The sequence below is a fragment of the Ruditapes philippinarum genome, unplaced genomic scaffold, assembly GCF_026571515.1.
Source record: "Ruditapes philippinarum isolate M1 unplaced genomic scaffold, ASM2657151v2 ctg3581_1_1_1_1, whole genome shotgun sequence".
Taxonomy (NCBI): Eukaryota; Metazoa; Mollusca; class Bivalvia; order Venerida; family Veneridae; genus Ruditapes; species Ruditapes philippinarum.
In genome coordinates this window covers 158,507-230,595 of record NW_026851515.1, presented here as the reverse complement: position 1 = coordinate 230,595, position 72,089 = coordinate 158,507, and the positions used below count along the sequence as shown (strand labels likewise).

Here is a 72,089-nt window from a genome sequence, read left to right as displayed (position 1 = left end):
CCTGTCAATCCTCTACAAATAATTAATCGATGTAATACAGTAACTATGCATTTCTTTTAGCCTGCACTTCAATAGATATGGAATAAGTACTTACATGGAGATAAAATGGATACTCGTCTGTCACGCATTAGTTTTAATTAAGAAAAATGCGTTTGATTCGTACCAATCACGCTAGGAACACGCGCTATTTAGCGAAATGACAAAGGCAAATGTAAAACATGTTGCATTTGCTATCCATTGAAAATCTTTTTTACGATCTTAAAAAAAGAGGCACTTCCTAAAGTTATGTTAAAACTGTCTTTTCGAAACCTTAAAAACCCTTGTGCTATCCATAAAAATCTTTGTTATGATTTTTAAAAAGAATCATTGCCTAAACTTATACTGTCTTTTCGAAATCATAAAAGACGTGAAACAAAACCTTTTGATTGTTCTAAAGTGCCATTCTTTTCAGGGGTAAAATTGAAGCGCATGTCTAATAGAAAGCTTCCGTTCGATTAGTTTGAAAACACAATTGTATTATAGCATGATATTATATTAAATGAAATTATAATAACATGGCTTTTGCTATGATGCTCTTCGGTTATAAAAATATTTGGAACAGAAACTGTATAATGTAATGTTTTACACATCACCGTCAAAAGAAATTTCATATGGCTGTTGACACACAAAAAAATAATCATTATGGTATATTAGTGAAAGGTGCATGTATCCATCTTCTTTATATTCATACACTGGACGTTTGTTTTTTGTTGTTGTTTTTTTCTTTAGAAACCGCCCTGACCTATTTCCGTCAATGTTGTGTTTGCTAAAACCATACTACGAAACAGTTTAGGAAATATCGGCGAGTTTTATAAATGATGACACACAGAGATTTTTATCTTTTTTGTTAAAGACCACATTGTCAAAATGAAATTGTATTTTGACAGAGTAAATTTTTATCTGTCAACATACTTAATTAAGAATGTACTTAATATGACCAGCAGGTACTGTTCAGTATACTATAACTAAACAATAGACAGCTACTTATCACTATTTATGTACAAAAATGTGTTTTTGTTTTTTTCTAAGCATTTTATCCAAATACACGATTATCGATATTGGTAAATTAAAGAGTTGTCGTCATGCAAGGGAATGTCAGTTTACAACAGTAAGGTAAAATGTTCAAGTTTATTTCGATTTCGATGGAAAGTGATGTTACAAAACACAGTACAAAAAATATATTTCAGATTATGCTGTTTTAGTTTTTTAAATTGTACTGCTGTAATTAGTTATTAGTTTATATCATTGTAAAGCGCCTTTGAACATGTATATGAAAAGGGCGCTATATAAGTTTGGTAAATAATAATAATAATAATAATTTAATTGCAGTGTATAAAATTATGTAACAAAATAAACACATTTCATTTTTATGAACACTAGTAAACTCATTATAACAATGAGGAAGTGTGGGAATCTGCTCCTAGACTACTAAAATAACCCTGTAGACGCTATTGCATGTAATATAAAATCTGACAGGTCCTTTACAAATTCACCCAAACAAAATGAATAATTTACTCTTGGTAAAAAAGGAGTCCGTGGAAAATGTAATCATTACCATTGTGGTGAGTTATATTACACCGTTCTGTCTGACTCTCTCTAGTATTAAGAGATGATTGATATGCCTATGCGCCAGATTACATGGAAATGAATTATTCCACAGACGGATTGACGCCGTTCTTTTGTGAATTAATCTGAATTCCCATTTGCACTAAGTGTTGTCAACATTATCCTTACTCTTGTATTGCCCTTTAATACATAATCAGAGAAAAAATAAATCATGTGTATGAGATGTTGCATTCTGTCAAGTTTGTTTCGTTTACGAAATTTAAAATACAGAAGCTATGAAATTTTATTTTATCTGTTATGCGCCTTTGTAGTTTTGAAACTATTTTCATGCCTATTACATAACGTATAATAGTTGTAAACGCAATACATGATGTGTAACTATTACACGGTTTTGTAGTACTTTAGCAATATGTGAAAGAAAATGATAAAAAAATTAAAAATTTGCACTCTAAAAATGAATGTTATTTTTGTTTTATTCAAATTGTTTATTTTGCAATTTTTTATGTGTGGTCTTACGTAGTTTATCACATCCGATAAAAAATATTGTAAGTTTGTGTTATTAACAATTAACAATTATTGTGTTAGGATTAAGCTTGTTTGTTTTTTGTTTGATTGGGTTTTATGTCACATCCGCACAGTATAGGTCATATGACGCCGTTGTAGCTTTACTGGTGGAGACTTCTTTGCATGCACTTTAAATCGGCACCTGTGTAAACCACCGACGTTCCGTAAGATAGCTTGAAAGCTTCCTCACACGAAAGAAACCAAAGTCCCTATCGGAATTCGAACCCATAGCGATGAAGGGGTTAAGTGGTTTGATGTCAACACCCTGAACCACTCGGCCACGGACGACCCCATATGATTATGTAGTCTTGGGTTCAATCAACTATACGTATATGCTATTGGGCTTATATTGTTATAATTGTATAAAGTCTTCTAAAATATAGACTTTCCACTTTGTAACGTTAAGCGATACTGATAACAATAATTTATTAAAACATGAACCATACTTAACTGTTTTTTTTTAAGAAAACTAAATGTAACTGTATGTGTATGAACAGTCCTTTAAATTGATTATTTTCATATCTGCGCAATTATTATATTATTCCATTGTCTTCTCTCTGTGTAGTTCTTTAATTATTCTTGTCTCGCCTCATGTAAAGCTTTGCCAGCAATGTCTCATCAGAAAATATACTAACTGGCGTTTGACAAATGACGCATTGTGACTAGCAATAGATAACATCTGTAATAAAACTATCAATTATCCGCTAGACTACCTGATTAGTTGTTATCACTGATATTCAAGAGAGTTTACTCTGGCCTCACCCTAAAGATAAACCCAAAAGCGTGCAACATAATAACTATTTCGTCAATCTTTAAATGAAAATAAGACCCTTTAATTTAAAAGTAAAGATTTAACAAATCTGCTTGTCTTGAAGTGCCATGCTTATTAAACGTATTGTTTTGTATAATCGATATTAAATCTAATGTACTATACAGAAATTGTACATTCTTTTCAATTCAATTAGGATGTTCTGGTGTAAAATTAAGAAAAACAAATTTAATTCAAAACAAAAATATTCTATGATCACCATTAAGCAAACACGCTTTCATTTGCTTTATAAAACAGAAGATTCCACGATAACAATTTATCAGAGAATCTATCAGTCAGTGTTTGTGATAACTTCTTATAATAATGTAGATGAGTATATGAATTTTAAATAAACAGTGTTATGAAGATGGGATTTATTTTGGTTCAGATATAAACAAGAGTGAAATAAATTGATATATTTATTTGCGAGAGGTCATTTTAATGATTCAGAACCAACATTTACAAAAGCCGGAGCAACGAATTTAACATGTACGTGTAGTCAAACTTGTATATAATAATTGTGCTAAAAATTGCTACAATGTAAACTATATATAGTTGGTGAAGAAAAACATGCGCACCTTTGATTTAAATACTCCTACTATTCAGTTGTTGTATTTGATTTCTTGCAGGTGTCTTTTATAGAGCAAAATTGTTTTCCAACTTGACGAGCGAAAGTTTTTGATGACAGCAAATAAATACAAATTTTAATTGCGCTATTTAGAACAACAAAGTAATGAAACAATATCATTAGGAACATAGATGTCATTGTCGGAACAAAATCGTCGGAAATTGCCAAGATTCTCATGACACTATTAGGTACGCTAAGAATAAGTGTAACTGTTGCTAATGTAATCAGTAACGGTGTTGTCTTAAACTCTTTTACTTCCGGTGCTGCGGCTCTCCTTTGTCTCAGATACCATTCTCGAGACCGCTTGCGGAAATCCCAACTACCAAACGCAATCATCCATGTACAATTGAATATTGTTAAATACGGAATAACAAAATTTATTATTGCATCCACTTTTGAAAGAACTTTCCATGATTCAAACACTTGTTTGTTACTATAAATCAGTCTACACATAGGTGGGTCACCGTATACTCCAATGAACCAAGTTGTATATAAGTAGCACACTATTCCCATAACGGCTAGGCAAATGATGACACATTTCGCACGGAAAACCGTGCACATTTTAGTTTTCTTACGTGGCCACATAACTCCTATAAATTTCTCAACAATAACAGCCGTAAGGTACCACCTTGACAGGAAGGAGAATGCATGATCACCAAATGTGATCAACTGACACGGTCCTATCACTGTGTGTACACGAATTCTGTAAGACTCTTCTAAATTTACGCACATTACAACGAGTAAGAAGCCGGAATCGGCCACAGCGACCGCAGCTAAGTATCTGGCTGTCGACGGCGCTTTCAACTTTGTCCTTGTATACATGAGGAAAATAATGATATTTCCCAAGATTCCGACAATACATGTAATAAGGTATGCATATTTCTTGAAATATCTTAAAATGTCGCTGTGCATAGTTGGTGGTGGCGGCGGCGGTGGGAAAAGAAACCATGTATGATTGAGGTCACCATAAAATGTTAAGTTAAAAATGCTTTCATTAAATCCGCTGAAATATTCCATACTTGCACGTATATGTATTTTATATACACACCGACAGCTTATCCTCCTCATTCAGATCTTTTTTGTATATTTTGTACATATGTTTTATATGATAAAATATGCACCAACTGATCATTGATGTCAGTTATATTACAATCAGTTAGAGAATACAAAGACGTTTGCATACGTTACATCGTTTAGTAAAAGTGTCGATTTATGAACTAAGATGTCCTTGGTCCAGTTACATTCGTAAACATGTCTTACATTGCGAACATTTTCATCAGATTACCATACGTAATTATGAAATGAAATTGACATTCTCCATAGTTTCTCTCTGACAAAACATATGTGAAACCTTCCTGTCCAAATATGTCAAACCGCAGTAATCCCCGACATATGCAGCCTGAAAGTATAGATAAAAACATCGATGAATAGAGCTAAACTGCCTGCGTTACATAGAAAAATAATGGAACTTACCTTAAATTTGAAGCTTCGTCTCTCTATAAAGCTCTTACTTTTAAATATTCCATATATTTTACTCTTTATCTCAGTAATTTCATTTAGTTTAAACTATTTAGTTTAATGTAATACAGAAACAACACATATACCGTTTAACGGTTTATAGTTGTGTTAAACTAAATGTTTACTTGAATTGTACGGCAACACGTTTTGGAATATAAAACAAATCACTTTGTATTTAAAAAGGAACTGCTAAATACCGTCACCTTAGTGCAGTAACGGATCAACTTGTATTAACATATTTAAGGAGTAAACCCATTACTGCACTAAAATTACGATATTCGTTTCTTTCAAGCGCTTTTCTTTAGTGTTTGAAATTAGTTTTGAACAATATAATTGAAGTGTTTTAAATGAATCAAAATTTACTATCATGATCTTAAATTCAATTATTTAGTCAGTTTTATTATCATAATGTTAAGCTAAGTTATCTAGTCAGTTTTGTTATCATCATGTTAAGTTAAATTATTTTGTCAGTTTTAGACGACTGTTAATACATGTAATACATGTACAAGTATTGTTTGTAAACACTGATAAAGTTTACTTATTTTTCCATAATGCCATGTGTTTCGTGGAACTAAATTGAACATAAAATGTATTGTCGTAAAACATACTTTTTTCCTTCTATAGAATGAATAATTGGCTGTTCAATTATTAGTAAATAGTGAACTCTAAATATTTCCGTTTTCTACTTGCAGTTTAGATTTTTGGTTGCATAAAGCAATAGTCACACGTTGTATGCATTTCTACTCTTTTTTTTCTATGATGAGTTTAGAATCTGATAAATATGTCGGTCGTTTTCATCAAACAACAAGAGACAATGTTAATTGAATATACTGCTTGGAAAATTCGTACGAATAAACTATCCGAGTAGCTTACAGACGGTCCCTAACTTTTAATCTGAAAGGCGTCTTAGAACGAACATGATCTTCCAACACACTAGAAGAGAAATTGCCATAGCAATTTTACAGTTTCAGTTGTCTTTAATTTCAAACTAGACAATTTACCTGTAACTAATATTTTAACACAGGGAACATTATGAGAAAAGCTAATCTATATACAAATAGTATCTATTCTCTAAGTAACACCCTGTGTTCTTAGTTAGTGTTAAACAGACAGATATAAATTAAGACCTGCATTTCTCTTGATCATTACGTTCAAATGGCAAACGGAATGCACGAAATCTTTGTCTTCACTTTAACACTTTTGTAATGCAGTTCTTTATCACCTCGTAGACAGAAGACATCTATATTGCTTGGCGTCCGCTGTTTGATACATTGATTCGTTTCCTAGTGAAAGATAAATGCCAGACACAACCACGCATCATCATTTGTTTAATAAACAAATTATTGTGAAAGAAATATCTCTTATTTATTTATTTATTTATATCTCTTATTAAACGGAAGGAGTCTCAAGTGGCGTGGTTATAGTCGAGACTTTATTTTCCGAAAACGGAAGGAAATTGAAAATAGACGTTTCCATATAATTTTGATCTGCATTATTTGTTTTATAAGAAAACGAAATAAAGGGATGTATGTTTGGATGAAACAAACAAGTGAGTGCATGGCGTAGTTTATATACTTTAAAATCAAACAACTAGGGCCATGTTATTTCGAATATATTTTTTCTTGACATGATTAGAGTCAATCCTGTCCTAAATACTGCACCAATGTTCTTTGGCTATAATTTGTCAAACAAGAATAGATTTGTCAGTGTATTTCAAGTTGTACGAAAAATAATTCCAACTTCGAGAGTTTTTTTCTTTTGTTATAAGTCAAAAACTCAATGTCGTGTTAAAAATATTGACAACATTTCGTTGAATAAAAAACAACATTTTGGGAGGGTTTTCACTCAAAATTCATATATAAACAAATGATTTTTGTGAAAGAAATGCAATGTTTAATATAAAATCATTTGATATTTCTCTCATGTATAACTTTTATGGACACACCTATGTTACATATATAAAATTGATATACGCGAAACGTCTGGAGCGGAAGTAGTTGAAAATATGGAGCATGATATGAGATGATTTATGAAAAACATAATTGATATTGTTAGATAGAAGACAGTCTTTATGTAAAATAACTTGTATATGCATAAAATATATTTTTAGAACTGGCATAAAAAGTTCCCATGAAATCATTTTGCAAATGAACGGTATTTTTCTTCAAAATATTTAATGTTTTCTTCACAGACCAACAGTATGTTCCATTCTGATAAATACCTAAATGTTACAACACTTCTGTGTGCCATTGATAGTTTCCCCAAAAAGCATATTGAACTTAATAAACTAGTAATCATAAACCGAAAAAAGTTTTATCAATGCTTTTTTGTATTTCATTTATATAAAAAAATCCCAACAACAATTTACTGATATTTCTGTAATATATTTCTGTAATATATAAATAAGAAAATAATATTTTGACTTCAGACACAAATGTTTCAAAACTTTCGTGGAATACATGTCTCATTTCAGCCCATGTTTATTTCAAAACTCATTGAATGTTCAAACCTCAGAAACTGAACTCATATTTCGTGACATGTTTCTTCATAAACATATACAAATAAAATTTTATCAAACTTTTAAAAATATTTTTTAGATCAACTTATTACCAAAATTTCAGAAAGAGAATATGTTTTGTGCATATACTTTAAAGAATACTAGCAGTGTTTTTTTTTCTGAAAATCACTTGTTAATTTTCGTAATATTAATTCCTTCTTTATATTCGTTTCTGAATGGAAAAAACAATTATACTCACCTAAATTTCCGAACTACACTTCATATATCGCTCTGAATATTTTTTTTCCAATTCACATTACATAAGAGGCAAAGAAAATATGAAGAAACGAAAAACAATATTAAAAGTCTACCATATAAATATACATCCGTACAATAGTAACTTTCCCTAAGAAATAAAACAATAGCCTGTACTGTCATCGCTTCAATACTACATTATATGTTAATTATCGGACTACAGGATGCTATCTGTCACACGGAAACCCGTTAACAGCATTATTCCATACGTTGTTCTGTAATTCCTAATTAAATAGCAAGCAAATTCGATGAGAATGTTGCAAATGCTACGAAAAGCTCAAGGAAAACTGTTAAGTCAATGACGTTGTAATGTAATTGAAAAATCGCCCGGTTTAAAGCACTTTCATAATTAAATATATGATCGTCTATAAATTCCGTTTCATTTCTAAAGTCACACAAATGCAAATAATTATGTTTTAATTAAATTCTGCTTGTCATAATAGAGTTCACTTGTTGAACAATGACACAAAGCGATTTCAAACTTGGATACATCAATAAATGATATTCGATGGCTAAGCTGAAACACTACGACCGTAGTTCCAAGTGTTAAAATCAGTTTATACATGAACAATTCAAGTCAATAAATGTCGGAAGTTTAGGCAAATGCATTGATATTGATTTACACGTTTACATTTGTTGTGTTGTGTTTTTTAAACCGTAAATCAACAAGTTTTCAATGGTGTTTTGCAGCCTTAAATGTTTTAACGGCATGTCCATTTCACATGTTATTATTATCATTCTTCGGATTATAAGCAGATATTCAATTTTTATTGTCTCTCACAATCAAATTTATATTAAACCAGTCTGCATGTTTCACCTATTCAAATTTGTATTGCCATTGCGAGAGTTCTACAATCTTCTTATATTTCTTACGATATACTTATAAAACGATATAAGTAAGGATAGATATCACTTTAATACATAAATGTAATATGATCGTGTACAACTATTGCCATGTTGATGAGCTGGTCTGATCTAAAAAGACGCTATTTCCCTTTGCATATTTTTTTTTTAAAATCTAATTAGTATAAAGTGCAATATTTTGCCTTTCATTCATTTGAGGTAAATATGGTTTGTTTAACAACGTATAGCAGTAATTTATGTAAATACGACATTAACGGAATACAAGCTTAAAGTTTTCATATTGCATAATTATGTAGTAGTAGTTTCTAAATGCCAAACAACATTTTGTAAAGTTATTGCATTTGTGATAATCATTTTAGATAATGACATAATTTATTCATGAAATATGTTCTTTTTGATATTTAACATCAATACTTATTAATATTTCTATAATTACATTCCCTTCCTGGCTATTTAGAAAACATGAGTACATTCCATTTCTGGGTATTTAGAGAACATGACTATAGTAAAACAAGTGGTCCGTATTATTTTAAGTTTTATGTAAACTGACATTAGCTTTTGATGTGGTTTTAAGTTTGTAGATTTCATTTAAAGTTTAAGCTTTAAAATTTAAAACGACCATATACAATTAACAACCTTTTATATAATGCCGTCGGCATTTAGAATTCGTATTGAATTCAATAACTCTTTGCTATTGAAAGAAAGCTAAATCTCGAAAGAAATCAAGTATTCTTCAATCATTTAAGTTATCTCTAATATATGTAAAGGAAAGAGCATCGACACACGAGGCTATCTGATTTGTTCAAGTGGCGTCGCCCCCGGGTATAAATGTGATTGCCGCGTGGTTTGATGTTCCTTCTCTTTTGTATCATACTCAAACATTAAAACACGTTCCCTGTTGTCACAATAGGAAACCAAAGAAAAAAGTAACCAATGAACGAGCATGAAATTTGTATCGCTTTCTCTGCCGCCAAAATAAGCAAACCCAATGAACAATGGGCATACTCTGGAGTGCGGGTAATAAAAATACCTGCACTCCAGTTAACGCACTGTGCATGTATATGTATACGATTTAACCCTGACAAATTTTTAAACAGAAAGGTCCCCAAACTATGATACAAATTATGCATTCAAATTTAAAGTTTCCTATTTCACTTTTCATCTAATTTGGAATGATAAGCAATGATAATGTTCAAATTTGTTTGGTTTTAAAATCTACGCAAAATATAGTGGCCAGCAACTGTATCGTTTAAGCAATATTTAAGCTTAGTTTTAAAACAGCCATTTAAAGTGTATAAAGCTATTATACCTGCTTTCTATAATAGTTTTAACAAGTGAGAATACTTTTAAGGTATCGATATGTCTTGAAAGAAAATGGTTTGTATGTTGCCGTCATAGCGTTTGCATATGCACATGACTATTACTACATTGTTAAAGTCGTACATAAAGTAGCATCAAATGTTTGGTTCTGGAAATGTGATTTCCGAATTAGTTTAAACAGAGAATGTCTCTGTGATTCAAAACACATATTTTGAATATTGTATGGAAATGGGATAAAATTTGCAGATAATCTAATGAAAACAGTCTGATTTTTACTGTTTTCTAAATTTTGTAAAAGTATTGCATTAGATGTAGTTATACACAAATTATCATAGAATACCTTTCCTAGAAATAATCTGTAATTGTGTCATAGGAAGATGCATGGTGGGGCTTTAACCAAGGATCGCCGTGCTACATCTTGACTATTAGGAATCATCTCTAAACATATGTTGGTACAATAGCTCATTACATTTGTTTTATATAACAAAATGGAAAATGCAATACATTTAGCTTGAGGAACTTCTACCTTCGAAATTATTGACACGGAAAATCACCCTGGTAAATAGTAACTTTTCATTTCCATAAACCTGTTCGCAAAAATGATCTTATCAAGGAATATTGGATATTTGAATAATGATGTTTGCTAGCAATAAGTCATTTAGGAACATTTTGACACATTTTTTTTTTGTCTTTTTCTTTCTTTTCGTTTACCAAACTTTTTTTACAAACATCATGAAACAAACCTTATGAGGTCGTTATATTTATACCAAAAGAAATACGAATTTACGAGGCTGTTGTTTACGACACAAATAAAAAAACACAATAACACAAACTGAAATCAGGAATTTGTTTATTTTACAATCTAAAAATTCGTTTTCTGACAAATGTTAGTAAACAAATGTAGTTTATTGAAAAATTTGATACGGTAATTTTTTAAAATTCATAAAATCATTCAATAATACAAAAATAAATAAAGACATAATAATATCAACATATTCACTACAAATTAACTGTTGTTTTTTGTATTCTTATTAACAGAAACGTTACAATTTTATTTGTAAAAAGAACAAACGAATTTCTCGGCTTATAACGTGTGTTCTTGTCAGTTATTGTACGGACAACTCATCGTCATATTTTCAAACATTGATTAAGCACCACTTTGATGACAAAAAAATTCTATATAATCACGGGTTACAAAAAGTATTGAACATTTTTCTGATAAATGTATTCATCCTATAATTCTATAATATTGATATTTTCAGTAAATACACCTGTGTATATAGTCAAAATACTATGTTTTTGTTTCCAAAATATATACACAACGCAAAATAAAAGAGAAAGTTGGTTTATCTGGCATAATTTCTTCTACACCTTTCCCTCAATTGCAACACCTTCCATTTTCTCAGTGATATGGCGTGTCTGAAGCTCAGAATCGTCTGACTTTTTCCAAACATGTTTTAACAAACAAAATGTTTTACCAATTTGACGTGCAAAAGCATTGGAAGCTATGAGATAAATAACAATTTTAATCGCACTGTTTAAAACTACAAAATAATGAAACAATGTCATCATTAGCATCATGGACTGTGTAGGTTGAAAATTGTCAGTAATAGTAAGAATTCTGATGGCGCTATTTGGTATACTTAGAATAAGCGTGCTCGTAGCAAGCAATATAAGTAATGGTGTAGTTTTAAATTCTTTATCTTCTGGTGTTGTTACCCTTCTCCTGCGCAGAAATCTCTCACCAGCCGTTAACGACCTCCTGTGGAATTCCCAGCTCCTATATGAAATAAGGCACGTCAAGACAAAAAGTATCAAATAAGGAATAACAAAGTTTACAACCGCGTCTAATTTAGTGAGTATTTTCCAGGAATCTAGCACCCGTCTATCGTCATAGAATAAATGACAAAATGGAGGTTTGCCGTGTACTCCTACAAACCATGTCGTATATAAGTAACAAACTATTCCAATAATCGCTAAGCAAATAATAACACATTTTGCGCGAAAAACCGTGCACATCTTAGTCTTTTTACGTGGCCACATGACACCTATGTACTTCTCAATAACAACAGCCGTTAAATACCATCTTGAAAGGAAAGAAAACGCATGGTCCCCAAACGTTATTAATTGACATGGTCCTATCACCGAGTGCACTCTGACATGATACGATTCCTCTAGAATAACAAACATTACTACTAGTAAGAACCCAGAATCTGCAATTGCCGCTGCTGCTAAATATCTTGCAGTAGATGGTTTCTTCAGTTTGGTCCTCGTGAAGATAAAGAATATGATTATATTCCCTAAAATTCCAACAACACAAGTTATGAGGTACGCATACTTCTTGAAAGTTACCAATGCTTCACTCGGCCGAGGAGGAGGAGGAGGAGGGACACGTTGTGTTGTTTGTGGTAATGTTTGAATATTGTCATTTACGCCTAAACTAACATTTATGCTTGCAAGAGTAGCATTTATTAAGTCATCCATTTTATTCTAATGGAATATACTTGCTACTTCATAAATTCAACAACACGTATCGAACAGTTTTGAAAATGTTAAACCAACATTTAATAAATATATATATTGAATTATATATTCCTTTGTTATTTAAGGGGTCTGAATTTTCAATGTTTTACATTTGACAGTATTTTTATCATAATGTTTTCAAAACAATAATTTTCTTTCAAATTGTTACCAATATTCGTCCTTCAAATGGTTACCAATATTTGTAATAAATGTTACGCGTATATATCCTTCGTATGCAAAATCCTTCTCAAAGTTGCTGCTGTTATGTTCTAATCTTGTCCGTTCAACAACATGGATTCTTTTTCATATCTTCATTATTTAAACAAAATCTAGAGGATTGATTATATTCCAATCCTGATATGTTTTCCTGCACTGTTGCATAACATGCTCCCTTTTCTAATGAAAATTTGTGTTCGTATATCCGTCAATCAAAATAAAGCACAATAAAAGCAATGCGTTGTCCGTATGTTTTTGTTCTCTGACTAAATTATTATTCTTGAAAATATTTTAGCAAATACTCTATGGATCTAAAACTACCTCACATGATATGTTTATCTTAAGTTCATCAATCTTTAACTGATATGAGTTCAGCTTCCATACATATTTCAAGTCTTTGCCAAAATGAATTGATATTCGGAATTATTGGCAAACACTTATCGCTATCTCTTTTGACTAAATTCTGATGGATTTTGTTTATTGTACCAATGCAACGATTCGTCTGGCAAACGAAAACCGTTTATTTTTTAGCCATACGGGAGTCATCTTATTGAGTTATTATTTCAAGCAGATTTATAGCGCGTGTTTAGGCTAATTGTTAATGGATGTCATGGAATTATCGCAAAAAGTTGATAAATGGGTTTTCGTGCCGATTTTCATCTATTTCGTCCATTAATTAAGCCGCTTGATCCGAATTACCTTTCTGAAAAGAACGATAAACAATAGTTAGATATCTAAGCTTTGGTGAGCGATGATGATTTCATAAGATATGAATAATAACTCTCAAGTTGGATATTCAATACAGTAGTAGGTCTAGCACAATCTAACGAAATAAAATCTTACCAAGACGAACTCAATGCATTTGATGTAATAAAAGCAACAAAGTTGAAGGTAATTAGTACTACGTACTTTTTGTCAGAATATACATTACCTATCATGACATTTCATAAAATTCGTATTTATTTCATTTCATTTTTGTAGTCAAACATTTAAGATTATCTTTCAAAACATATTTACATGTATTTACAAAAATATATTTTTGTCATTGTCGTGTTATCTGATGATATTAATATAGAAGATAAATCTGCAGATATATTTGTTGTGTAAAATATAGTTATCACATAGTAAGATATTTGATAAATTATATCATATATATACGAAAAGGATACAAATGGAAACTTCAAAGAACGCCATGCACATTTGAATTTAAAGAAAATCCCATGCTCCTATTTTTTGTTAATTTAATTGTTTTATAGTCAAAAGTACTAAAGTAAATAATGAAACAAACTTAATTGATCACTGGCAATTTCAATCCCTGTATCAAACAATGTCGCTTTGAAATATTCCATTTAGTAATTGAATATCTTAGTACTGATATGCCGCAAGTTTGCAAAATATATTTAAGTCCGTCTGTGGCTGTGTACTTTATCTAAATGATTAAAGAGCTTCGCTGCCTATCTTTATGAAAAGAATAATCCTCGCCAACCTTTTAATATTACATGGTAATAAATCAATTACCCGCGCGATCCACACTTTAACCCTAATAAAGCCTATTGGATCTCCATTAAAATGGTCTTTGTCTCAGCGGGGAACCACTATTGAGACGATTCCAGTCGCTATATGATCCTTGATTGAAGCTGTTGACGGCTAAGGGTTGTTCATGTTATCTGCCAATATCAAAGCACTGTCTGAACCAATTATCGTAACCGTGCCAATAGAGAAATCTAAAGTCTAAAGGGCTTATCATACTGTATAATATATAATAATATGAAATATCTCTGGCACTTGTCAAATTAAAATTTGGTTAAACAGAAAATTGTTTCAGTCTAAGGAAATTAATCATATGAATTTGTCTGTCTATTGTGACGCATACTTCACTAAATGCTAAACTTAATTGAAACAGACGTGTATTTGAATCTGTCGTATTTTTCATTCAATTGAGCCAAACACCTTTAATTTATTTATGAAGTATAGTAACAAATACATTTTTTAAAAGATTTTTTACATCATTATTAACATTTAATTTGCTAAGAGCGCTGAATACTTGTGACCGATTAAAATCTAATATATTTCCCTCATTGTTTTTTACTTCTTTTTGCTTGCATCATTCTAGCATCATTGTTGTTGTATTTATTTTATTTCCTTTTTACTATTATCTTTTATACAAAAAGACAATTATGATATAAAACACCTAATTAAAAATGTGTTAGATAATTAGCAGTGAAGAAGACCATGATTTTATAAAGCACAAACATATTATTAAAAGCAATTAAAATAAATAACAAAAGAGCCTGTAAGAAATTTAACAAACATGAAAAGTGCATATGTAACACAACTGAAATTGTTTTTTTGGAATGGTTCTATTATCAATAATTTGTAAAGTGTTTTTCCAAGAGAACGTTAATATAGCTATCCTGTAAGAAATGATTTAAAACATAAAAAGACAAGAAAATGAAAGAAAGAAAACAGCAAAAGATACCATTTTTAGTTTACAAGTACAAACAAATATATCCATATCATTCAGTGTGTTGTAGCATAACCTAAATCATTGAGTTATTACCGTGGGAGATCTGCAAATGTCGGCAAGATAAGAACCTCAACTAGACATAACAAGTTCGTTTTAACGGCAAACTTATTGGCGACATAATGTTATTAACTGAGTAAACCTAATTTGGTAGCTATTTAAAAGACAACATTTAAAATAGGTCATTCGCTGTTGTCTGCTTAGGGAAATAAAATGGGGTTTAAATTCTTTCGATTTCCAAGTATTATAGATACATACAAAATATAGCCAGCATGCAATCTTTTACAAAAAGTATATAAAACGGAACCATTACCTAATTGCTGGAACTGTATCTTGTTAAACCAGCATTCAATGACCATTTCACTCAGGAAATAAAGGCGGGAACTAGAGGCAAAATATTTATGAAAGGAATAACAGAAGTTTTATGCCCGACATTTAAACTTTAGCTTTCAAAATTAAAAATTATTTAATACAGCGGAGTAAACATTGTTTATCGTGTTTAACATTTTTATATAGCATTTTTCCGAAAATAAATATGTAATCGTTACCCATGTTAATTATGAATTTGAATATATATACATGTATTTACGCAGACAGAAAATACTATAAAGTTTGAACTTCGCACAGGACTCTAATATGTATCGGGAAAGGAGGTAACTCTACCAATATCACTTTGTATAAGAACAGTGGTCAGCACATCAACAAGCAAACTTTGTTTAACCTTGATATCTGCTTCAACGTAAAAAAAGAAGCTTATATATGTTCTGTTTATTTACAAAACTAAAAGAGTTTTTATTTTTTTATTTTTAGCATACTACTACGCTTCAGTTGCAAGATAAAACAAATGTTATAAGTAAGTGTAAGCTATACGGGTGAAGAAAACTACTACGCAACAGTCTGATAACGCATATTATCTGAGATCTAAAACCCATTCGTCATCATGACAGAACTATATCGCTAACTTTGTTATCGCCTATCGCGAGATTACTTTCATACATTAAGCTAGGTATAAAGTTATGTCAGGACCTGATACTGAATGCAACGGATTTAATTGTAGCCTAAATCAAATGTTTCTGTCTCGGCAATTCTGTATATTGCGCATTGTTCAGTAGATGTATCAGCTTAATGCAGTAGCAGTTATTTGTTTTGAAGCGTTCTCAGATGCCATTAACGATTGTGCAGATGAAATTGCATACGTGCTCTTTAGAAGCAGAAAGTGTCGCATTTCGAATGCGGTTTTTATAACATTTAAATAGAAGGATGGCTAGTTTTGTTAAAAGAGAAACGTTGCGGTAAACTAGAATAATGTAACGACTTTCTTTATGTTGATGTTGAAATTGTCGAACAAGTAAAAATTATAGCGTTATTCTAAGGCAACATCGGGAGGAATTTCAAATTAAATTTTCTTTTAAATAATGCCACACACATTTTTTTTTTAAAAAAAAGAGCAGAGAAAATGAGACTAAATATACTTGTATATTGTATTCCTTAGCAGTTTAGACGGAATTATGGTGAACTTAGGTGTTTTTTTATGTAAAAGTCATAAAGAAAAAAGTAAACACCAAAAAAACATACAATATTTTGAATAAGATAGGAAAACTTTTTTGAAAAATATGTCAACAGAATGTTTTAATTGTTTAATGCTTTGCATACTGGGCTTTAATTTTTTCAAAAGCTCTATAAATATCTTTCTGTTGATATATATGGGAGAACGAAAGATAGTTTTACAGGTTATTTTTTTTTTTATTTTTGGTCCTAAAGAAAAAAGTTGCAAAGAAAACAAACAATGTTCTGAATAAGGTAGGAAAACTATTTTGATAAATATGTGAAAAGAATGTAAGTGTTTAATGCTTTGCTTACTACTTTCTAATTTAAAAAAGCTCTATAAATGTCTTTCTATTGATATATATGGGAGAACGAAAGATTTACAGGTTTTCTTTAAGTCCTACAGAAAATAAGTAGAAAAGAAAATCTTCAAGTTTCTGAATAAGTTAGGAAAAACTATTTTGAAAAATATGTCAAAAGAATGTTTTAATTGGTTAATGCTTTGCATTGATTCCTATGTTTTTATTTAAAAAAGTCTAAAAAATATCTTTCTATTGATATACATGTATATGGGGTAACGCTAGATAGTTCTTTTAAGTCACAAAGAAAAGCGTAAAAAATAGAAAACACATTATCTTCTGAAAAACTAATGCAAACTATTTCGAAAAAAAAATTCTAAAGAATGTTTTAATTGTTTTATGTTTTGCATACTACGTCATAATTTAAAAAAGAAAACACTATAAATATCTTTATGTTGAGATATATGGGAGAACGCAAGATAATTTTGTAAATATTTTAGTAGCAGTCTGATATACGGACGTCATTATGCAGTGAAAATTGTCTCATTATAATTCGCTGTTTACATAATTAGTTGCTTGTCTATATTCATTTACATATGTTACATATGTTAGAATGGAAGACGTGCAGGAATTGTTAACAACAAATAGATTAAGTCTTGTCACGCATTTACTGTTGTTAGAGATAATAGAAATTTACTGATTTCATATTACAAAATACTGAAACAAAGGGAATTTCCTTTACGCATGGTAAACATTGATTTGACATTTTTATCAAAATTATAAAAACAAACAGTATTTAACACTTAAAACATTTTTTAGAATTTTTCGCTCCGAGAAATGCAAATATGATATTAAATATCCAATGCTACATGTAATTGTTGCGGAACGTACAATTGTAATGTTTTCAGAACGCATCTTTGAATGACATAGACCTTTTTAAGTATACAATAGCATGTTTCAAATGTTTAAATATCTTATCGACACAATTGTTAAAATAATCTAGTCCTATGTACGAGGTGTTATGAACAACTATTATAAAAGAATATAACAAAACAAGAGTTTATAGTAGTTTTCGAAATATATAACAGATACCCACTAGTCAATATCAGAATAGTGATCAAGTAGTAAAAGTTCCATTAGATCTAAAAATTTCTATTGAAGAGATTCATCAAAAATATGAATGTCTCAGCAAGGCAATCTAGGTACACTGATTTGACAGGAAATTAATAACAACGTGTAATCAATAGTCATTTAACAACTCGACGTTGTCATTTATCTATTCGGGTAATAAATATATATTAATTCTTCAATCACAATAAGTATTGATGAAATAGTTCTTCAGGTCAATATCACCAGAAAAAAAAACTGTTGATGATGAATAATGGAACGAACACACTCAAGAGTTCTAATAAGATAGAAAGAAAAAGTTCAACAAGAATATTTTTAACAACTTCTCAACTTCATGCATTTTTTTTTAATTTTCGGCCTTTTTGTGAGATGATTGTTTTTATAAATATTCATTTATTACATAAACAATTTTATCAATACAAAAATGATCAAGGCATTAACATTTTAACAAGACTGCTGTCTTAAGTTAAGTGTAGTACGTGGTTGTCATTCCCTTATACAAACAACGAATTCAATAATTTCTACGTCAGGCAATTTAAATAATCACTGTTTTTCATGTTAAATTTGATTCACAACTCATTCTTCTATATATACTTTATTAATCAACGAATTTAATTCGTAAATAATTATCACTTTTTAAGTTTAGAAATATATGATAAGTTTGGTAATCGAATGTTTTAATAGCTATCTTTAAAATTGCACATTTATACTCAATGTTTAATTATGAACAGTAAACTTGCCTTTGGAAAGCGGATGCTAGCTAGTTGAACATTTTATTAGTAAAATAATGTTGAATTAAGCCGTTATGTTGATTACTGCTTGCAACAAATAGTTTAGGATAAAAATCAAGTAAAGTCCTGAAAGCAACTGTTCATTTCTAATTGATATTAGTTTTAAATTAGGATACAAGTGTCTGTGATATGTGTCCGTCTATTCAGACAGTGAGACAGTTGCCTGACGATTATTCCGTTATTTTTCTCCACCATTATCACCCAAATGAAAGCCTACGATGATTACTTTTCCTGATTTTTAATGTTATCGCTAATAGAAATCAGCCGAAAACCAAAGACTGAAGAAAAATTTCGGTTAAGAATATCTTAAAAGTTATTTCGCCGTTTCGGATTATTTTATCAAGACGTTCAGTAATTTTATGTTTTGAAACACGTGTTTTAGAATAATTTTATCATTTTTGTTAATGCTTGAATTAGAGATCATATCAAATATCATAAAGGTTATCTATCTTGAAGTTAAAGTTATCTCTGTTTACTAATTTTAATACTGTAACAGATACAATTTGTCTGGTATTTTAGCCGAGAAATTTAGGAAAGTTTGCACGAACGCAGGTAGAATGTTATATTTTCTTTTAAATATTAATGTAGATTTTGAATAATTTTACTTGCATGAATTAACTATAAGAATTAAATGAAAAAGAGAACAACGTTATTTTCTGAAATTATGTTTTCCTATTTGTTATTTTAACAAAAAATAAAAAGATCATATAAGTTGTTAATCATAACATTATTATTATTATAATAAATTACTCACCATAAAATTCAGGTTTAAAAGTTAGTAAAAATCCTTTCTAGAAATATACATCATTAATCAGAATTCAAGATTAATCTCCTACTTTACTCTTTATAATGAATGTCCCCTCTCTTAAGCCTTGTAAACAGAAATAAAAACAATAGTCCGATGCTTCTGTTTGAAACCTTTCAGATACTAAAGCCCTGTTATTGGAACATTAACATCAACGGGAAGCCGCTAGCAGAACTCTGTCTATCAGTTTTTTCTCTCTAGATCCTGTCTTCATTGTTTAAACAGAGTGTTATTTTACATAGTCTATCAACCGATTATATGTTCTTGTTTTATCTGCGCGCTGATCTATCTAGGTCCCGATTGTCAATACTCTTATCAGTTTATAGAAAATATTGATATTCAAGCTGATTTGACAGGCAATGGAAGCACTACCATAATAATCAAAGACAAACACTCGATGAAAATAAAAGAATATATTAACAAGAATATTATTTTATCTTGAGATTTTATTTTCTACAATTCAGATATTTACATCAGAATAAACTTAAACGTACCATTTATTTTTTAAGAACATAAAGAAAATGTCTTGAGTATGAAATAACATTAAATTTGTCATTTAATACGGTGTCCTCATCGTCCGTCGTATGTCGTGCGGGCGACATAATAAATGGCGTGATAAGGACACCGTAATTTAAAGAGTTTATAGAAATATTTAAAGATACAGCTTTATACACATTAAGGAATCAATTCAATACTTGATAGTACATCTGAGCGGTCCAACACACATTAAACATTGATGCTTTGAAATTGCCCGTTACTGAATAGAGTGACACAGAAAGTGTTATTCCCAAAATAATTTTTGGAGTAAACAAACCCCCTTTTTTCTATTTTAAATTAAGGGTTTTTGCAATGACCTGAATAATTTCATACTATAATAATTGAACTGTGTGTTTATTATGCGGAAACAATAGCAACGACCGCTATAATTTACTTTATGAACTATAATGCACTATATTTGCAAGCATGTGGACATTGATTCTTGGAACCTAAAATAAAATGCAAATAATTATGATAATATACAAATATTTATGATGCTTTGGTGTTGCAATATCATGAAAAAGAAGCTTAACAAATAACGCAAAAAAAGTATATATAAACTAACAAAATTATTAACATACATAATTTATTAGATGAAATTATACATTTCATGCAACATTTATTTCTTCCACGACTACAACACTTATAAAACATATATCAATATTTGATGCTTACTCGGTGAAATGAATTTCTATCTTTAAAAATTATTGTTAAAACATTAACTGTTCAATGTTTGCGTAGATCCATATGTCGTGCAGGCGGATAAATAATATGGAAACACATGCTTAATTGTTCAATAATGATACTTCATTTTATTATCGGATATCTTGTATTATTTGTTCAAATGTTGAATGCAAATAATACAAATTCTGAAACTGGTAAAATCTCACTATTCTTGTTTTATAATCCGTGTGAACAAACAAACAGAGTAAATATCCATCTTCAAATATCCCAGTATTTTCTTTTAAGTTACAGAGAATGTCATTGTAAAAGAAAGTAATAAGGTACATTTACTTAAACAATTTGGTAAATGTCATGTAGATATACATTTTTACGTAGACTGTCCAATGTTTCAACATCATTATTAGCAGTCATATCAATATGATGTTTTAAAACTACTAGTATCTATCTAAAGTATATGTCGCTGCATATTTTTAAAATTGATAAATAAAACAGTAGTTATATTCGCACAACGCCGGTCACAATGGTAATATGTCCAATCGCACATGGAGCATTTTGATTTCAGTACTATAACAACAGCTCCTCGAATGAAAAGCTGCTAAGAAATTGCAGTTTTATTGCAAACACTTTTTTCTTAACGTGGCACCATAGGACACCATTGCACGATATCTAGTAAAAATCATGACGTCATATGAGCGTTAGTAGTAAGACGCATAAAAGAGTCGTAACATTTGTGTTGTAAAAGTGACAATGTCAATATCAGGAAGGGAGTAACAGACCGTTTAGCAACGCTCACATGACAACAACTAAGACTTGAAAGTTTCGTTTCAAAGCTGACTTGATCAAAACCTGGTGGAAACATCACAGATTTAATGGAAATGCGACAGTGTATCGAATAAAAAACTCAGTGGACAATCTTAAGTAGCACAACCGAATAAGTAAGATCTCATTACAAATGTCTTTGAAGATAACGGGCATCGCACTTAAAGGGCTAAAAGAGACATTCCCTTTATTAAATACACCATGTTTCATGATATACATGCAATAATTTAATTACGAAGTAACATAACATGTATAACGTGTGCGTCATAGGTTTCATGGTTGTTGAAAATGGAAGACGTTGAATAGCGGATGAGAGATTTTACAAATACAAATATAAATGTATACGGCACACCTAGCGAATCGTTTCTATGCAACTAGAATTTAAACACCAACTTTCCCACACCGGTGGACTTTTTTTCCATGAAACATATTCATGTTCTTGAAATATTAATTGTATAGAAAAAAAACATGAATTCAGCCGAAATACCCATTGGTGCTCGATCCGCAATGTCTGGTTTCGCTCGGGATTGCTACAAAAACATATATCAGACTCGTATTTGTTTAGCTCTATATAACAATTGTTTTGAACATTTGCATTCTCCCTCCTCAATATTTTTTTATTTATTAATTAAATTAAATATATACAATCTGTGTCCCTATCGAATAATATGTTTTCCCTGTGTAGCTTTTCTACGTTATCACATTAATCTGCTTAAAAGAACGAGTTAAAAACTGACCATGTACCGTACAAATACATATTATATTGAATAAAAATCAATGAAAACTGTTATAACATTTCATTGAAATCATGACCGTAGAAATTATCCACATGTGCAATAGATTGCTATATGCATACTTTTAACATTGGTTTACAAGTGACGATATTGTAAGTGAATAAGGTATGGCAGACTCATTTCCAACACACCTGTTCTCATCACAAACTGAAGACGAGTTTACTGTAAATTGTTCAGTATTTGATTGATGGGAACTTCATGCCAGTAATCAAGACAGTTGAGAAAAGTGAAATAGACAGCAGATTGATATACGCTAGTAATTGTAATGCCGGCTTTAATTATAACATAATATTCGCATGTTGGTAGTGTTTTTATATGTTATCTAAATGAAGACAAATGCATGTAATCTTTACAACATTTGAATAATATTTGTTTAGTGCACAATTATTTATTGCATGAAATATTTTACAGCCCAGAGACATTATATTTTATTGATTAAAACACTGAATTACAATAAAGCAAGGCGAAATATACAAATGACAGTTCATGTTTGACAATATGTATTTTGATAAACCTTTATTGGACTCAATGAGAATTCATCTAATATATAGATTTAAATAACCATGAAATTTTATTATTAAAACATGCATCGTTTTTTTAAATGGTTATTATTTTTAAAAAATCATGTTCTATTTGGTAAAAAGCAAAATATAGCTAGGAAATTTCCTACATTTACTCTATATCAAGACAGTAATTTGTTTAATTGAATAATAGCAAACTGCAATTTTCCTTCAGTTTTCAATCAATTATATAAAAGTAAAACGTATGAAATACTCCACATGATTGCAATATTACAGACTGACGATATTATCTGTGAGCTATTTTGGTATATTTCGTGTGCGATAGCGGTTTGATTTATTAATCTATTATCTGATACTAACCTGTTTTTGTTTAACCTATTTTTAAATGTCGTAATTATTTACACCATACAGTCAGTAAAACACTATCAGAAGATCAATAAACAGTGATTAGACTCGAGCTATAAAAGTTATAAAAGTTTGATTTTTGTGCCAGTGATGGTAGCACGGTTTTGTTAGAGAAATATGCAAACTTGTTCTAATGATTTTCAGTTGCAAAAGTTTGGTTTTGCACACGAGGTGTAATTATAGCAAATTACTTTACTGAAACATATACAATAATCGGACTTCCGGTTATAAATTGAAATAAACCTTAGATAAGAACAGCGACAGACAAATATAGAAATAGATATAATTATTGCTTGACTTTAACAATTATTAAATAAACATAAATTGTTCATACGGCCAATTCACATTGAAATTTACACAGATGTGGAGACAAAGTACAAATCTGACTTCATAAACATGGCAAACTAAAATAAATGAAAATTGGATTCAAGCTTGTTATATTTTTGTATGAACCCACATCCGTTTCTAGATGCATCATATATCACATGTTACTAAATGTATGTGAATAGACACTTTTCGTTTACTCATGACATTTTATCTGTCTCGTTTATACGCTTAAAAGAGCGTTATGAAATGCGTACCTATTTTTCATATATTTCAGGAATATTTTTTTGCCATTTGTTTGAGTGTATAGCATATAGTACTATTATTCAATATTCAAATTTAAGATAATAAGATATTTAGACAGTAATTTATTTAGATGATACAAAGATCTCTATTAATGGTAAACATAGTAAGTATTACATAGATTATAATCTTCAATCTTGTTATTATAAATTACGTTTACTAAGAGTTTGTGGAGACATTTTCACTTTTTTTCTCAGCATTAAACAAATAATTCTAAACATTAACTTTTCAATATGAAGTTGATTCCGAACACAAATTAAAAATAAAAGATTATTTTTTAATGCTGCAGTTTGATAACAAATTTCATTATTTCTATTGAAACCTTTTAACAGACATGAAGTTATCTTAGTTATGTAAACCCTTATTATTCAAGTAGCAACAGGACTCCATAGGAACGACATGGAAAGATCAACACATTTGCTTCAAACGCTGTATTACATGTTATGCAAATCTTTAACGTAAAATAAATATATTGATGATATGTCAGTAATTAATTATGTCAGTAGTGCGTCAAATTACAATGCTTTATGCTATCTAACTCTTTGCTTATTTCCGCTTGGAAAATTATTTCCCGTCGGAAAAGTTCACTTCGGACAATTTCAAATTTTAAGAGCTTTGTACAAAAGAAATAAGGATAATACTAACCTTGAAGGAAAATAGACCTGTCATTTCAATTATTTTGAGTTACAAATAACTCATAAAAATTATGTGATTTTTAGGATTCTAAATCAGCCTAGCTTTATGACTAATATGTTCGTGATAATGCAGTGTTAATTATCCCAAAAATCCGAGCTTTAGCATATGAAATTGTAGCTTTCATTTATCATTTGAGAGTAATTGTTTTGTATAATGAAACATCCTGTAGAAAATAACATGGGATCATTAACAAACAGCAAGATGTATTTCCTAATGTGTTTTATGAAGTAGCAAATTCAATGTAATTTGCTTCAACAAGCAACCAATGGAGCGATCAAATATCACAATGCAAATTAAAAGTGAGTAGTTTATTTGTATTATTAAACTGTATCGACTGGAATGAACATGTCGAAAATTACAATGTCCCTGTATTGAAACAAATGTTTGTTTTCAATTAGTTAAATAGAAATACACACGAGCATTTATTCAAATTTACCATCTTTAGCATTCTTTCTGACTTAATAATAAATAATTGTTTATACCTAAACAAATGCGTGCTACGCAATGGACAAAGTACTTTGTAAACAAGGTTATTTTAACAGTGTGATTATAAGATGCTAATGTATAAGATACTAATTTAAACAAGAGGGCCATGATGGCCCTGAATCGCTCACCAGAAACAACTGTTTTTCAGTGATTATAGAAATATTTTTTTTTTAAAATAAACTTGTAGAAAAACAAGTCCAGGTCATCTTCAACTTGCCTCTCTAGTAATAAGGTTTCCCAAAACTGGTTGTTTTTTTTTTCTTTATAGTAAAAATGATAGGAACCAAGTTTGGTGATCATCCATCCATTAATTTGTGATAAAATTTGCCTATGACTTTTTCGAAATTGCGATCTTTCATTTTTTTTAATTATCTAAAAAAAATATAATTATATAATCTCAGTATTTAGATATACATGTATACTGTTTGTCAGGATGACACCACCGGTCAATATTTATTTAAGATAATATAGGTATACTAGTCAACTTGACCAGAGAGTTAACATTTCAGGTTAATTATCTTTCTCTTTAATAGAAATGGGAAAAATTGTATCTTTAACTACATAGAGGAAAAAGGCAAAATGTTGTTTTGATGAAATGTATTCAGTGAACATGAAAACAACTTTACACACATTGTATGAAACAGTGCAAAATTATTTTCAACAAGTGATAACCAAATTTGCAAAATGTGTAATTTAAACTGATAACTAAAATAGCACAAAGAATAAACAAGAGCCACCGCCAGGTGGGGGCAACGCTCGATTTTTAACCTTTTCTTAAAGCAAACAAAGAAATGTTTGAACAAATTAAAAAGGTTTCATTTTTATAAATTTAATCGGTCTGTCTTTACATTACTTTAGTCTATATAATTATTATCAATATCTAATATATATATACGCATTTATATATCTATATATAAATGCGTAGGGTGGTGGTGGTTCGCATGGTAGCGGTGGTGATCAGCATGGTGGTTGTGGTCCGCATCATGGTGCCGGTCCGCATGCTGGCGGTGGTCCTCATGGCAGTGGTGGTCCGCATGGTGGTGGCGGTCCGCATGGTGGTGGTGGTCAATATGGTGGTGGTGGTCCGCATGTTGGTGGCGGTCCGCATGTTGATGGTGGTATCCATGGTGGTGGTGGTCCGCATGGTGGTTGTCCGCATGGCAGTTGTGGTCCGCATGGTGGTGGTGGTCCGCATGTTGGTGGTGGTCCATATGGTCGTGGTGGTCCGCATGTTGGTGGCGGTCCGCATGTTGATGGTGGTATCCATGGTGGTGGTGGTCCGCATGGTGGTGGTCCGCATGTTGGTGGTGGTCCGCATGGTGGTGGTGGTCCGCATGGTGGTGATGGTCCGCATGTTGGTGGTCTGCATGTTGGTGGTGGTCCGCATATTGGCGGTGGTCCACATGTTAGTGGTGGACCGCATGTTGGTGGTGGTCCGCATGGTGGTGGTGGTCCGCATGGTGGTGGTGGTCCGCATGGTAGTGGTGGTCCGCATGGTGGTAGGTGTCCGCATGGTGGCGGTGGTCTGCATGTTAGTGGTTTTCCGCATGGTGGTCCGCATGTTAGTGATCTGCATTGTGGTACTGGTCCGCATGGTGGTGGTGGTACGCATGTTAGTGGTCTGCATGGTGGTAGTGGTCCGCTTGGTGGTGGTGGTCCGCATGTTAGTGGTCCGCATGGTGGTGGTCCACATGGTGGTGGTCTGCATGGTGGTAGTGGTCTGCATGTTGGTGGTGGTCTGCATGGTGGTGGTGGTCCGCATGGTGGTGGTGGTCCGCATGGTAGTAGGTGTCCGCATGGTAGCGGTGGTCTGCATGTTGGGTGTGATCCGCATGGTGGTCCGCATGTTAGTGATCTGCATTGTGGTACTGGTCCGCATGGTGGTGGTGGTACGCATGTTAGTGGTCCGCATGGTGGTAGTGGTCCGCTTGGTGGTGGTGGTCCGCATGTTAGTGGTCCGCATGGTGGTGGTGGTCCACATGGTGGTGGTCTGCATGTTGGTAGTGGTCTGCATGTTGGTGGTGGTCCGCATGGTGGTGGTGGTCCTCATGGTGGTGGTGGTCCGCATGATGGTAAGTGTCCGCATGGTGGCGGTGGTCAGCATGTTGGTGGTGATCCGCATGGTGGTCTGCATGTTAGTGATCTGCATTGTGGTACTGGTCATCCATCAATTAGTTCTGTAGAAGCAGACGTTTAAAGAAATTTCTATTTTTAGCTATAGCGGCCCCTTTAAGGGGCCAATTAAATTAGTATGAGCACACTTGATGAAAGACTACCTAAGAATGCTACAGACAAAGTTTGGTGATCATCCATCAATTAGTTCTGCAGAAGCAGATGTCTAAAGGTTTTTCTATTTTTAGCTTTTGAGATCCCTAAAAGGGGCTAAGCAAATAAGTATAAGCACATTTGATAAAAGACTACCAAAGAATGCTACAGACAAAATTTGGTGATCATCCATCAATTAGTTCTGTAGAAGCAGACGTTTAAAGATATTTCTATTTTTAGCTATTATAGCGGCCCCTAAAAGGGACCAATCAAATTAATATGAGCACACTTGAAAAAAGACCACTTAAGAATGCTACAGACAAAGTTTAGTGATCATCCATCAATTAGTTCTGCAGAAGCAGATGTCTAAAGGTTTTTCTATTTTTAGCTATAGCGGCCCCTAAAAGGGGCCAATCAAATTAATATGAGCAAACTTGATAAAAGACTATCCAAGAATGCTACAGACCAAGTTTGGTGATCATCCATCAATTAGTTCTGTAGAAGACGATGTTTAAAGGTTTTTCTATTTTTAGCCCTAGAGACCCCTAAAAGGGGCCAATCAAAATAATATGGGCAAACTTGATAAAAGACTACCTAAGAATGCTTCAGACAAAATTTGGTGATCATCCATCTTTTTTTCTGTAGTAGAAGATGTCTAAAGGTTTTTCTATTTTTAGCTCTGCTGACTCCTTAAAGGGGCCAATTGAAATGACATGAGGAAATTTAAGTGTGACTGTCACAAGGATGCTACAGACCAAATTTAAGGTATATCTGCCCAGCAGTTTCAGGGAAGAAGACGATTGTTGACGCATGACGACGGACGACGGACGCCGGAGTATCCCCCTTTGATACTAATAGCTCACCCTGAGCCTTCGGCTCTGGTGAGCTAAAAAGTCTCATGATTCTCAATTCCTTGAGGAATGCAAAAAGGTACTTTGTACATCATCTTCAGTACATGTGTGCATGTGCAAAATATACATGTAAGTGAAAGTATGCCCTTTACTTTTAGAGATTCGCGACGAAAGATAAATCTATATCGACTAACATCTAAAGAATTGCAAAATAATTATATAACAAGTTTATAATAATATGAATTGAAAAGAAATTGTTAAATTATATCTTTCTATTGCAATCGTTAAACGTCTTTCAGTTAGACTTTGAGATAAGATTTATGATGCCCGCATGCTTTGGAAGATGCAAACTGTTAAAGTGATTTCGATAACTGATTTTATATGTTCTTTACTGTAATGTAGATATCACATTAAATTGGACAAGAATGTGAAATTAATCACCCTATTTTCTCGACGGATAATGAATTTATTGTTCGTGGTTGAAGGAAATACGATAAGAGTTTGACAGGATGCAGAATATCTTTCTTATCAAAGCAATAAATAAGTCATATTTTTATAGACCAACAAGCTGGTAATAGAGATAATATTTTTACTAGCTTACAGTAAAATAACGAGTTAGTGTTAAATTAAAATCGTTCCTAGCATTTCAGAAAAGAAAATGAAAAGCGAATAGTTCTGACAAAAAAAGAAAAAGATTAATTTGAAACTTATACCTGTGACAGTAAATACATACTAAACATTGTTAACATATTAGAACTTTCCACGTTCAAATTCTGTAAATATTATTGAGGACATATCTGCTGTTAATTGATTCTGACATTTTATGTGGATCAATCCTATGAAAACAAACATGATGTAGTATGTTTTTCACTTTCGAAAAACAAGAGATTGAAATGTTTTGTGAGAACAGTTTCCTAACTTATGGCAATTATTCTTCCATTAACGCTTAAAAACTTTTGACTTGCAAACATGTTATTAAAGGTTATCACATTTCTTTTCATTTAGTCTAAAAGTAATTGAAAATTTAATCTGAAAAATACCCTGCCTGGAACGTGATAGTAATTTACGTAGATGTTCAATACGTTTCTTAATAAAACCAAAATTAATGAAAACGTCAAAACGTATATTTAGTAAGTGTTCAACTAATACGAACTAAATGAAAAAAGTTGTTTTTATAAATTTTGACACGAACTGTTAATGAGAAAGTTTTTATTAACAAATAAACGCTACTTTTTTAACCTGTTATAGAACTTTATTGTACTTAGATCGTATGGAATACGTGACAATCATTACAAAACAAAACAAACAAATAATTTAAACACCGTTCAATATGTTTACGAATAGAAAACTTTATTATTTGACAATATTCTTTCCTGAAAACACTTTAGTATTACTGTTTGTTTGTTTGTTTCCTTGTTTCATTTTACGCCTTTTTCCAACAGTATTTCAGTCATATAGGCGGGTAGTTTTCTAACCATCGTTCCTGGAGAGTTACACCAGTACTAAACTACCTTCCTCTGTGCTAAACTACCAAAGCATCTTCCGGGGATTGAACACGACTCTAACCCCTCGACCACGGAGGCGGCACGATTTAGTAACAATTACATAACTTATGACATTGATATTCGTTAATATACATGTACGAGTATATAACCTTATTCAGACGTTTGGAGGAAGTCTTTTTGTAAATACTGTGCTTTCTGGATACAGTATTAGTCACAAGTTTAAATGGCTGATATGAAATTGCCATAAATAACTTGCCAAGAGTTATTTTCTATGACAATGTATTTACACTTTAACTTTATGCCTGTAAAGTCGCCTACTATTAAAGGAGCAGTACGACTACATAGGGAATAATAAGATCAATATTTTACTCCGTGTTAACGAACATAATACACCTAAACCGATTATAACATTAACGCTGCCTATAAAAGTCAAAAGTGCATTGTATTACAAATAACAAATAATTATAGTCATTTGAAAATATGAAAAGTCAATTTCATACTTGAAATGATTTTATTATCATGTTGATTGGTTCATGTGTTCTGTTTCAAAATCTAAAGATTAAAAAATGGATACGCTAACTAGCAACAAAGATTATTGTGTTCGTTTTTTATATATTTTTTACAGTTTTATATGAAACACATTTAATTTGTTAACAGCTGCTAGCCGGCGTCTTACTTTGATAAGGAAGAAACCAGAAATAAGGCCGTGTCTACACCTATTCAAGTTTCTTACATGTCACATTTAGATAAGCTAAATAAATGGCCCTTTCAACATTTTTTCAGGCACAATTTTTACTGAAATGTCTCATTAAGATAGCCCAGGATTTATACCTTTGTCTTTGCAAGACTATCATGTTTCTGTAAAATATGTGAAAAAAGCGGGAAAATGATGCAATTAGCTAAAACAGAATGGAGTAAATGAAATGCGTTCATTCTTTTTTAAAATTGAAAAAATGTGACAAATATTTATTTTGATGCAAATTCTTTATTCGATGAAAGTTATTCGCTAAATGAACAAAAAATAGATAAATACAGAATCCCTAAAGAAATCCCAACGCGGCAAAATTGAAAATGTTGCAGGCTCGGTTTGATTGAGCCTGTTCATGGACGGTATTGGAAAGTGCAAGTTACCGTCCACGCCCCCTAGCACCGGCTTAAGCAGAATTCAACATTTAAACATGAAATAGTAAAATTTTGAATTTAGAAACATCCGCAGATGTGTTCATACGGCGGTCATCATGGAACCTTCAATGTGACACTTCCGTGCCATTCCATGAAAAGCGGCGTATGGTCCCCAATTAATAGAAAGCGTGTGCCCTAAACGAGAAAACAATGGACGGAACTAAATAAAATGGAATTTTGAAAGGGGATCAGAGGTTATGAAGCCTGCGTATCACAGATAAGACTGTCAAAAGACAAATTTAAAAAGCAGGCAACATATCCTAAGGGTGATTCAACATTATTCAAGTAGGAATATTGGAACCACCCAACTAGAAAATGCCGAAAAGTTGAAACTAAAAATACTACAAGCACAACAATAATGTCGTGCTGAACGATCTTCAAGGATCGAAAATATAACACCATTGATTAAATGTACGGGGAGACTTTTTACAGCCGCCACACGGCACAAATAACACGGATGTGATCATAAAATAGATAAATATAGAATCCCTAAAGAAAGCCCAACACGGCAAAATTGAAAATGTTGCAGGCTCGGTTGTGCTAGGGGGCGTGAGGGATGTTGCACTTATTCATTATCCCTCATGTACAGACTCAATCAAACCGAGTCCGCAATTCTTATGTTATTTTGTTGTGATTGATGCTTCCGAGGGATCACTTTGTTTCCGGAATTTTGATTGACCCTGTTCATGGACGGTATTGGAAAGTGCAAGTTACCGTCCACGCCACCTAGCACCGGCTTAAGCAGAATTCAACATTTAAACATGAAATAGTAAAATTTTGAATTTAGAAACATCCGCAGATGTGTTCATACGGCGGTCATCATGGAACCTTCAATGTGACACTTCCGTGCCATTCCATGAAAAGCGGCGTATGGTCCCCAATTAATAGAAAGCGAGAAAACAATGGACGGAACTAAATAAAATGGAATTTTGAAAGGGGATCAGAGGTTATGAAGCCTGCGTATCACAGATAAGACTGTCAAAAGACAAATTTAAAAAGCAGGCAACATATCCTAAGGGTGATTCAACATTATTCAAGTAGGAATATTGGAACCACCCAACTAGAAAATGCCGAAAAGTTGAAACTAAAAATACTACAAGCACAACAATAATGTCGTGCTGAACGATCTTCAAGGATCGAAAATATAACACCATTGATTAAATGTACGGGGAAACTTTTTACAGCCGCCACACGGCACAAATAACACGGATGTGATCATAAAATAGATAAATACAGAATCCCTAAAGAAAGCCCAACACGGCAAAATTGAAAATGTTGCAGGCTCGGTTTGATTGAGCCTGTTCATGGACGGTATTGGAAAGTGCAAGTTACCGTCCACGCCCCCTAGCACCGGCTTAAGCAGAATTCAACATTTAAACATGAAATAGTAAAATTTTGAATTTAGAAACATCCGCAGATGTGTTCATACGGCGGTCATCATGGAACCTTCAATGTGACACTTCCGTGCCATTCCATGAAAAGCGGCGTATGGTCCCCAATTAATAGAAAGCGTGTGCCCTAAACGAGAAAACAATGGACGGAACTAAATAAAATGGAATTTTGAAAGGGGATCAGAGGTTATGAAGCCTGCGTATCACAGATAAGATTGTCAAAAGACAAATTTAAAAAGCAGGCAACATATCCTAAGGGTGATTCAACATTATTCAAGTAGGAATATTGGAACCACCCAACTAGAAAATGCCGAAAAGTTGAAACTAAAAATACTACAAGCACAACAATAATGTCGTGCTGAACGATCTTCAAGGATCGAAAATATAACACCATTGATTAAATGTACGGGGAGACTTTTAAAAATCATGTAAGATCATGTTAAATCCATTTTGACTCTACTTGAAAAAGAGCTCTTTTTCATTTTTTTTACAATGTATTTATTTTTATTTTTTTATTTTTTGCTCTTCTGTGTATCAGCGTATTGATTTGTTCCTTTGACCAAGACATTGTAATCATTTACTGAAATTCAAAGGGCATGTACACTGAATCAACAACAAAAAGAAAGAAAATAATAAAAATAACAGCACTATCAAACCTTCGGGCACATGTTTTGAGTCAAACCGGTGTTATCAGTGTCTTGACAGCCAAAAACGTGTAGAAAAGTAGGACGTGTTCTAACTTTCTTGCAAGGAATTATCTTCTTGGATGTCACATAATTTCTCTTTAAAACTCATTTAAGTAGGGTGTCTACACTATCCAATACAAGAGAATATGATACTTGCATTCAAGACTTGGATAGGTGTAGACGGCCCCTAACACTTATAACAATTAGAAATTTTAAAGCTTGATGTTAAGTAAGGTCTGGCTTAAGTGACCACATCATCAAAAATTGCACTTGAACATTTTAAGCCTATTTACTACCATTTAATATCAAACAACATTTTTGTGCGCCTAAATATAAAAAATTAAAATTCAGTTTAGTTCAAACCATTTAACAAACTTTTATTTGTTATAAATGTGACGTATGTGCTATAATAGTCACTGGAAATCATAGTTGAAATTTACGAAGTAACATTTTGTTAAATTAATTAGTTTGATTCAGTCATTCTTGCTAATAGAATTGGAAAATGAATTTTGTGTATTAAAGGTTATACCAGTCTAACAAGCAAACAAAAACTATGCTTTGTATTGTCAATTAAGATGTGTACTAAATAGGCATAGTATTCTATCGTCTCAACTTTTTGTTTGGCAAATACATCTGTTTCTGACTTCACTTTTGCGCAACACAATATTTTGATTGATGAGCAAAACATACATAAGCTACAGGTAGAATTAGAAGAGAGGTATTTTCTTTTTTATCAATAGTATGTAAAAATATAATTTTGTCAACGTTACATATTGTTGTACATATAAATCATTATGGAATTGATACATATTTTATTCAGAACACAAGTCATTTTTCTTTATTCTCAAAAAAGTTGTGTTATATAAACAGTTTAGTTATTTGAATAAAACGTCATTCAGTCTAGAGGTAAAGTATATATATATTTATCTTAACAACCTCCCAAATAGAAATCAATCAATAAAATATGGTTTTCTGATGACACATTTACGTTACATCAGAATACATGACTGTTTGAAATAGAAAGTTAACAATAAGTAAAGTTGGTAGAATCTTTTTTGTCAACAGTTGTATATAATAATTTGAATCATATCTAAAATGGATATTGCACAATTTTAATTAATCTGACCTGATTTTTAGAAAAGATTTTTATCGCACCTGATTTATTTAGCAGCTTTTTGAAATGTTGTTAAAAATTAGAAGAACGATATTTCCCGATATTGTTGAAAGAAAGTGTACGTAAATCAGTTGAATGATTATCATTTATTATCACCTTACGCAATTATATTGAATTCGTCTCTCAATGTTTAACATAAATGTTTCTCCAGTAGCATTTTTGTGTATTTGATGAGTGTAAAATACAATGTTAAATAACCTATGGGCAAATGGAAATAATACCTAAAAATAGTAGTAGAGGATATTGTTTTTGTGTAAACGTGTCTCCAAATAGTATATCACAACGTAAAATAAAAGCTTTACATGTCTATTTGTCGTTAAACAGATAAACATATTATTGGATTCATTTACATAGTTTGTTAATACCTAACATTAGCTAAGAGTGTAAATATATATGATATTAGGCATGTGGTCTCAAGCGTACCAATTGTTGTTGGAGTGTGTACATAATTCTTATAAATCTAGTATTATCATTGTATTTATTTCCAAGAGACATTTCTAAGCGAAAATAATTTATGCGAATCGTAACATTGAATTTTAAAACTTTTTTAAAAGTTTACGTTCAAAAGAAGGATCGATGATTAATAAGTAGCGTGTTAACCAATTGGCCATTACATACATTTCTTTAAAGTGAATGAAAAGTAATTTGTATGACACTTGCAGTTTCCCTCTTGTTCATTTTATAAAGTCAAATCGACATTGTTTATACGTGATAAACAAATCTAAAATACAAAATGCGCTTATCCCATATACATATGTCTGTAATTGCGACCAAACTCCATTACTGATTTATGTACATGTAGAACTCGTTGTTTTGTGCATAATTCAAAGTGCAATTTTTTAACTATGCAGCGTTCATGATCACTTATTTCCCTCGTGCTTAAGGATCGGAAATCTGGCTTTCATTAATCATTTTCAGAGTAATTGTTGGACATAATACGAGCTGTACAATTAACATGGGATCATCAATAACTATTTGATAAATATCTTGCGCGTTTGATGAAGTAATTTGAATGTTATTTCTTGCAAGCAACCAAGAATTACCACAATTATCAAAAAGCGGGTTCTGTATTACTTGTTTAATTTACTTTTGTTAGTTGTATGCAGAAATTAAACTTGACATACGACCTTAGAGCGTTGTTGTTCAACTTGGTTGTGTTTTATTTTCCACTTAAGGATAATTTGTTACATGTTATAGATTATAAACGAATCAATTTTCTTTATTTGTGTCCCTAAACGTTACGGTCGACATGTCAGAAACAGAGAGTTACGTGTTTAGTACAATTTCTTGACAAGAAAAGCATTGATGCAAAGCATCAAAGGGCGACGCCAAAAGAATTTGATCCAGGTTTGCACCTAAATACTTAACAAAAGATGTGTACTTTATAGCAGTACCATTTCATGTGACCTGGAGGCTTGGCCCAGTTTATGTTGAAACTTAAACCAAAAAGAATAGACTCTGTCTTGCCAAGATGCAAAGACAATTTATAGTCAATAAACCAATCTTAAGATTTACTTTACCAGATACAAGGATACCTGAGTCATCATCATATAATGACAGGCACAAGTATCACACCTGGGAAGAAAAAATATGACCAGATTAATAAAAAATCTGTGTTCATCTTAAAAGTGTCAAAAACCAAAAAAAAAATGTAAATAATGACCCCCTTTAAAAATATACTATTAACTTTAAGTATATTTTTAAAGGGGGTCATCATTTACATTTTTGTTTTGGTTTGTGACACTTTTAAGATGAACTTCTTCATGTGCAGTATAGTGTGATCAACTGTACCAAATCGAGGGCTTGGTGCGAAAGGGTTGTAACTCATATGAGATAAAGAAGGAGATACAACCCTTTCGCACCAAGCTGTCGAAATGCTTTTTGTAGATTTAAAAGTATCACGCAATACTGCCTTTGTCCATTTCAAATTAAATGCAATCTATTAAATGAATCAAACATGTGTCAGTTGAAAAACCACTTCTAAACCCTGACTGAAACTGCCTGACCATGACTCGAACCCATGACTTTCAGAAGACCAACTGAGCTATCCGGCCGGCTACACATTTTCTCTTTAATAATGAAACAGTTCTAAACCTAAACCTTTTTCCCCACTATATTGATTCATGTACTTGAATTTCTGATGTTTACAGAGCATAGTAAATTAAACTAATGGTTATTTGCAGTAACAGGATGAGAAAAACTTTCAGCTTGACCAGAACTCAAACCTGTGACCCACAGAATAATGTACCGCGGCTGTAGCGATTGAGCTATCTGGCCGCTTACACATTTTTCCCCTAAATAGTGAACAGTTCTAAACCGTGACAGATATTTAGATTTTTAAATTAACAGATAATTAATTCTTAATTAATAAATAAGAAAAAAAAAACCTTACATACTCACAGTCCAATTAAAATAACAATTTATATAATTATTATTGTATAATTATTTTTACTAAAAAGGGCTAAGACAGTTATTGGTTGTGCCATTATTTATAACATGTCAATTTGAAAGTGAATATAACTGTGCTAATACATGTACAATATCTATGATAAGAAATTTTATGAAGGCTGATTTGTATTTTACATCAAGGGCACCGGGCGAAAACATGAAAATGCAACAAACGAACCACTTTGTGGTAGATTGTATTTTCATGTTTTCATCTGGCGCCCGGTTACTTTTTTGTACTTTGTTGGTTTTCATGTGGCACAAATCACCCACTATAAAATTTAGTGTACAAATTTATTCAAGGACAAGTATCAATCTACTCTATGAAAAGTCTGTTGTCGGGTTGACTCAGGAGACCTGGAGATTGAGACCGTGGTCCCTCCATTACAAATAGATAAGGCAGAAGCTGTCCTTTTCAAACTATGCACATGTTAGAAAAAAAAATTAGAATAACTATTCAGAACATGATTTTTTGAGGCTTTATCAATTAAATGCATTGCTTGATCCAAGTTTCAGGACATTTTCAATCAATACATGTATTATCATTTATAACTTTAAATGAAAGTCTCATCCCTTTAATAATAATGATATACATGTAACTGCAACTCTTTAAATTCAGAAATATTTTAAGTCTCATCATACCAATATACTAAGATATAAATGTATGCACATAACATTAATAATTCCAAGTTTCTATTAAATAAATATGAAATATTGGGTATATAAAGCCAGTAAAAGTATATATATATCAATATTCACTCATCAGGGCCTCTATGCTTTTGATGACCTTACAACTGGTAAATTTTATAAAACAAAAATTGTAAGTAATACCTAAGATAGACAGAAAAGAACAAATAATTTAGTAAACATGAGTTACTTCCCCTTGAAATAAAGAAAACATGAAACCAAAGTTAAGAAATGTTGCAGGCTCATTTTAATTATGCCATGCAAATTAATGGTAAAGTATTCATAAAAAAGTAGATGGCCATGTGACAGCAGTAATTGCAGAAAATCGGATAGCTGTCAACATCCGGATACTGGTACACTTTGTAAAAACAACCATTCTGTTCAACAGATAAACGTAATATGGATAAAATCAATAGGATAATCGTTTACAACAGTCCATTACCTATCCTAATACACATTTGCAGGTGAACTTTCTTCTTGTAGGAAAGTTTTGAAAATATATAAATGAATGAGCATCAATGTAGACCACAACGATATTCGAAATCCCGGTTTTAGTATTGTCAATAAAACAAAGGGACAAGCTGTTAATCAGAGCCTGCAATTTCGTGAAAATAATATCACAATGCACATGCTTTTTACATAAAGTTATTAAATACAAATATAACAACATATTTGTTTACTTGATTTTTACGAATCAAAATAAATATAATTAACACAACATGAAATTAACTGCTAATAATAACAGCTCCTTCCATAGGCAAAAATAAAAAGCGTTCCATAAAAGACGACGCCGCTCACCGGCGTCGCCAATAATTCATTTCAAAAGAGACTATATTCAAGTTAAAAAATCCAGCTTTTATTATACTATAATTTATATTAGTTAATGTGACAACTTGTAAATGCAGGCCATGTTATGACTGTCATGTTTGGTTCTTTTTCATCATATATATTAAGTAATGTGCTAAAATTCCAAAAATCAAAACTAAACTATTTTTTTAATGTAAATGCCGCTTTTAGATATTAAAGTGACCTCCACTTCTTCTGTCTCGGTCAATCTGTATGCTGTTCTTCTTTATCTATATCAGTGACAGTATGCCTTTTGTGTTTGTCGACAAAAAAGTAATTGGAGAAAATTAACAACTGTTGATAACTATGATGAATATATATATTAAATTAAAATCAACGTGTGAAACGTCTAAGTTTTTCCCATACTGGAGATAAGTGATAGAAGCATTTGTTTGCTATGTTAACATTAGAGTAATACAATTAAAATCGAGAAATTTAATGTATTGTCGTTATATTTATACCCTAACCTTAAAATTAGAAAAAACGTAATTATTTATAACTTCATTTATAATTATTATAGGGTTAACGTACGTTTTTCCGTGTTATAACGTCTGCAGGGTCCCGAGGAACGATTGGTGCCCGAGCCCTGTGGGGCTTATTTCAGACGAAATAAACGTGCGTCGACGCTATTATGGCATAATATTTTAAAACAGATTCGTGATGCATATTTAATACAAAACACATACATTAAATCCTTGTGCTTGGACGGTATTTATCCAACTCTGTATGTTTTACGTATGCGTTTTATTTTTCCGGGGCCAACAACTTGGAAAATACAAATGCTCAGAACCGAACGAAATTTCGAATTTTAATTGATTTAACAAAGCTTAACATTGGAGATATATTAACTCAAGAAAAACATTAAATTGCTCTAACCAAGACTAAACATTATCCCCAGAAATTCCTAGAATGATTTCAGGTAGGAAAAAGATAAGTGACATCAGCCTTGGGTTTTTTTCCAAGCAAACAAGTTTATAAAAAGTTTATAAAAAAATCAGGCACTAAACGTTATTCTCTCAAAGTAATATAAAGATCATTCATCAATATAAAACAACATAAGTTAATCGGAGGGTTAAACTGAATGACAGATATTTTTTTACATTGACAACTGTCCGTTTCTTAGAAAGGGCGACAACCAAGATTAGTGGAGATGCCATTACTGCAGTACGCCGTATTTCCGGCATAGTTTTTTCAATACTGCTCACCACTTTATGCGACTGAGGTCTTTGGATCAATAATTTCAATATAACAAGAGCGCATGCCTCTTTGGCAAAGAGGCCAAATCGTCATTTTTTTGTTTGTTTAATGGGCCCTGTATGTATTGTACATAATTATGTAAAACCGGGCTATAACAAGAGCGCGTGACTTTGTTAACACATGGTTTTGGTCCCGTTATAACATGGGTAAAAGAGAGGAAATATGCTATAATTCTATCATAAACAACTTATAACTTACAATTCACAGGTTAAACATTTTGCTATGTTACGAGCCAGGCGTAACGAGAAAGAAAAGCCAGCAATAAACTTGTAACAATAACAAATTTATTACAGAAAAAATATTAAAGAAAAATAAAATAACAAATTATGTTTACAAATACCTGAAGTCCAAATAAAAATGAAAATTACAAATGTCTAGTCTGATCCTGGAATGATCCTTTTTGAATAGCACAGTTAAATCCAAGTTAAATCCAAGAACACTTTAGAATAAATTCCCACAATAAAATCCACAAGAATAATTTTAACTATTTCAAAATAATCTAAGCTCCAATAAATCACTTAATATCCTAGTTGTAAAATACTCCAAATATATTGATGACTTAAAAGGTAACTGATGACTTAAAAGGTAACTGATGACTTAAAAGATAGAAGTAATGAAAAATGTCACTTGATATATATTAACTAAGAAAATTCCAGAAAAGTCTATTATGTTCTAAAGTAATCATAATCTAGCAACTTCAACAAAAAAGAACATTCCAGAAGTTTCTATCTAAATATAATGCATGAGTTTTTCTACAACAATTAAGAAAGTTCTAGTACATACATGTAGTTAATGTTCTAAAAATAGAACAATGATAATATTGGAAATACCAACTGGTCAGATATAAATTATATACATGTAATATGTTGCATACATAACAGCTAATAGAAATAACATGTGCACATGTAATAACAGAGAGTGATTGTTTTTATCATGCCGTTCATTTCAGTACAAATAAATACTACGAAGCATAGTATCAACAAAACTGGACAGAAACACCAAACACAATCAAATATATGCTTATCATGCAGACATGGGCTACAGTAGTGACACGGCATGATTTGGAAGGGATGCAAAAGTATTTTACATTTACACAAATATCAATTTGTTCTCGTTTGTGGTGAAGGATATAACTCAATGTTCTTCATAATCGACGTTACTGTTTCAGATTCAAGATATTCTTGTCTTTAAGTTCGCAAAATATTGAGATTCAAAACTAAACATTCCATGCATTTTCGCAGAGGATATTATCTTAAAACATGTGTTGCTATCTATTATATGTTGAGTATCAGATATAACATAGAACGCGATAATAAAAATAGGTAAAGTAAACAAATTTAATTCAAGATATGTGTCACTATCGAGTGTTTTTCGTTTACCTTTGAGAGCTGTTGTAAAAACGATATTTCTGAATTCATAGAATACAATTTGGCAATCTGTCTATGAAACTTAAGTGTTTTATGTATCAGACAAAATAAGTTGTAACATGCAACATTGTACAGATATAGTATGTTATCAAAATATAGTTCTTAAGAGTAAAATTATACAAACATATTTTTGTCATCATCTTCTCATCTTGCACTGCAATAAGGAGTGCATATACATGATAGTATTTATATTATTAATATTTAAATTATAAGATAAAACTTCACATTTTAATCGTTAATGATAAGATTAACATAATATTTTAAAAATGTTTTATGCACTTATCCTATTGTTATGCATAGGTCACTATGTTTCATAATTACTGTGTTTTATAGTTTAATATGTAATTGTTTAAAATATTTATTAAAAAAGTGATTCTTAATCTTATTTGAGAACAATGAAATGACAATAATGATTTAGAGAAAAAATGATTTTATTTGTGTTTGCATTGTTACAGTAACAAATACCAACTACATGGATATAAAATATAAAAGTACAATATCAATTTAATATAACATACTATGTGATTCTTGAACATTTCCAAACACCTTACTGCTTTATACTGATGTCAATAAATAAGCATGTATTATACAAGAAGATTGCAGAATTCCAATCCGGTCATGGTGAATGTATACTGTCCAATTCATTCGGACGTCTGTATAAGAACATATAATCTATCAATATGGTAATTAAGTGTTGACAAGCATAGCCTATATATTGTACACATGACCAACCGAGCTATTTTGAGATATGAATTACATTACAGACGAAAATTGATGAGGATGTCGGTGGTTTTATTTGTATTGCAAAGCATAAAACCATACCCGATTACACATTGTATTGTATGTCTTGAACTATCTAGCAGTTGGCCGTTTCATGTAATGTAATGGAAAGTTTAACGCTTGCTGCCTAAGGTATATGCTAAGCATCTTAGAAATACATGTGTTGAATTTTAAATAAAGATTTAAATTAGAGCGATCATTTTTCACAGTTTTAAGTTTTCCTTATAATTACATGTATATATTTAAATCACATAACGTTCATTGTGCAAATGTCTTATTTAAACTATTCATTTTATGCATTCTTTTTTTGGGTGTGTGTTTCTCTACATTTTTAAACAATAATCAAAATATGCATTAACCAGATTCTGACATGGAATTTATTTTAGATCATTTACAAACATTACCTGAATAAAAATCGTATTCTAAAACAAGAGAATCTATGTGTTTGTTCATACGTTGAATAATTAACAGATAAAAATGCAAATAAACAAGCCAAATATGATTTACTTTCAATATATCTGGTATTTGCATAAACATATTATTTAGGCTTTCAAAAATAACTACCTTTCTTCTTTTTTATGTTTCTATTTTTCCTATGCAAAAGCAAGACCGCCAAGTAGAGATAAGCATTTACACTGTATACATTAGCCAGTATATGTGCAACAGTGTTAGCATGTTATGCTAATGTTTAATGATAATTAACTTATGTAGACGCGAAGTATTTCGCAGACTATCCTGCACGACTTTATGCTTCTGAAATCATTTAATGAACATGCAAAATGACTTTAATTCTATAAATTATTTTAATTCCAGCTATCTTGCTCCAAAGCAATTGAATCTACAACATATTTTAAATGCATAATGAAATATAAAACTACATATTCCCAATAATTATTCAAAGTTAATCAAGTATTCCACATAAAAATGATTTTCTGTTACAACCCAAAAGGGTGATGATCGACGTCCAATTGAATACAGCATTGATCACATCAATTTAATGAATAATTTCAATAACGACTATAATTATAAATGATGGATGCTTGGAACTTGATCAATGATGGTAATATTGCAATATTTCTATAGCACTAACAGATGCAATTCATCAGATGTAATGATGTAGCATAAAATATTCATGGGCAATAATTTCAGAATCCACATCTCTATTTTTTTTCGTTTATCAAACTTATTCATTTGAATTAAAGATCCTGTATGTTTTGTGATTGATATTGTTACTGTGTGTATACCACACTTGCAAAAAATTATATATGTATATAACTATGCAAATAAAACAATTTTCAATCATCGAAGAATATGTAAAATGTGTACTGCAAATATTTTTGCACATTATATTTAACATGTTTAATCAATTAATTACATGCATTAATTTCTTAGTGAAAAATTTGACATGGAATTTATAGAAAATAAATTTCTAATTACCTCCCTTTATTTACATGAAATGTTAAATTGGGTAATATCTTTATAAAAAATGCTTATGGGATCTTACAATATTGACAAATCTTAATTTGAGCATTATATTTATGAAATAAAACCATGAAAAAAATATGTTACAGGATCTTTAAAACGGTATTATAGTTGGGTCTTAAATTGGAATAATTACGCATAAGAACAGCACAAACGACCGAATTTGATTAGTTATTAGTTATACAATAATTATGATAAATTATTTTAGACTTTATACAAAAATGACCTTCCATATTCCATCTTACACTTATCGCCCTTTGTTTGATGTGTAAAATTTGTAACTGGTTAGAAACAAATTCTGATATCGAAACATTATAACGAATTTAATCGAAATAACGAATTTAATAATAAGACATCCTAAATTTCTAATGTAAATAAACCATTAAAGTCACAATTATGCCTAAAAAAAGAATATGTTGTCCTTTTTTAGAAAAGGCAAGCAAGAGTTTTGTAATGTTTAAATATGGTGTCAGAGGATATTTAATACGGTCGAGGTAAGAAGCATTTAATATGAAAGGTAGCAAAATGTAAACAATGTAGTATTGTCAACAGACAGCAGAAAAAAAGATGGTTTAGGTAATTGTCCAATAAGTACCTTTTCAAAACGTGTAACAGGACACCAAATACTAAAAGCATATGTAAATTAAAATACAAAAAGACAATTTCTTGGGAAATTAATGTGCCTGAATATTCCTAAATAAAATCGTTCTTGTGCTAGTCTTAATATACCAAATTGTTTAACCTACGCGTTACTTCCCAACATATATCAATTTAAGACGTTTTGCTTATTCGTATGTGCTGCCCTTTACGCCGCCACACATTTATTTCAGATCGACGACCTTATCGTAAATATTATACATGTAAACATGTATTTAATTAATTTACAGGCCTGTCGGCACTTACATCAGTAAAGGAGCATAGCACATTTGTGTATGGCTTAATATAGATATTAAGTCATACAAGATTCAACCGCAAACAATCTGCTGCCCATCTATTGTTCCTAGATAAAACAATGTCTGTGCATAAATATGTTGATATGTGTACACCAATCTATTCTGCAATTTCAAACGCACTGCCCATCTGTTGTTCCTAGATAAAAAATGTATGTGCATTAATATGTTGATATGTGTACACTTTTAAATTTTAAACGCGATCAAGGTACTGCATTCCTAAGTCAATGATTTGTTAAACCATCCAATCTTAATATTACATTAATACATATGTTACTATATATAGTTACAAAATCTAGGTTATTTCAGGGGCATTATTGCAAGATCTAGGTCATTAAACAATTTTGGCCGCCTTGCTACTCGGCATTATTGTTCCATAATTGGCGAGTTAATGAGCGCACGTGCAGAATGACGTAATCAACCCTCAGTGACTCCCAAGATGTCTGCTGACGCTGAATGAACTGTATAATCACTTGCACACATTTTTTCAAAGTTTAAATGACATAATTAATCACAATCAGTAACGCTTAACATTGAAGATTTATAAACTCAAGACAATACATGACCCTAAGAAATTTCAAAAATGATTTCATATTGACGGTATGACGAAGATCGGATCGGTGGCATTTAGACCCAGACATCGGTCTCAGAAACCGTTCTTGAAGGCTCAAGACGTCATAAATACTGGCACTAGATCTAAATGTGATTCTCACAAAAATGTAGAGTATGGATAAAAAAAAGCAATAAAACATTTTCTTATATCTTTTTTGGTTGTCATGTTTTTTTACTGTAAGTTAATCGGAGGGTTATAAACTGTATGACAGATTTTGTTTACATTGACAACTGTCCGTTTCTTAGAAAGGGCGACAAGCAAGATTAGCGGCGATGTCTCTTACTCTAAACGCAGTATTTCAGACATAGGTATTAAAGACGTTAATACTTGGTTGCTGCTCGCCATTATGCGATAATGTCCTGCGATAATGTCCCTAGAGTTCATAATGTCCTTCGGTCATTATCGCATAATGGCGAGCACCAACCAAGTATAAACCTTTAATTAAAATTGTGTACTTACCTTGGTATTTAATTTATTAAGATATATATATAATTTGAAACATATGGACAATTCGAAAGAGCTATAATACGGTAATTATTTGAGTAATTAGATAAAACATTTCTAGACTATCTACTTTGAAAAAAATCATGTCAAGGTAAAATCAAGAATAATTGGCTAAAATGAAATCAAATAAACTAAGATTTCGTTCCCATTTGTATAGTCATAGGAACTATTATTTTCAAGTTATGTGTTGAATGATCTCTTCGTGTATTTTTCCAAGAAGAATTGGAAGTTGCAGAAAGTCTGGGATTTGCAAAATATAGCAGGAACTGTTTAGATATTCTTTGAATTTCTTACTTTCATTTTCTTTGGGAATAAAGTTTGATCTTTATGCTTTAAGTTCTAGTATTTATTACCAACATTGCAATTAGCATTGAAAAACAACTAAGTATTAAAATTTAAATACCAAGAAATCTTTTCATTTCATTTTGCAATAGTTTTTGGATTATCGTTAAAAGGTAGACATCAAAGTCATAACATTGCCGATCGGTTTTATTGTCATTGAGCGTTTCTACATTTATTGATATTAATAATCATCAATTGCATTCAAATTGTAACAAATACCGACCAGTTAAGAACAACAAAATATATAAGATTAATACCAAAGTCAATACTTGTTGCTATAACTAAACGTCCCCAAACATATGTATTTTAAATATTTTTTTTATGTTTAACATGGCAGATGGTGGTATCACTATCTGTTCAAGATAAATAATTACTAACTGATTCAAAAGTAGCTTTATTCAGGCATCTACATAGGAACTTACAATCTATCAATATAGTAATATAGGTGTTGCCAGGTGTAACCAATTTATCGTACACTTGACAATTGTGAAATATGATTACAGAAACCGAGGACTGAATTGAGAATTTCAAATCGGTTGTGTGTGCATTGCAAAATATAAACAATTGCAGAAACTGTAACAAACAGTCGTGTTGCCAACGGCCTTATTAGCAACCAAAAATATCTTTTGGGAACATTTCAATTTATTTAGTTATTGTTTGTTTTTATTAGTTCGTTGTTAAGTATCATTTTGACTTAATTATAATCGTTCTTAAATATATTCAAGCCAAACGGTGTTTATAGTTCAAATGCTTGTATTTCGATTTGATATAAAATGTGTGTAAAATATTGCAATTTGTGCCTTTTCTTATAAATGTGCTCTGCATCCATCATTTTTTGCAGTTATTATACAAGCAATTGATAAGAAACTGACAGAAATTTGCATGCGAGGATTTACAGATACAATCTTGCATTACGGTTTTGCATTTTATTCTCTCTTAGCTCCGCTGCTTCTTATTGGTATAATAAACATTAAAAGGCAATTACATCGATATAAAACAATTTAAGACAAGAAATGTTGTATGACCTGACATAACAAGTACAACATTTTAGCGAATGTATTTCCATAGCTCAAGTAAAGTGTAAATATTGAACAAAATGTTTACCTTACACCTTTGCTTTCAATCTTTTCATTTGATTAGTCATCAAGTTTTTTATTAACAAAATCAGTTTCAACGAAATTATTTGTTATTTATATGCGTTTCTTCGTCTGCGTGTAAGGTTGAAATCAAGTCTTTACAAGTGTGTTCAAGAATTTACAAAATGTACATTTCATACCTTTGTATTGGTGATAATACTCATCAGTACGAATCATTTTTGAAATATTTTTTATCTATTTCCATATTGTTTTTATTATCAATTGCAATTAGGTGTTGGTGCAAGTTGTAATAGTAAAAAGACATCGAACTCTGTACTGCATACCAGCTGCATACCAGCAACATATCACAATGCCAGTATTCTATAAGATATTAATTAATTAAATATTTCCTTTGTATTTAACTGAAAGCAAAAGGTTTAATTTGTCTTTTGGCTTGACGCATATCTTCTATAATTATATAAAAAATGAGCACTTGATTTTAGTTTTAACGGTCATTCAAGTAGTTACATGTAAACGAGAAACTTTATTTCAAAAGACATGCGCTTGTATCTGGTTGCAAAATATCAATTACACATCAATATACATTTTTTTATGTTATTACCACTCTGTATTTGTTAGAATTGAGACTTACGAAAGAATGGTGGGGACATTTCAACTTCATGAATTCCCGATTTCAGCTTCATGAATTCTCGATTTCAACTTCAAGAATTCACGATTTCATTTCAAGTTGAAATCGTGAATTCTCGAAGTTGGAATCGTGAATTCGTGAAGTTGAAATCGTGAATTCACGAAGTTGAATTCGTGAACTTAAATTCATGAAGTTGAAATCGTGAATTCGTGAAGTTGAAATCGTGAATTCAAGAAGTGGAAATCGTGAATTCATGAAGTTGAAATCGTAAATTCGTGAAGTTGAAGTTGTGAATTCATGAAGCTGAATCGTGAATTCGGTATTTTGAAAACGAAAATGCACGAAGTTTAAATTGTGAATTCATGAAGATGAAATCATGAATTCACGAAGTTGAAATGGCCCTACCGGTCTTTTGTACCTTGAACAACAATAAATTAATCGCAATATTTTCATATTGTACCCGCAGGCGACTCCTCTTCACATAAATAACAGAAATATAATTTAATGTTTGTCAATTGAATTAGCGGTATATAATACCGTCGTGATTGATATAACTTGTTCGAATATAAACTATAAAAAGAAAGATGATGAATTTAAAAGCTGAGTTCGATAAGGCTTTTCTTTTATTGTGAATTTGCATGTATTTCAATAATGATCTTGGCACTTAAAGCAAAATAAAGAGTAATTCGTGTTTAGAAGGAGGAATTATCTATTACAACAACGTTAAAAAATATTTTCATTTGAAATAAACTTTACAAGTAAGCAAAACGAAACATAAAAAACCCGGCGAGTGCAATGTTGCTATATGCAATGCAGATATCGTTAAACTTGAAATTTGAAATTAATCTGTCAAATATAATGATTATATCGATGATTAAAATATCATGATTTTTTTTTAAATGTAGTACTTTAAATTGATCTGTATAACAGACGGATATGATGCAATTAAATTGATTAGTTATAATTATAGTAAATAGTTAAATAATTTTATACTTGTTTAAGTAGTCCTACATCGAATGAACTAATTTAAAGATAATGTACCTTAGACTATATTAAAATCTAGGGAAGATTATTTGCTAACATTATTTATGTATTATTTGCATTCTCGCGCAAGAGAATTTGAACTAAAACGTTCGAATAAAACAAAGTTACCAAACAACCGACCAGACCGATCAAAGGAAACAAGAAAAAAGAAATTTTGCTTAAAAGCTCTTAGTTACACATTTCCATGACCAATTTCATCGAGTGAATATCATAGATTTCTTAATATAATAATACAAATATGTTAAAGAAATATGTTAACAATTAACTTCATTTTTTAATGGACTTTAAATTCACGTATTTAATAATTGAATATTATAAAGCATTGTGTAAACATTTGTTATTTAAAAAGCTTTTTCACCGAGTAAAAGATTATATAGATAGTGATACAATGTATTCGATATATCTGCACATGACTGACTTTAGAAACTTAATGGTTCTGTTTTCACTATCAATCAAATTAGAATATTGCTACTGATGATATTGATTTGTGTACAGTAAGCTTTTATAAAAGCAAGGGAAGGACAACCTTGATGAATTGATTATAATTTGTGCCTGAAGATATAAAGTTAACATATTCAATGCAATGACTGAAGCAGAAATGATGTAGATATCAATGTTTTAAGCATTCAATTTTATATACGAATAAATTGTGTCTTTCTTGTGTCTTTGCCGTTTAGAATCTATTTTGAAAAGTAGCATTGTAAATCATAATGGATAAAAGAAAAAATGTTGATTACTAATAGTCTCTGCTAAGCGATATTTACTTTACAAAGATACGCTTAGCATTAGGCAATATATTTTTTCATATTTGTTTAGCGTCTTGTATAACCTATTTTATCATGACGTGATAGAAATTAAACAATAAATCACAATTGTCTACCTTCTTATAAAAGTCTTTTACAAATTCTAAAACAATTCTGTTAAAGCATATTGATTTATGTTAATATTAATTCATGGCATACTTTGATAATCGGAAATTTGATTTTGCTTTGTCTTTCTTCAATATGTCAATCAAACGAAAAGTCATTTTGCAATTTATAAAAAAGTTTCACATGAACCTAAAGGACGTTACATAATTGTCCAATTTTGACCAATCAAAAAGAACCTAAGCAGTAAATCCTAAATACAATATTAACCAAGATTTTCTTTGTCTGACATATTTATATCATCAAAGCAACAACGTTTGAAAGAAAGGATTGTTTTCAAAAATGCTCCATTACTTTGTTCTGTGACCCCCTTCTAGTTAACAAGTTATAAATTTAAACCAATGAACACATCAATCGCACAATGATGACTGAATGGAACATGTATCCATTGTCTTTGTGGTACTTCCTGTACCAAAGTTGATATATTGATCTATATATAGCATGCACATTAATAACAGCTGTCATTTCTGTTCATCGAAGAACATATTTGAAAATTTAATTTACTAATGGTCAATGATTGGTGCTTTTTTATCATAATATTTGAGTGAATAAGATTTGCTTGAAGAAAAGTGGGGGGACCCGGTGCCTTGATTTATCACTTGCTTGGCTTTGAAATTTTAAAATCACAAAAGAGAGGGAGTTTTACCAACACTGTAATTTTCTGCATTATTGAGGAACTACTTGACATGCTTCATCTATCCTTTAGGACGATTTAAATTTTACATTTAGTTCGTTCTTTACAGCTGATCACCACAAATATTTTTTTTAAAGTATGCATTAAGGATTGAACAGCTACAAGTTAAAAAAGAATACTAGATTTCAAATTGAATCGATAACTTTATATTTCTTTTTGGATTGCAAAACCTATCATAGTGAACTTAAATGCATAAGCTATCAATTGCAAAATTTCATGAAACTTTATTAAGTATAATGATAGATAAACAATGCAAAGATTTATGATAACAGAAACATTGACATTCAGACATAGATATTAATGAGACAATTCTATAAACTGCTCAATTTCTTATTCACAAAGACTCATTTTGATATTGTTGATAAATTATATTAACAATAACAAGGATATTTATATATCATTTATTGTTTCTCGTACAGGAAAATATCTGACTGAAATTAATATGTTGATATATTAACAAATGTAATTGGTTTTGCCTGCAGTTACTAACATAGACAATGCAATGATTTAATAGATGGAAATTATGTGATGCTTTGGACATACAATTTTGTATACGAGATAGTTTTGTCTTTTCTTGTCTTTGAAATTGTAACAACGCAAACCAACCACATCACACTTTTCAGAGCATTATTTTGCCTGTAACTGTATAGACAAACTAAAATGACCGGATTTTTTTCAAACTAACCATTTCAATAAATGAATAAAAACAATAAGTCTAGTACTTTGTATACGACTTAACTTTCATTTCTAGATATTTTCGTCAGTTTGTTTTCTTAGTTAATTTTAGGATACATTATCATGATTATGCTCAAATTTTATTTTTGAAAAAAAAAAGATAATCACTTTATAATTTTCTTTTTTAAATGAAAAAAGGAAAACAACGACAACCCACCCCGTCAAACACACTGGGATGACATGTAACGTTTTAAAGCCTCTACACACATAAAGTAAACACTATATGCATACATAGTGCCACACGTATTAAAACGGGGCGATGTTTTATTGAGGAAGGATCAAATCATCTTGATCAGTAAACATTGAATGCAGCTTCCCAAACAGATATCTTCAAAATAAAATTCCTAGATTTAAAATAAAATGCTGCATTCTAGGTATTTTACACGAAGATAAGCAAAATATATATTTACAACGTGTAGAATCTTGTGTTATTATCAAAAAGGTTTATTACATTTTGACTTGCGTATTATTATACCTGACCAATCGGAATATTACGTCAAGATAACTGAATTGATACGAGATTTCTATGTATTGAAAATCTTCAACAATAGCAGGAACACTTTTAGTAACATAAATGGTATGACAACAACCAAACTTTTTAATAAACTGAATCAACTTACTTGTCCCGTTTTAAAAGGGTAATCATTAAAATGGGCATTATACAAACGTTAAGATTATAATACATAATCTATACAGTTATTTATTCATGGGTATCAATCTGAAAAGAAATTGTGTCAAATAACATACAGCATTTTAATTTTTAAATAAGATGAAACAATGATTCAGATGCGGCTGTTACTTGTTTGCTTTAATGCAGTAGTAAAACAGCTATTGTATTTTGAAATGTCATTTACTCTTTATCGCTACACTCTTCACTTCTCATCATTTTAGAATGGTTGTTTAAAGAAGATTCTGCCTTTAAGTATGTGATCATTCAATAGATCATATGCAATATATCGTACATTTAAAGTAGTTTATTTTGAGGACAATTCACATCAAACAATGATCAAAATGTATAAAAAGTTTAAACCATGCAGGTCATTAGCATTTTATTTGACTCTTTAATAAAAGCTAAACTTTCAATCGATAGATCTAAAACGATTGTGTTGATTTCTACATACTTTCGTCAAAATGAAACCAAGGTTTTTTTTAGAATTTAACCCTATTTTTAATGCTACAATATAAGACTGCATGTGGCTAAATTATATTTTTTTTAAGGAACACACGTTTTTCAATCTTAACAGTATACTTATTGTTGTTCGTTCTTAGTACCGATTTATCTCTTCACGACACTGTTGTTACTTATGTAAGCTAAACTTACAGTTACACATGCAAATACAAGATTGTAAATTAAATATAATTTACAACAAATTCGTTTCAAATAAATGTTGAACAGTTAGTAACAATGAATTGCCTTTCAACAATATATCTCGCACTTTATTTAGTGCTCAATTACACGCTTTGTACAGTCTTTAGCAAACACATCAAATGAACACGATAGATATTTTGACTGCTGAATATTGTTCAAAGTTCAGTTATTTAGCACAGCGGTATGGTGTACCAAATAATGTATATGCACCGATCAAAAATTTCAACATTCTACAGAGAGTTAAAAGCTGATCATATTTTCCAGAGATAATTTGTCATCTCAATATGGTATAAAATAATGATAAAAGTCAAATTGGAGGCATGATTAAAATTATCAATCCAGTGAGTAATTTCAATTACTTCACAAACAAAAATAACTCTAAGTGATGATGGATGCTTGATATTTCAGCTTCCCTTTCAAATTAATCTAGAAAAACAATTGGCCTCAATGTTGTAATAAAATCCGAAAAAAAGGTGCTCCTACGGAAGCATTTATAACATTTTGTTCAGATTTCAGTTTAAAATCTCCCGATTTTCATTGATAAGTGTACAATATGAGTTATCAATATCAAAGGTTTTTGAAAATTATCATATTCATGTAAATTTATGCAAACTTTTACATTGATAGTTTTTACATTGTCATATTTATAATTTTTTAGGTGTTCGTATTCCTTCATATTGGTCCATAATACGCCTGTTATTGTTCAGCGGAAAAGGCTAGTATTCAAAGTCATTGTGCTGTGTAATTGTGCAATATCAGTTTCGCATCAATATATAGCTTCTGCTTCTGTCAAATTGAATAGGAATGACGTTGTTACAATGGGACCATTGAATCGCAATCAATAAATTGTACGATTCTCATATTTTCATTATGTGTCCGAGATCAATCACGGTTATCATTTATATATAACATACATGAATACTTGTTAATGTTATAGTCTGCCACTGTGGTAGTCTGTAAAATATGGTTATATAATACATGTAGCAGTTCGCCTCTGTACGCATGTCTGTCACATAATCGCGTCCGATTTAAACTATCAACGAACTTTTAAACTGATTAGTAAAATGCTTGACTTTTATGAATGAATAAAACTGAACATGTAGCATGTAAATATCTTTAAACTATCTTTTTTAAAATTAAAGTAGTTAATTTATTTGTATTTAATAAATAAAGTTGATTCAAAGCGTTAAATTTAGTCAATATGAATCAAATTTACTTTTAACTATAGTTGTTCACCATACAGCAAATATTTTACTTAAAACGAGTAAAAAGTCATATACGAAATATATCTCCGAAACTTGTATAAAGATTAAATGACTTTGTTACATGCAATCGTATACTATTTAAGTGCAGAACAGCAAATATAATACCATTTACATACCATGAGAGAGACAATTTTACAGAAGCAGTGTTAAATAAAAGCAAATAGCATTGAACTATTTTTCTGTGAATCCACTTAATTAAATGTATTATAAATATTTAATATATAATTATGTAATATTTGATAACGAAAGCACATTGTGTTTATAAGTGCTTTATATTTACTTAACACAGTTGAATGCACAATAATGGCAGACTTGTTTTTTGTATTTTATTTAGACATTCTATTTATTGTATGACAGACACAATTCTGGCGTGTTGATTCAAAACTGCTTACCTCCCGAAAACCACAATGCATACACATTTTGTGACTTCCTCTTTTGTAAGTTATAACAAAATAAATTATTGATCAATAACTTTTTTTAATTTGAAAAGTGGCTGTTACATTTACAGTATACTTAAGTTTAGCAATGATCATCAAAAAAGTCAGTTTTGAGAGAATCGGTATGCGACTTATCAAATGTAAATAACATTAATTATCACGATTTGGGATGTGGGTTGTCCTATATCGGTTAAAATGATGCGACAACTGGAAATTATGAGAATAGGTTTACAGACAATGAGTAAAGAATGAGACAAAAAGTATGGGATAGACCCACGACTGAAGGATACAATATGATTTCATGGATTTGCAAATCAGACAACTTCGATTTAAAACATGGAACATCAAAGAAAATGAATTGTATTGCTTTTAAATAGCTGCTATAAAAATATCAAAAATAGAATATTGGATGTATTTTTTTGTCCTACAACAAAACATATCATATATAATAAACGACCAAAATTTCTAATTAATTAATCCACTTTATCAGTGACCAAGGATATGCTTCAAATAAATCAATTTAATTACAGCACAAAAAAAGATTCTGGTCCCTCAAATGCAACCATCAGATAATTTAACCAAAGTAGAGGTTAACATGTATGGCAATCAAATAATGATATAACGGGAATATTTTTCATTTTTTCATATTTTCCTCCATTATGTGTGCAATCTATTTCCCTGTACCTAAGCTTTATTAATCTATATATAGCAGACACATCAATAACAGCTGTCATCTTGCTCAACGTGAAACATAATAGAAAGCTTATGTTACTTATAGTCAATGATTGATGCATTCTCCTACGATAAGGTATTTAATGAAGTTACTCAGTGGGACAATAAAGATGTTTGTACACGTTTACATGTTGTTAAAACACATTGGTTTAAATTATAAGCATGGTAGTAATGACGATAAAATATAAGCACGAAGAATATGTTTTAACCGTAAAATATCTCTTTATGTTTTGCTATTTAGTGTCACCTATTTTATCGATTGTTCGACTTTTATTAGTTCCTTTAATGAACATGGTTGTTTCGTTTACGTTACGTATTTCGTTAAAAGGTTCAAATTAAACATTACCTGTCTTCGTTAAAATGACACTAAATTCACTTTGACCATGTAATGCAATTCATATAGATATACAACTGGATATGGAAAATTCCTTTAAAACTCAGATACATATTTTTTAATTGTTCAATTACTTTTCATAAACAAATCTTTCTGTTTGCTTTAAACATTTATTTCTCGCTTCAAATGTCATTACTTTCAAAACACCGCTAGAATCGCATTATACTTGATTGTTTTAAATTGTACAGTGCACTCATTGATAGTCTTGCGTCATCTTATAAACGTGCGCATTTTTCCGCGCTTTTCTTAAAACAGTTTTTGTTATCATGAATCTTTCGTCAATAAGAATTTGCGTTATTATATATTTGAGAGTACTGACGACTATAGTCTTGCTGACATACATATAATCCATGGCTAACGCCTCTGGTCATATTATCTCATTCAGGCTCTTTTCTCTAGTTTATTCCGTCCGTTTATTGTATATTTAATAAACGTCGTTTAATCTTATTACTAAATTAAATAATATTATTGCATATACGAGAAATATATAAATTTTGAATATAAAATCATCAAAGAATTCAAAATATTTAAAGAAATGTCTGCCAGAAAAAGTGTTTTGATTTAATATACTATTAGATAAATTAAATACTTAGAAATATCAAAGTGTAATTAACAAATAAGCGGAAAAAAGCAGAAGTGAAACTTTTATCCAAATAATATTCAGGCACAATGATTTTAAAAGAAAGTTAAACAACTAAGATATCAAATATAAGAATAAACGTTGCAGCTTTTACTTTATAATTAAAAAATGTAGCTTATGCCGAATGTCCGTTAAAGAAATGATGATATATATTTATAAATGATTTGATAACAGTTGCGATATTATCATTATAATCATAACGTCGTAAATTAAGAACTATAACATTAAAAAAATCTACATATGTTATCATCACACATTCGTCCATAGCCACACAATGCTTTCTGCACAATGAAATAATTTATTATATTCAACGACATGGTATGATTGATGGAATGTTTTATTGAAAAATCGGCATATTTCTGTTGACTTTTATTGTGGCAATATGAATATCAATATTTTTGTTTCTTACATTACTGTTCGTGCAAGCTTCTATTCAAGCCCAATCAACCAAAGAAACGTGTATCTGATACCTGATATTTAGGTTTCGTATATTATTTGATTAAGATAATGTCAGAGCCATAACAATATCCAGATGTAAAACACTTGAAATAATTGCTATACTTTTTCAACATTCTGTGCTCTTAACCACTGTAGTTATTGCACTTTGGAACCTTCTCCACTAATGATCTTGACATAAATTAAACTGGATGAATTCCCTGCCCCTAATAACCTTGATATATCTTATGATAAATATACTACCCCTTATGACCTTGACATACCTTCAAACTTGTTACGATACTGAAGTTGTTGTCATAAGTTTTTTTTTACTTATTTTACCAATTACACTTATTTATCTTGCTATTTTACACAAAAGTTTACTTTTCCATATCTTTTTTACAATGTTTTAATCTCAAAATCATATATGATTTGTTTTCCTTTAAAGCAGACTCTTTGTAACACTTCAGCCATTCTTTTAGTTTCTAAACTAGAGCCGCATTCAGAATACCCGTTACCAAAAGCAGGAATGCTGATCATGTTGCTTACTTGATAGCATCGACATATATCATGATGTGCTAAATCTTTTCTTCTCCTTTCTTATTTACAACTATATCTTAAACACTAGTGGAATGCTGTTGTACAATCACGTCTAACGGAGCAACACATTTTAAACATTGCAGAAAATATTTAATTTAAAATTCCGACTTGCTTGTCAACTTCAGTGTAATGAACAAGAAATGACAAACATATCAAAACAATGATTATATTTGTTATCTAAATATATATTTAGCTATATAAATATTTTATTGATATCAACATTCATACATTTTTTAATGACAAACACGACTATCGTTTAAGGCTATGGATGCTCCCCGAACCTGCACATTTGTGTACATATTAAATGAATATTAATCAACATAAGCAGTATGAGCAAATGTGTAAAAAACTATTTTATGCATCAGTGATTTTGACCTAAACCCAAGGGAAAAAAGTTGGGAGAAAATTCTAGGTATGTTTCTATAAAATATAAATGACATCGCTGAATGAATTAAGTATTATAAAGGTAGGTTTCTTAAAGAAAAATAAACAAGACAGCACAATATATCTTAGCACACATCCTTTCACATCCCTGCCACTGTGTGATGTGTTAATATAAATTATGTTCATACATTCTAATGTATTCCCTGAAGAAAAAAGTAACTTTGTATAATAAACGGAGATAATTCAAACAATAAATTTTGCAGCGTTTTAGTCTTTAAAACTGCATGTACTCTAAAAAGGGTCCTATAGCCGTGTTAAGTTTAGTTAAATATAATTGACTGTATAGAAGTTGTAATCCAGACAAGAATTATTATCTTATCATTGCTTAAGTATCATTAGAGGAAATCATTTCAAATTGAAAAAAAAGAAATATTGCTTTTTTATTTAATTTTTCCCATGAAATATGGTGCTATATCAGTCAAATATATGTCATATTTTTTGAAAATAAATATGAAATATAAATATGAAAGTGGGCGGAGTCAAAACTCATATTTATTCTAAGGGACTTCTTTCGCCAGTTTGTTTGAAAAATCCGATAAATACAAAACAAATTTTTGTTGAATTTTGCTTTGAAAACTATCTAGAATGATAGAAAATGGTCTAACTAAGAAAAAAAATCCGAACACCAATATCTTTAATTCAGTTATAAACGCTGTACAGACGTTTAAACAGTTGTTTACGTGACGTCACAATGTAGCGCCAAATATCGCGTGCAAGACAAGACGCAATAATATATTGCTGCGCGCTGTACAATTGCAGTTGCGTAGCAAGCAATAGGTTTCGTAACCATTTTTCATTGATAATGAAATTAAATAAAAAGGTTATTTTTTCGTTTTTCGTGAAATATGGTATATATTTTCACTCAACACGATAAAATGTCACATATTTTCACTCGCCGTCCCGGCTCGTGAAAATATGTGGCATTTTATCATGTTGAGTGAAAATATATTCCATATTTCACTCAAACGAAAAAATATCCTCTTAGTAAACTTAACTTCCTCATACCCTCTATCTTTTTGTTACGTTTTTATCAAATTATTGCAAGATTTGTCAACTTATTTCCCGGGCAAGCATTATTAAATATATTTAAACAAGGTAGATAATTCAAAAACTAATTAACGTTAGTAGAGTTTTTATTATTTCACATTGCACTTTCTCTCACTTTTCTACACCTGTGCAAACTTTCACTGAGATATCATTGACAGTTACAAATGATAATTCATATAAACATTATTTGATTTTTTAAGAGATAAATCAAACTTTAAACAAGGTAGAATTAGGGTTCATTGACACTGCACTTGCTGTCACTAGTCTTTATCACTGCGTAAAATGTTCATCAAATTCCGTTAATATGTTTTAAGTTATTCTCTAGATAAACATTATTATGTTTCAAAAAGGGAGATAATTCATAAACTAAGCTGTGTATGGTTATGATTCTTTTAGACTACACTTCATCCTTCTAGTCTCTAAAACTGTGTTAAGTTTCAATTAGATATAATTGTTGTTGTAGAAGTTATCCTTCGGACATGTATTTTTCCTTTAAGGAGTTATCAAAAATTAGAAATGTATAGTTATGGTTTTTTTACTTTGCACTTTATCTTTATAGGCTCTATCATTATGTGAAGTTAAAATAAAACCTATCCAATAAATTTAAATTTATTCCCTGGACAAGAGTGTGACGGATGGCAAACGAACGAACAAACGGCGTCTGTATGCCCTACCGTTATATAAATCGTAAAAAAGGTATCGATTCAATGTGCCGTTATAATTGGGTACATCTGGTAAAGGCACAAACTCGGGAACCATACAGATAATTAAAACGTACTAGCTATCTTTAAACCAAAAATAAGCAGTTTTTGATTTAATTAAACCACGTAAGATTTGCATTCCACTTGTTATTGCTTTTATTTCACTTGTATCTTATTTCCCTGCATCAATTAAGTTCATTCTGTTGATAAAGTACTGTAATCATGTTACATTTACATACTAAAACGTCAAGTACTGTTCTTTAAATTAAAACCAAAAAGTCAATACTCACTGCAAAATTAGTTACATTAACATTTAATTCAATGCTCCATCTAATTCAAAAATAATTGATTCAATTTATAACATTGATGGTATTTACTTTAATGTGCACAATTTCAAATATATAGATAATTTAATGGAATTGTTTCCGATTTTTTATACAAAAAATTACATTAATACTCTGGAGTATCTGCTCTGAAAAATATATTTCAAACAATAAGGTTAAACATACTTGCCTAATTTAAAATCCAATAGTATACAGTTGTATTTCCTTTTGCATTTCTGGTATGAAATGGATTTATCATAAAGACTACTTCATGAATCATTTATTTCTCAACATGTTTTTGAATTTTGTTTCTTCATTTTACAAAACTATCACCATTTCAAATCTAAAGAATTTTCTGGTCTTAAGATTTACACTAACTTTGGAACTGTTTCATAATAACAATGGATAAATAAACATTTTTTCTATAAATAAGTTTTACTATGAGCATGGTCCTTATTCTATAGTTGTATATCAAAAAAATAATAAAAGAGATCACTAAATTAATATTTTGGTAATTTGACATCAAATTTCAATTCAACACCTTTATCTGTGCGCTTAGTCAAAATAAAATAGCTGTATGTAAAAAGCAAGGACGTTTGTCATTCAGTCAAAATTAGGTCAACTGATATGAAAATTCAATTTTACATCGCTTTTTATTAGAGGACAAGAAAAAAGGTCACTTCATCAAAATCTAGGCCAGCTCATATAAAAGTTCATTCGTCATCGAAAACTGTGCCCATAGTCAAAATTTCAGAGTTGTATATCAAATAACAACGTAGGTCACTAAGTCCCCTGAGTTAAAGCCAATTTTGACATTTTATATACACCAGACAATGTTTCAAGACAAATACTTAAGCCCTAGCTTTCTCCGTTTTCAGAAAGGAAAAACAGTTATGTTTCATTTTTGTTTCATGTATTTAAAGAATACTCATGACTCTCATGACGGGGATTATTTTTACCCTAGAACACATGTGGTCGAGGTCCACTTCACAATGTTTAATGCCGAATATCTAACCTCTAGCCTTTGTCATTCCAAAGGAAGATTTTTTTTACAAATTTAGTTTTTAGAAAATTAGAATATATATTTATAAGCAAAATCTATGACCCCGGGACAGGGCCATTGTTGACTCTACATGCATAATTTGAATGACTTTAATAGAGTCTAATAGGCAATCTTCTAGCCTTTGTTATTTTCATAGAAGACGATTATTTAATTTTGATTATTTAAGTGTTTACTATATGCATACTAGAGAATATGACTCCAGGGGCAAAAGCAATTTTGATCCCATGGCTATAATTTGAACAGACTTGTTAATTGAGTATATAATTAAGTATGAAATATCAATTTTGGTAAACATAATACAATAAATTTTCCTAAGGTAGATAAAGTAAGAAGTAACATGGATATCTTTATATGCAAAGGCGAATGTCTGTAATTACTTATTCTGATCATATTCCCTTTGGTAGTACATGTATTACATCGAACAGAACTCTGCAATCATAATATTTAAAACGAGAACAAATTTCTTTCAGACATATTATTGTATTATAGCACTTTGTCTGGCATTTGTCATTGATAGTGGTTTCGGAAACTTTAAAACGCATAAAACACACAAAATGTTTATTTACTTTTCCTCAACAACACAAAAAAAAATGTTTATTTACTTTTCCTCAACCTGCTTCAACTTTGTAATGGATTTGCGCTGCCTTGAATTCGGAACAGTTTCACGTAAATATAAAGGGGTTTCAATATCAAAATACAAATGTCAATCTTCAAAATGAATGGAACCCGGTAAGATTACATAGGTATAAAACATTTATTAATTCATGAATTGAATTCATGTAAGACATTAAAAAATGAGCATTTTATTTAAGGTATTGTGATTGTCTTACATGTTATCGATGCACAATCTAAAATTCATTGTCCTAAATTTAAGCGCCGGTTTTTTAGTTCAAATTTCTTACATAAGATTTTAGATCTTCATTTCATTCGACAAAACTGAGCCAATATTAAGTTTGTTCCGAAACACAATAGGTAGATTTATCAAAATTATGGTTTTTTGTTATATGTTTGACTCACTGTACAGCAACAAAAAATAACGCACTTTATATAACATTGAATTATACAATGTTATTTGTTATACGCATAACCAATGAATATGGAATTAGTTTACGCAATTGAAAAGACTATATATCACAAATTCTCAGTATGTTTTATTACACACTCAATACCCTCTCTGAAGCTGAGATTTTATTTTCTTCTCAAAGAGAGAAATGTGAGATCCAATTAAAATTTTATTGTACAGATTCTCTTTGTTATGCAAAACATTAAGGCTTGGGATTCACATAGTAATTGCTCCAGCTTTGATTTTTTGCACGAAACTAAACGTAGTAACAAAACCAAGATATTACTTTTTTTTCGATTAAAGTTTTGCTGTATTTCGGGAAAAAACACAATGCTATATTAAATTACCATATAACTGTTAGGAAATACTCAAGGAAAGAGATGTATGTTATATACCAGTGTTGTAATGTTCGTTTATTAATGAACACTTATTAATAGAAATTAAATCAAGTGCGTTGATACAATGAAGTAATATAAAACACGACGAGTGTTCAGCACAAGATATAAATTTATTCTGTCAACCCTTAACATGTGATCTTAGATATTTTACTAGAAAATACGGAGCATGCGCAAACAAGCATTATACATAGGTCAGCTCAAGTTCATCATGTACGATGATACTACATCTCCCTGTTTTTTTAAAAAAAATAAGCAACACATGTTAATAAAATTGTATATGATAATAAACAATTATGATGATTAAAAATGCATATACATACTGAAGAGAACAATTTAAATAGTCTTAAAGTCACAAAGTTTTTTTGTTTGTATTTTTTCTATTATTATTATTACTATCATTTTATTTCTGTTCTATCTCTCTCTCTCTCTCTTTTTTATACTATAATGTCAATCAATTCCGGATGATTAATTAACAGTGCTCCATTCATCGGTATTGTAACGTTTATTAGGTTTTACTACTCGACCACTGCGCGTCTGATAACCTGTGCCTGACCTTGTTTCATGGCTAATAGGGTTTTGATTATTCTGGGAAATACCTGTATCATTTAAAGGTGCTGTGTTTGAGATTATATCATGAGGGTCTTGACCTTGGTTGAGGATATTAGGGAAGGACTCTGTATTGATAGGGAACTTTTCCCGCGTTTTGTTTATGAAGCGGCGATTACGGCGGTAAATAGCGCCATCTTCAGTTTGCACTTTGTATGATCTCTCCCCTTCTTTTTTTAGAACTATGGCTGGTTTCCAAGTTTTCCCAAATTGCACCCTGCAAGAGTCATCTTTGTTTAGCGGGGGAAGTGACCTTGAACTTTTATCATAATAGTTCTTTTGCGTAACCTTGTTTTCTTGCAGAGATTTTCTTACAGATTTGTGGTTAATGAAAGATGGTTTCAATTGCTCATTAGTTGTAGGCAAAATGGATTTTAACCGTCTGCCCATTAACAGTTGTGCGGGAGAATATCCGCAGTTTAAAGGTGTGTTACGATATTCCAGAAATGCTAAATATGGGTCTGTTTTGGTCTCGTGGCATTTTTTCATTGATTTTTTGGCTATTGAGACCATTTTTTCTATGAAACCATTGGATTGGCTATATCCAGGTGAAGATGTTACATGCTTAAAATTCCAGTCAGAAGCAAATTTATGAAATTCTTCTGAGCTAAACTGTGGCCCATTATCGCTTTTCAATGTTTCTACTTGACCATAGCGAGCCATATGCATTGTTAATTTTCTAATAAGTTTTACTTTTTGTTTCTGGCAATGCATCGACTTCAAAGTAATTACTGTAGACGTCCGCAGTCAAAAGGTAATCACGTCCGTCAAGCGTAAATAAGTCAGCGGCAATATGTTGCCAGGGTCTTTGGGGCACAATGTGGGGATTCAATGGTTCCTTCACATTTGATGCTCTGTGTGTTAGACATAAAGGGCATGCTAACACGTGGTCTGTGACCTGTTTGACCATGCCTGGCCAGAACATAATATCCTTGGCCCTGTTCAGCGTTTTAGTCACTCCCATATGACCTACATGAACAGCGTTAATCATTTCAGTTCGCAATGAACTTGGAATGACCAATGTTTGACCGCGGAAAATTATGTCATTTACAGTCGAGAGTTCATCCCGATGATTCCAAAATTCTAATATGGAATTCGGGCACTCATGCCTAGATTCAGGCCAGCCGTCAATAATTGTTTGTTTCAGTGTCTGAAACTGAATGTCTTGCTGTGTGGAAAGTCTGAGGTCTTGTAATTTTCCGTCGCTAACCGGTAAACTATTAATAACCGTGTGCACGTGCACGTCAAGTCCGTCAGACAATTCTGGATACGTGTCCTTGACAAAATGACGGGATAATGTATCCGCTACGGGAATGCTTTTCCCGCTAACATGTACGACTTCTATGTCGAACTGTTGAATCTGTAATAAGAGACGTTGTAGTCTGGGGGTCGCCCGACATATTTCTTTTTTCATAACTGAAACTACAGGTTTGCAATCAGATTCAACTTTAGTATGTCTTGCGTAACAGTATTGCTTGAAACGTCGAAGACCATGAAGTATAGCTAATGTCTCTTTTTCTATTTGAGCATAACCTCTCTCTGTAGGGGTCAATGTCTTTGATGCAAATGCAATGGGCTTGCCGTCCTGTAAGCACGTGCAACCTAAACCACGTGCACTCGAGTCGACTTGCAATGTGACAGGCTTTTTCGGGTCATAGTATGCCAAGACTGGTGCCTTAGTCATTGCGACTTTAACCTTTTCAAAGGCGTCAATTTGCGCACTGTCCCATATAAACTCAATGTCTTTTTTCAACAAGTCACGCATAGGGCTTACCATTTCTGCCAATTTTGAATCAAATTTTGACAGATACGTGATCATGCCAAGAATAGTTTCTAACTCTGACTTATTTTCTGGGGCTTTCATTTCTACAATTGCCCTGATTTTTTCGGGATCGGGCTTAAGACCGTCAGCTGTCAGTACGTGACCAAAGTATTTAACTTCCTGAGAGCCGATAACACATTTGTCTGGGTTAAACCTAATACCCTTTTCACGTGCTCGGTCCAAAACACGTGTCAGGTTTGCATCGTGCTCTTCGATAGTCCGTCCGTACACAAGAAGATCGTCTACTATTGACGTCACGCCCGTCACGTCCTCGAAAAATTCGTCGATTTTTTGACAAAACATGTCTTGGGAACTTTTTATACCCATAGGAAGCCGCAAATACCGGTATCTACCGAAGGGACTATTAAATGTCGTCAAATATGAGGATTCGTCCGTCAATTTTATCGACCAATAACCTTTTGTTGCGTCTAATACACTGAAGTACTTAGCACCTGTCAATTGATTTGTCACGTCTTCTATAGTCCTCATAGGGTAGTGCGGTCTCATGATATTGTCATTTAGTGCTTTAGGATCTAAGCACACCCTCAGCTTTCCAGTGCTGGGTTTTTCCACACAGACTAATGAATTGACCCAGTCAGTCGGTCTAGTAACCTTTTGGATAATTCCTTTATCCTCCATAGACTTCAACTCATTTTTTAAACGGTCCTGTAAAGCTACAGGTACACGCCTGGGTGGACAAATTACAGGTATAGCTTTTGGTTTTTAAATGTAAACTGCATGTACCAATGCCTTTAAATACGTCATTGTAATCAGTCAAGATTTTTTGTTTATCTAACGTGACCGGTTGTTTTTCTATAGCATAGGTCAGTTTTATCAATTTCAGATCTTTTGAAGTTTGTAAGCCAAATAATGCTGGAATTTTACTGACTACCACATGAAAATATGCAATGATTTCCTTATCCTTGAACTTACAGGGTAAGTTAACCTTTCCATAAACTGAGACAGGGTCTTTTGTGTAGGAAGATAACCTATCATCAGAGGGTAGCAAGGGGACTTTGAAATCTAGTTTTTTGAGCATTTCCTGAGGTATTAAGTAAAATTGAGAACCTGTATCTATTTTGAAATTTACAGGTGCGGATTTTTGGCCAATTTGGAGTTTAACCATTGCGCAATCAGGTCGAGAAGTAATGAAATCATTTACCGTGCATACATAAAAATCCTGATCGTCACTTGATAAGTCCGACTCACAATTTATATTGTTCACAGTATTACGTGATTTACACATTTTCTGGAAATGATTCAGTTTGCCACATTTTCTGCACGTTTTCCCCTTTGCTGGACACGTTTTGCCCTCTTGATGTGTTGTCCCGCATCTAGAACAGGTCATTTTCTCGTCCCTGTCTTGTGGCTTTTCCCGCCTTCTGATTAAACGTTTTCTAGGTCTCGCCACGTGGTGAACGTCCTTGTCCGCCGCAGATGCCATTGAACTCAATTGCTGTTTGGAATATTCCATATTTTGAGCGATTTCTACAGCTTTATCTAAGGTCAATTCTGCACCTTCGTTGATTAGCTTTTCTCGAACCTTAGAAGAATTGGTGCCAAATACAATACGGTCCCGTATCATTTCGTCTGTGTTTGCAAAACTGCAGTCTCGTGCACAGATTTGTAATTTTGTCAAGAATGAATCGATGGTTTCTTCTCCCTGTGTTTGATTGTAGAATTTATATCTAGCAAATATTGGATTGAGCTTAGGTTGCACATAAGTTCTGAATTTTCTGTAGTACGTGTCGATCTTTTTGGCATCGTCTTCAGAAATATCTTTCCACGTGCAGTGGATATCCCGCCCTTTATCTCCAATCCATAACAAAAAGTAAGAAACATGTTCTTCTTCAGACTTTTTCTTCAAAGGTCCTGTAAACATTAGTTTTGCGTGACGTTCGAATTTATTATAAGCTTCAGGTAAATTCGAAGATTCCCAGTCCATTTGGGGCACTGACAATCCAGATAATTCCATTTTGTTTTCAAATATTAATTTAATTGTGTAACTTTATTTATTTGTTTAGATAAATAGTCCAATTTTTGTTTTATCGTATGTCCAGGTTATTTATTAAACGTTTTTACTCTGACACCATGTTGTAATGTTCGTTTATTCATGAACAATAATTAATAGAAATTAAACCAAGTGCGTTGATACAATGAAGTAAAGTAAAACACGACGAGTGTTCAGCACAAGATATAAATTTTTTCTGTAAACCCTTAACATGTGATCTTAGATATTTTACTAGAAAATACGGAGCATGCGCAAACAAGCATTATACATAGGTCAGCTCAAGTTCATCATGTACGATGATACTACAACCAGTATTTATCTTTTCTGAATTGCGTAGAATATAAGGTTTAAGGACGTTTTTCATTAACAGTGACCCCAAAGTTTCTTCCGCTTAAAATGTTTCTGTTATTATTTTCTAACAACAAGCCAATTTAAAGAAATTATATTGAACAGTTTTAATTTTGCCTATTTGTCTATATGAAAACTCCCGTAAACGTCCTTAAATGGTACATTAACGATATTGTCGCAACATTTGTACGTTTTATTCAGCATTTCAGTATCTCGTTATTAAATAGAAGTTATATGTTGGTAATATCTTTCGTAATACGGCGAACCAACACAACCTGTTTTTATGATTATGGAAAAGAAAATATATTATTTTATTCTAAAAAAATGTAATCTAATGTATCTTTCAAATTTACAATTATTCTAAGTAGCAAAGTTATACAATCATTATTTGATTCGTCGCGGGTAAATATCTTTATTTTCTTGCAATTGTTTTTCTGTTTTCATTTTTTTCTTTTCTTTTACACTTTTTTGCAAATTAGTTCAACTTTCACTGAAAAAATGCAATTTTATAAATTTACGCCAACATATAACCTAAAGAATTATTAACACATTTCTTATGATTGTGATTCTTCTATGGAATCTGGACGACATTTGCAGCAACTAATTAGTTTTTAAATTTACAATTTATTCAAAAAGCGTAAAAGTTACCCTAGATTGCAAGATTAAAAAAAATCATAAAGCTTCATATTTGACAGTTAGGGTAATACCCCATAATCAATTACAATATGCCATCTTGTATCTGATTTAATGAAAGTCTTCTTTCAAACGTGCAATTATGATAAAAGCCGACAGCTGTATGACCTGGTTATAACATGGATAATAATTTAAATGCCAAATGGCATCATACTCATGCTTGTAACATTTTCCAAACCAGCAAAACAAATGCCAAAACACAAAATAACCGAACTTGACGCAAGAGAAGCGCTTATGCACTTATTCTGTGCATCAAGATCTGAAATATGTCTTGGTATTATAAGATCCCTTGCTTTTCGGATGTTCAATCCTTCAGCAGATGCGCAAGAAGCAACTGATGCATTTGAATTTTATCATTTACTTTCGTAACGTAACATATTTGAAAATTTATTTGATATCAGATAATGGGTCTTTCCCGTTTTCAATAATTGCATTTCTGTACGAATCACAAGTTTTATTATAATTTTCAACAACATTACGCATTGTTGTTGTTTTTTTTGTTTTTTTTATTCTTAATTCTATTTTTCTGCTCTTGTTTTGTGTTCGTCAATAAAAATGTTTTAGGAAAATGTCTAACAGTTCATTCGTAATAACAAAATTTTAAAAAGTAGCACATATGCACACAATAGCAAATAACTGGGATGTGTTTTTGTTGCATAACACAAACACTTAGCACGATAACATAACCAGTTTGCCCCCACACAAGAGCACGAACACAATTTACGGCAATTTGTTTTATTCATTCCTTAAGAGATATGGCACACTAACGAAATTCAACTCCAAGCTTATTGCTTGCTATTCATTTTGTGTGTGTCAAGGAAAACGTTTTAAAACCCTAATTTAAAATTATTCTTAAAAGATTTTAACTGATGTTTAAAGTCGGTAACACTAATTGACAATTTGTTTTGATAAAATTTAAAATGTCTAAATACTTGGTTGAGAAAGCATTAAATGTATTATAATGATATCAATACAATAATAAATTTATATTATGTGTCAACAAAGATTTAAATTTAAATATAAAACAATGTAAAATAATGTACTTAGTAATACTTAAATGCTGAGTGTCATAATTAAAGCCTATTCTTTTGTTTCCCTTTTACATTTTAATATTACAATTATTTCAATCAATGTCAGTATTTCCTGTAATTCCTTCTAGTAACAAAATAACGGACATATTGTCATTGAAGCAAGTTACTCCAATCTTTGCATTAACACAAAAGTATTTGCAGACGTCAATCCTTTGCAGCAGGGAATATGATTCTATGTGCAGCAGACGATATCTTTAGAACAGTCATTTCCTCTTGGTGACAAAATTCTTTTACAAGCAGAAAACAATTTTCTTTTCAATTGGTTTGTCTTTTCTAAGTACTAATGCAATGACTTATCATTATTACTGTTTCTTCATTTATACTAAATATTTAATTGTGTAGGAATCTGCTATTTAATTTTACTTCAAATGGCAATTTTGTTTAATGTTATACTCAATACAAAAATCTGCAATATCTTTAAATTCGCTGTTTTTGCGTTCTCCGGGTGTGATTATGCCAAATTATTATCAATTGTATGGATTTCATTTTTGTCTATTTCAATGGACAGATAAATGAATGGTTACAAACAATTTATCAGTAATTTCTCTTTATTCCTATGTCATATATATCTGCAATAAAATCTATATGTTTTAGTTGAACAAGTACTTTTCTATTCCTTTCAGATGTTTTTCTTCTTTAAAAATAGCAAACATCGAACAGCAACTCGTTTAAGGACTTTGAATTTTACTCATACATCTTAATAACACGATTCTTATATAAAAAGTTAGAAGGATATATAATGAACTATTACTTATCAAGATAAGTATAACATTTATGGTTTTCCATGTCACCTAATACATTGTAAATTGGCAAATTGAAGTGATAAAAAAGTCTGAAATAACGTTCCAAATTGGACGCAAATATGGTTTCTCTGATGTCATACGGTACAATGTTAGACCAAAGAAATTATAAACATGCTATATACCATTGATGCCTAGCATACTTTAACATTGGTTTACAAGTGACGTCATTGTAAGTAAATAAGGTATGGCAGACTCATTTCAAACACACCTGTTCTCATCAAAGCCTGAAGACGAGTTTACTGTAAATCGTTCGGTACTTGATTGATGGGAACTTCATGCCAGTAATCAACATGAAGACAGTTGAGAAAAGTGAAATAGACAGCTGATTGATATACGCTAGTAATTGTAATGCCGGCTTTAATTATAACCATATTATTCGAATGTTGTTTTTTCCCGCATGTTATCTGAATGAAGGCAAATGCATGTAATCTGTACTACATTTGAAAAATATTTGCTTTGTCTTGTGCACAATTATTTATTGCATGAACTATTTTACAGCCAAGAGCCATCATATTTCATTGATTAAATAAAATAGCAAGGCGTATTATACAAATGACAGTTTAAGTTTGAAACATAAACATGTATTTTGATATACCCATGGAATAACCATGAACTGTGACGATATAAAACGTGCATCGCATAGGTAAATAGTGATTATTGGCCAAACCTGTTATATTTCAATATCATTTTACCTTGGAAATTTCCTGCAATGACTCCCTTTTCGTCAATTATTGAAAGTAAACTAAAACGAATGAATTACTTCACATGATTGCAATTTTACAGACGATATTACCAGTTAGCTATTTTGGTATATTCTGTGTGCGATAGCTGTTTTATTTATTAATCTCTTGTCTGATAATAACTTATTTTTGTTTAACCTATTTTTAAATGTCGTCATAATTTATACCATGCAGTAAATAAAGCACTATCAGAAGATTAATACACATGATTAGATTTAAATTATAAAAAATTAATTTTTGTGTCAGTGACAGTAGCACAATAGTGTCATAACAAAATATAACGAGAAATATTCAATCTTGTTCTGATGATTTTCAGTTGTAAAAGTTTTGTTTTGCACACGAGGTGTAATTAAAGCACATTGTTTTACTGAATCATATTCATTAATCGGATTTCTGGTTAAAAATTGAAATACATCATAGATAAGTACAGCGGCAGTCAAATATAGAAATTGTTGCTCAACTTAACAAAATTACAGGGCTAAGATATACGCATTTAGTTGGATATTTTGGAAACTATTGTTCAAATTAACAAAATTCTTAGATCCAGATAGTATAAACTGCTATTTTTAAACTATTGTAGAACTGAAAAAATTGATAAAATCAAGTGGTGACGTTAGCTTTTTGCCTACTCAGTGTAAATGGACACTTATTGTTTACTTGTGGCATTTTTTTCTCTCGTTTAAACACTTAAAAGAGCATTGTGAAAAACCGTACCTATTTTTGTTATATATTTCTGGAATATTTTTAGCCCTTGCTTTGAGTGTATAGTATATAGTACTAATATTCAAATTTAATAATTTGATATTTAGACAGTAATCTATTTAGATGATAAAATGATCTATGGTAAACATAGTAAGTATTACATAGATCATTATCTTAAATCTTGTTACGTTTACTAAGAGTGTGTGGAGATAGTTTTCACTCTTTTGCTCAGCATTAAACAGATATGTTTAAACATTAACTTATCAATATGAAGTTGATTCCGAACAGAATTTATAAAAGAAACGAATGTTTTTATGCCGCAGTTCAATAACAAATGTTATTCTTTGTATTGAAATATTTTAACAGACATGAGTTTTTATTCATGTAAACACTTATAATTAAGTAGCGACATGACTCCACATGGAAATATCAATACATTAACTTAAAACTCTGTATTATATGTAATACAAGCCCTAAACATAAAATGAATACATTCATTTGATAAAAGTGTCAATATTAAAGTCAATAGTGCTTTAAATTACAATTTAAGTCACTTGAAATATAACGTCTTGAGATAACTTGTCAATTTATTTCGGTTTGCAGATTCATGCGTTATGTTTAGAAACCATAAAAAATGGCGTAACCCCAAATGCGTTTGGTGTACATTTCAATAAAAAAAAAATAGCTTACAGAGACAAACGTTGTTTATTTTATGCTTGTGTGAAACTGTGCTAAAATAATGAAAAAGAAAAGGATACATTTTGTTAAATATTTTGATAAAGTATTAGGGAAACGCTGGTGAAAATTATGTCAAAACTTACAACTAATTCGTCATGAATGAAATTATAAAAGCACATGCCATCTTAAATTGATACATAGATACCATAGGGGTAGTCGTCAATACATGCATGTGTTGTAATCATACCCAAAACGCAAAACACAATCATAATGTGTAAATATGTTTGAAAAATCATTTAAATTCAATGAACATTATTATCACAATAAGCACGTGATTGAATAACGTTATTAGTTGTAAATTAATTAAAAAATAAGATACAGGTACCTATAAAAACTATTGATAATACATGTAACATGGTATCTAATTCTTTGCTTATTTTCCCTTGGAATAGTATTTCCCAATGGAAAAGCTCACTTCGAACATTTCCAAATTTCAAGAGCTTTGTACAAAAGAAATAAGGGTAATAATCGCATAGAAGGCAATTATACTTTTCATTTCAATTATTTTGAGTTACAAATAACTCATATGTCATTTTTAGGTTTCTCAATTTCTCTTTTCCTAATGAGCCTAGTTTTATAACTAATATGTTCGTG

At 31.1% G+C, this 72,089-nt stretch overlaps 4 protein-coding genes across 5 annotated transcripts; 1 reads left to right on the top strand and 3 right to left on the bottom strand.

Moving 5' to 3' along the window:
- Nucleotides 1-3,408: 3,408 nt before the first annotated feature.
- LOC132739666 (somatostatin receptor type 3-like) lies at nucleotides 3,409-4,646 on the bottom strand. The gene has a single exon (XM_060727796.1). It carries the CDS (start codon nucleotides 4,620-4,622, stop codon nucleotides 3,576-3,578), a length of 1,047 nt encoding a protein of 348 aa, XP_060583779.1. The 5' UTR covers nucleotides 4,623-4,646; the 3' UTR covers nucleotides 3,409-3,575.
- Nucleotides 4,647-10,952: 6,306 nt separating this feature from the next.
- Nucleotides 10,953-20,188, bottom strand: LOC132738154 (somatostatin receptor type 2-like). Of its 2 annotated transcripts, none has more exons than XM_060725967.1 (2): nucleotides 19,900-20,188; nucleotides 10,953-13,561 (listed from the first exon to the last, which is right to left on the bottom strand). In XM_060725967.1, exon 2 carries the CDS (start codon nucleotides 12,601-12,603, stop codon nucleotides 11,485-11,487), a length of 1,119 nt encoding a protein of 372 aa, XP_060581950.1. In that variant the 5' UTR covers nucleotides 12,604-13,561; nucleotides 19,900-20,188; the 3' UTR covers nucleotides 10,953-11,484. The 2 variants fall into 2 exon arrangements, with proteins under 2 accessions (XP_060581950.1, XP_060582695.1); XM_060726712.1 differs by lacking the exon at nucleotides 19,900-20,188 and adding an exon at nucleotides 14,377-14,654.
- Nucleotides 20,189-26,607: 6,419 nt separating this feature from the next.
- On the top strand, nucleotides 26,608-53,087 carry LOC132727619 (uncharacterized). Its single transcript, XM_060716702.1, has 3 exons — nucleotides 26,608-26,714; nucleotides 27,023-27,467; nucleotides 53,058-53,087. Exons 1-3 carry the CDS (start codon nucleotides 26,608-26,610, stop codon nucleotides 53,085-53,087), a joined length of 582 nt encoding a protein of 193 aa, XP_060572685.1.
- A 9,319-nt stretch (nucleotides 53,088-62,406) lies between these two features.
- Nucleotides 62,407-63,216, bottom strand: LOC132718660 (uncharacterized protein K02A2.6-like). The gene has a single exon (XM_060705990.1). The coding sequence runs from the start codon at nucleotides 63,214-63,216 to the stop codon at nucleotides 62,407-62,409; it is 810 nt and encodes a 269-aa protein (XP_060561973.1).
- Nucleotides 63,217-72,089: the final 8,873 nt, after the last annotated feature.

Coding starts and splice junctions, on each gene's coding strand:
- LOC132718660 (XM_060705990.1), bottom strand. CDS start 63,216: ATGCATATGGCTCGCTATGGTCAAGTAGAAACATTGAAAAGCGATAAT.
- LOC132739666 (XM_060727796.1), bottom strand. CDS start 4,622: ATGGAATATTTCAGCGGATTTAATGAAAGCATTTTTAACTTAACATTT.
- LOC132738154 (XM_060725967.1), bottom strand. CDS start 12,603: ATGGATGACTTAATAAATGCTACTCTTGCAAGCATAAATGTTAGTTTA.
- LOC132727619 (XM_060716702.1), top strand. CDS start 26,608: ATGTTGGTGGCGGTCCGCATGTTGATGGTGGTATCCATGGTGGTGGTG. Junction 26,715..27,022: donor ATGGTGGTGGTGGTCCGCAT/GTTGGTGGTGGT, acceptor GCATGGTGGTAG/GTGTCCGCATGGTGGCGGTG. Junction 27,468..53,057: donor TTGGTGGTGGTGGTCCGCAT/GTTAGTGGTCCG, acceptor ATAATTTTTTAG/GTGTTCGTATTCCTTCATAT.